The sequence below is a fragment of the Metopolophium dirhodum genome, chromosome 1 (assembly GCF_019925205.1).
Source record: "Metopolophium dirhodum isolate CAU chromosome 1, ASM1992520v1, whole genome shotgun sequence".
NCBI classification, from domain to species: Eukaryota; Metazoa; Arthropoda; class Insecta; order Hemiptera; family Aphididae; genus Metopolophium; species Metopolophium dirhodum.
Genome location: NC_083560.1, coordinates 9,620,769 through 9,692,857, shown reverse-complemented (window position 1 = coordinate 9,692,857; position 72,089 = coordinate 9,620,769). Strand labels below are relative to the sequence as shown.

The 72,089-nt window shown below is 30.4% G+C and overlaps 2 protein-coding genes and 2 long non-coding RNA genes across 9 annotated transcripts; 2 read left to right on the top strand and 2 right to left on the bottom strand.

The window, feature by feature from the left end:
* Window positions 1-23,122: 23,122 nt before the first annotated feature.
* On the bottom strand, window positions 23,123-38,256 carry LOC132935225 (uncharacterized). Of its 3 annotated transcripts, none has more exons than XR_009663187.1 (7): window positions 38,045-38,256; window positions 30,003-30,087; window positions 27,294-27,624; window positions 26,984-27,037; window positions 26,710-26,849; window positions 23,494-23,734; window positions 23,123-23,429 (listed from the first exon to the last, which is right to left on the bottom strand). It is a non-coding gene; the product is annotated as an uncharacterized LOC132935225 (long non-coding RNA). The 3 variants fall into 3 exon arrangements; XR_009663186.1 differs by lacking the exon at window positions 38,045-38,256 and adding an exon at window positions 30,159-30,803; XR_009663188.1 differs by lacking the exon at window positions 38,045-38,256 and adding an exon at window positions 30,159-30,803 and having other exon boundaries at window positions 27,294-27,610.
* A 5,948-nt stretch (window positions 38,257-44,204) lies between these two features.
* On the top strand, window positions 44,205-45,869 carry LOC132936507 (CCAAT/enhancer-binding protein gamma-like). 2 transcript variants are annotated; one of them, XM_061003241.1, is made up of 5 exons: window positions 44,205-44,363; window positions 44,437-44,531; window positions 44,799-44,937; window positions 45,004-45,163; window positions 45,223-45,869. In XM_061003241.1, exons 3-5 carry the CDS (start codon window positions 44,857-44,859, stop codon window positions 45,327-45,329), a joined length of 348 nt encoding a protein of 115 aa, XP_060859224.1. In that variant the 5' UTR covers window positions 44,205-44,363; window positions 44,437-44,531; window positions 44,799-44,856; the 3' UTR covers window positions 45,330-45,869. The 2 variants fall into 2 exon arrangements, with proteins under 2 accessions (XP_060859224.1, XP_060859225.1); XM_061003242.1 differs by having other exon boundaries at window positions 44,205-44,531.
* A 2,084-nt stretch (window positions 45,870-47,953) lies between these two features.
* LOC132935739 (uncharacterized) lies at window positions 47,954-52,097 on the top strand. 3 transcript variants are annotated; one of them, XR_009663321.1, is made up of 5 exons: window positions 47,954-48,709; window positions 48,812-48,975; window positions 50,015-50,187; window positions 50,815-50,962; window positions 51,145-52,097. It is a non-coding gene; the product is annotated as an uncharacterized LOC132935739 (long non-coding RNA). The 3 variants fall into 3 exon arrangements; XR_009663322.1 differs by having other exon boundaries at window positions 48,776-48,975; XR_009663320.1 differs by having other exon boundaries at window positions 47,954-48,724.
* A 1,313-nt stretch (window positions 52,098-53,410) lies between these two features.
* LOC132948993 (uncharacterized) lies at window positions 53,411-54,166 on the bottom strand. The gene has a single exon (XM_061019768.1). The coding sequence runs from the start codon at window positions 54,164-54,166 to the stop codon at window positions 53,411-53,413; it is 756 nt and encodes a 251-aa protein (XP_060875751.1).
* Window positions 54,167-72,089: the final 17,923 nt, after the last annotated feature.

Genomic DNA, 72,089 nt, shown 5'->3' with positions numbered 1-72,089 from the left:
AGACGTCTTCTGCCAACTACTACTCCGCAGCCAGCGTTCATTAGCAGCTCCTTCATTCAGCCGTTCTCACCGCTCTCAACAGGGCATCAGCGCCCACTGGCACACACCAGGGAACCCGTCCACATTAAACAGCCGTTCTCACCGCTATCAACAGGGCAACAGCGCCCACATTTCACACCACGAACCTTCAACCTCGAAACAGCCGTTCTCACTGCTTCAACAGGTCTCCAGCGCCCACGGTTCACACCACGAACCTTCAACTTAAACAGCCGTTTTCACCACTCTCCAACAGGGCACCAGCGCCCATAAGTAAGCCGTCGCGGAAGCGACGTCCCTCCGTTTTAGCTGTCGTGGGGCCGTGCCATCACATATATAGCCACAGCATCCCCTCCCATAAAAACACACCCACGCCCATCACACATGGGCAAAAAACGCAAAAGGGTGTAACCCCCCTACCAACCACTCACTTAAAATTGCACGTCAACGTTCTGCCCCCCCTCTCCAACACCATCAAAAACATCCGACTCTGAAACCTTAGACTCTTTCTCTGACTCGAGCGCTTCGACTCAACGCTCACGGTCCTCGCTAACTTCCGTGCACTCGACAGACACATTTCTTTCTGCGGTAACCAACACCCAAACTCCTTTAAAAACCCCACCAATCTCAAGACCACCACCGATCATCTTGAGTTCCGTTTCCTGGCGCAAAGTCGCGCCCACAATCTTCTCCCTACCCAACTTGCAACCGGGCTCCCTGTCGGCCAAGTTCTCCGGCGAACGGGTAACCTTAAAGGCCGCCGATGCGACCCAATTCCGGCTAATCCAAAGCACCCTACTGAAACATGGGACCGAGTTCCACACTTTTTCTCTCCCCGAGGAACGATCCCTCAAAGTTGTTCTGAAGGGAATACCTAACGACATAACTCCGGACAAACTCAAGAATGAACTTGAGTCCCTGGGTTACTCCGTTAAATTCGTCCGCCGCTTCGGCACCCCGGAAAAGCCGATGCTAATGTGTGTCGTGCACATTGCCGCAAACCAGACTGCTAAGGACATTTTTCTCCTTACCAATTTATTTTACTGGGAATCTCGGTTGAACCTCTAAAACCCTCCGGCCCTGCCCAGTGCTTCTCGTGTCAACGCTTTGGCCATGGTTCCCGAAACTGTGGTCACCCGCCGCGATGTGTTAAATGCGCTGGAAACCACACTGCCAACGTCTGCCCCAAAACCCTCGAACAAGCTCCGACTTGCTGCAACTGTGGTGGTCCACACACGGCAAACTTTCGAGGCTGCCCACAATTCTTGGCCCAAAAACAGCATGTATCTCCATCACCAAACCAAAAAACTCCGTCCAACAACAAGCCTCACAACCAATCCCGACCAATCCACCACCACCACCTCCCCATCAACAAAACTCTGCAATGACTTACTCCGCAGCAACATCTAAATCAGCGCACACTTCTTTAGTTTTTCCAGTCCCACAATTTAACTTACCAATGATTCTCAACCTGCTCACCAACCTACTGACTGCACTATCTAACAATCAAGATCCGAAAACACTTATAGAAACTACAATCAAAACATTCCTGTCCATACTCTCACCTCAAGATGAATAACTTAAAAATACTATTTTGGAACTCCAACGGTATTAAACACAAACCCAACGAACTACGTTCCCTCGCACTTCTACTCAAATCCGACATAATCTTACTTAATGAAACCCGTCCATCCCCTTCTATCAAACTTCATATTCCTAACTATTTTTCACTTACAGGCTCGCCTGCTCACGGTGGCACGGCAGTCCTAATTCACCGACGCATCATTCACCAACCTACCACCCTTAACACACTCATTCAAACCTCTTCCGTCCTTATCCAAATAAATGGCCATGAAGTACTTATATCAGCGGTATACAAACCACCCAGCGCCACACTCACGAGTCACGACTCGCGACTTAGACTTGCTAACCCAAAGTGCTGAATGGCAAATTTCGGCAGGTGATTTCAACGCCAAACACCCTCCATGGTTTAGCCACTCGACAAACGCTGCCGGCCGCGTCCTCTTTGACAACGTTCAACAATCAGACTATACCATTACAGCTCCCTCGTCCCCCACACACTTCCCGACAAACTCACGATACAGACCCGAAATACTCGACATCGCTCTCGTTCGTTTACCATACCCTACCCAATTCGACAACCTCAACGAACTATCTTCTGACCACAACCCTATTCTTCTGGAGACCATGTGTACTCCGGTATCATCGTCCCCTCCAATTACTAACCGCTTCATAAACTGGACAAAGTACAAAACAATCCTCTCAAAATTGCATAACCTAACTGAACGTCCGACCAACAACAGACAGTCAATCGATTCGGCAATCGACAGTCTAACTAAAAATTTACAACACGCGATCGCAGCTAGCGTATTTACCCCTAGACATAAAAACTCATCCTTCCAATTACCCGACTACATAAAACTAGTAATAATGGAAAAAAATCAGCTACGACGTCAATGGCAGAGAATCCGTGACCCGACTACCAAACGTCAACTTAACTCCAAAATCTCGCTAATCAGAACTTTACTCGAAACTCACAAAACTGACCAGTGGGACATTTTTCTTAACTCACTTGACCACCAAGACGGTTCCATATACAAACTAAACAAATGTCTCCTTCACAAACGCCCAGCATCCCACCCGCTGTCTGGCCCAAATGGTCTTGTTTTCTCGGCCACTGATCGAGCCGAGTTAATAGGCGACTTTCTCGAACTTCAATTCCAACCAAACCCTGGCCCCGACCTCCCTGAAGTAACTGCACATTTCAACTCACTACAAAACATTAAAATCACTAAATCCAACCTATTTACCACTCCTGGCACAATCCAAAATATCATCAACAACCTCCACAAAAAGAAAGCCCCTGTCGATGACCTCATCACCAACACTGCTCTCAAATTTCTACCCAATAACATTCTACTATCCCTAACACAAATTATCAACTGCTCCCTCAGAATTTGTTACTTTCCACGTGCTTGGAAAAAAGCAATAATAATTTCCATTCCCAAGCCAGGCAAAGACCACAAACTACCTGAAAGTTACCGACCAATCTCTTTGCTCTCCTCCCTATCCAAAATTTACGAACGAATCATCCTCTCTCACCTGCAAAACAATCTCCGTGACAAAATCCGCCCAGAACAATTTGCCTTCAGACCAGGACACTCTACCACTCTTCAACTGACCAAACTTTCTCACCAACTCAGCCAGAACTTTAACAACAATGTAAACACCGCTTCCATCTTTCTTGGCGTAGAGAAAGCCTTCGACCGAGGCTGGCACGTAGGTCTCCTCTACAAACTATCTCAACTCAACATCCCGACTGAAACCGTTAAAATCATCGAATCCTTTCTCACTGACCGCACTTTCATCACAAAAATCGAAGACTCATTCTCGTCCACCAGACACATACTCGTAGTTGTCCCTCAAGGATCCTGCCTATCTCCTACTCTCTACTTGACGTACATAAACGACATAGCAACAACTTCAAAAGCTCATCTCTCACTATTCGCTGACGACACAATGTTCTTTACTTTCGAAAAAAACCCGAAACGCGCAGCCATACAATTACAACACCAACTCAACCTAGCTACTACATGGTTTCATCGCTGGAGAATCAAAATAAACCCGACCAAAACTGTAGGTATCCTTTTCGGACGTTCAAATACTTCATCCATCCCACCATTAATACTCGACAATCATCCAGTGAACTGGTCCAATCACGCAAAATACCTTGGCGTTACAATCGGCCGCAGACTCACCTTCGATAAACACGTCCAAAACATCACTAAAAAGGCCACTCGCGTTCGCGGAATGCTCTACCCCATACTTAACCGTTCTAGCCCCGTCCCAAAGACTTCGAAACTCAACATTCTAAAACTCTACGTCTCTCCAATTCTCTCTTATGCAGGCTCCTCTTGAGCACCCTTTATCGGTCCCTCACACTGAAAACGCATCGAATCGTTGTATGCCCTCTATCGTTAAAAACTCGGTCCTTTTAAAATCTGCCAATTTCAAGTCTATCCAAAACTCTATCCGTACCCAATCTAAATCGATGTTCTACAAAAACTCCTTCTCTGTTCATGCCCACATCCGACTCTTAGGTAAAACTCACCCCCCTCCAACCACTAAAAACAGGATCAAACCCTACCCACTAACATGGGTAGGCCAACAATTTTAAATAATCACCCTCACCAACTTCCATCCACTAGTAGAGGCAAAAGCCTGGTATAGTTAACGGCATAGCCGCCCCTTCAAAGCAAAGCAAAGCATAGTTACATCAGTACACTCTCATTTCTCATTCAAGCTTCGACCAAACTACAACGAAGACTGAAGACTCCGATCCACGGCGTTCAAGTGCCACGACCGACGAACGACGACCGGTACGATCCCGTGTGCAACTCTCATAGAGCATTGCCACAAATTGATCGTACGGTCCAACGACGGCGCCGACTCAAGTTTACGGCGTTCAAGTGCCACGACCGACGAACGACGACCGGTACGATCCCGTGTGCAACTCTCACAGAGTATCGCCACAAATCGATCGTATGGTTCAACGACGACGCTTACTCCGGTCCACGGCGTTCAAGTGCCACGACCCCCGAACGACGACCGGTACGATCCCGTGTGCAACTCTCACAGAGCATCGCCACAAATCGATCGTACGGTTTAACGACAATTCCAGAACATTGCCGGTTGCTTATATATCTTTGTCTACGGAGTTAACTAAGTGGTAACCTCTCGTTATATCCGACGTCGGAGAATGGCTTAGACCGGAACTCCAATGCGGATACTCGATGCGCCACCATAAGATTCGTGTGACATAGATTTGGCCCAACGTGAAGGACAGCGACGGAGGGTCTTACAAGATACAGACAACAACAACCAATCAGACATGGGGATTCGACACTTGGGTAAACGACCAAAAGACGGTTCAAATTGTGAAACAAATTGTCCTTTTTAGGACAGTAAAATTATATAAATAGAAATAAAGGACTAATTATATATATAACACAGATGTATTAATATTCATGGTAAACGGCAATATTACTTAATAGCAAGTAACGTTTCAATTATTTAAAAAAAAATGTTGGTGCCCCTTTAAATCAGGCGCCCTTTCTCCCCCCCCCCCCCCCCACACAATAAAATCTGGGGGGATGGAGCAAAGGCCTAACCCTAATTTAATGACATCTTTATGATAAATTTTTAAAAATAAATGGATTCATTATTTATATTCATTACCTAATAATTAGATACTTTCCTACATAATGGTTTATATTCATATAATATTCAAGTAGAACTTCGGAGTTACAGTAAATGTATTTTTATTTTATGTAGTGTATAGCTTTTATTGCGTACCTAGTTCATCACTAGTTTATTTTAAAATTTAAATTGCAATTTTCAGCATTAAATGTAATTGTTTTACAATGCAATTAAAATATGAAATTTAATTGTATAACAATACTGTAACGTGTTCGGGGGAACGACCAGTTAAATATAAGATATCCGGGGAGAATCGTAGGATCCTATAGATATGAATACCGTAGCCAGGGGCAGATATGTAGGTATCAGGATCTTAAGTATCTTTATATTACTAGGATTCCTTTTCAGTTATAATTATGTTTTATTGTCTACTAAACACTTACAAATATTAATATTCACAAATATATCAACTATGTTCTATTATACTATGTAACTGTATCGTAGTCATACGGAGTCCGGTAATCGTAGTGTGTATTGAGGTCTAAGGTGCACAGCGAACTGTCTTACTAATACATTGTGTGTGTTGGCGATAGGCCTTACAATTATTATGTGTGTGTTTTAATATTAATAATATATCGGTCAGCAGTAATCGTACATACGGTAGAGTTCGTATTATATACATAGGTGTCATGTAACATATTTATATTTATAATTGTTACAGTACAATAAACAATTCATAGAGTTAGTTTTATAAGTGTACAAAAATAATATACTACTATCATAATATTTTATTTTTATACAGTATACAGTTATTAACAGTATACACCGATAAATATTATTACAATGAGTGGATCAAACATACCTACCCATAATAATGTACAATCACGCTCTTACGCCCTCGCTAGGTACTGTCGTCAATTTTAGCTCAAAAGACCTTAAGTTGTAACAAAATTAAAGTTAGTTTTCATTATCCGATTTTTATTCTGAAAAACCCAAACTTGCCAGAAAATTGTCTATAGATTGTACGGAACACTTTGTAAAAATTAAAACTTATATTATTGTAAACTGTAATTGATTACAAATTGCCTAAATTTTGCCCCTCAAATATTAGACGTAACGAGGCCCCTCAAATATTAGACGTAACGAGGCCCCTTAACGAAATTAATAATAATAATATCATAACTAGGGTTCAGATTTAAAGGCAATATAATCAATTAAAAAGCATTGAAAATGCCGAAAAAAAGCATTTAATTTATATAAAAAGCAATTACCTAAAAAATGTACCAAAAAATGAAATGGTTTTTTGTGTTAAAAAAAATTCACTACCATGTACTTTAAAGAAGTGTCTTCGGTAAAATGTTGACGGTTTGGACTTAAAATATTTTTGTACATAGAAAATGATCTTTTTACAACCACAGAAGTTATCGGGGTGGACTGACGAACAATTTTTAATCTAGTATCTATACGCATAATGAATATATTTTAATTTTAATTAATTATATTATCCGTTTGTAACCAATTAATAAACATAAAACCACTTGTACGATGTAATAATTTGTTATTTTCGTATCTAAAAAATATTTTTCGTTCAGGGTATTGGGAAAAATTTAATTTAATTTCCTATAACAGATAGAAAACAAGCCGACAAAAGGTTTTGAATATTTACATAAATTATCTTTATAAATCAACTAGTCAAACTGCTATTTGTTTTGAATTTGAATTTGGGTTTAGGACACAAGTTGATACATCAAAATGGATTAAAAAAAATCGATGAACCAGAATATAATATTTAAATTACAGGTTACCATTTAAAAAAATGTAAGTTTTATTACGCATGTGGAAGATACACGAGTTAAAAACATTGTAAGTCAGAGAAAATTACGATCCACTAGTCTAGTTTAATGTTCCGCAAACAGAATTGAAAAATATTTACATGGTAATGAGTGGTAAAGTGGCCCCTGTTTTTGCACTTCTTTTTGTTGGTCCGCTATTAAAGCGACCCAAATTATTAATTTTTGTATCCGCAAACTAAACGATTCTGTTTTTCGTATATGTATTCGCTAATAAAGCGATCACATTATATTGTCACTATTATTGTGCACACGGTTGCATTAGAGCATATTATTATCTGTTATTATTGTGCTTGAAGTAGACAAATAAAGTCACTTGAATCGTCACTGCCCAACCGTCCATGTCGACTCCTGCCTACAGCGTCACGCCGCCACATCTTAAGACGTCAGTAGTGTTAAGTTAGTTCAAGTATTATCCCATGTTTTTGTGAGCTTTGTGGTCTTTGCACCAAACCGAGTCGACAACTGAGACCACCTCCCCATAACTAGCCTGCACCATCATCATTCCTTCGGTAGATCTTTCCCATCCTCGCTGTTGTCGTCGTCGTACGTAGAATTGCCTACAAGTCAAGCATCAGGGACATATGATTGCCTATCCAGTGCAATATTTGGCGTTAGTGGTGACATAGTCCATAGTCAAAAACATAAATCGTTCTCGGGCATCACGGAGTGGACCTTCGGGTGTCCCCTACTTAGGGCGATAACAAATAATATGTGTTTGCTTACTAACAGTGACACATTATTCTATAAAAATACTTTGAAAAACACGAATGTCACTAGTCATAATACTGATTACACTGTGTAAATAAATAATATTTTGATGAAGTCAAATTTGTGTTTTTTTTTTAATACCTAATCTAGTCAGTCAGGACTTCTTGTTTTATATTATTCATAAAATTCCTTTAAATACATTTTTATAATTCATAAATTATAAAAAAAATATTATTTTACATTTTACAATTAAATAATTTGCACAATAGTTTTATATCACAGAATAGTTGCGTGATTATGAATTTGTATACGGGAGGGGGTAGACATTTTTTTAAACACATAATACTAAATACTAAATAAATAAAATAAATATAATAAATATGAAATCTTAAAGTACAGTGGTGAGTGGTAGCTAAAATTCTACATAATTTTGTACCTTTACAAAATATACAATATATCATAATATCACTTATTACCCACCCACTATTATTATCTACCCACCTACCTAGCATTTTTTTTTAGATTTTTTTTAAACATACATATTTCAAAGAGTTAAGAATTTAGAACAGTTGTGCAAAAAACAATTTGCTGAAATCATTATTTTGAAAGTTATTTCCTTCAAAAATTTGCGAATTTACGTATTTTAACGAGTTAAGAATGATAGGGAAATGAGCAATAGCAAATTTTTTTAACTAACTATTTTATTACTATACCTATAGGTTTAGACTTAAGATCGTATATTTATTATAAAAATCATATAAAAAAATGTGCAAATTTAAAAATTAAATTATAAATTCAAATTTACGGCATACCTACAATAGATACAACTTTTTAAGTTTGTGGTATCAATGACAAAATAGGCTAGAAATATTTAATTTTATAAATTACCTAAGATTATAAATAAAACCATCGGTATCATTTTATCTATTAAAAAATAATGTATTTGATAATTTAAAATTACATAACAATTAATTAAAATTAATACTGTAAGATTACATTAAAACTTGTACCTACGTAACTTAGTAATTATAATTCATAAATATTTTTACATTTCTTGTCTATATGAAAGAAAATATGTCACAAAAATACTTAAGAACCAATAGGATAGTGAGACAAAAGATATAAAAAGGAAAATATTTTGCCCATTCATTGACAAATTCCTGCGGACACCCTTGCACCAGGCAGTATGTAATTTTTTTAAAATCATTGAATTATACAATGTATGAAAATGAAATATATGCTTACATAGCCCATAATATATGTCGGTTAGTAAAATGTAGGTACTAGTTGATAAAAATAATAAGTATTTAATACTTAAATATGAAATACATCAAAACATTATTTTTGAGGAATATTTTAAATAATAATTTATAACAGTATATTAAATACTAGGTATACTGCATGATAGGTATTCAATTACTTTTTAAAAGTCTTTTTATACAATAATGTGTCACTGTTAATAAGCAAACACATTGTAATAGTGCTCACTGTAATACACATAGATAATATAATACATTTTTTTTTTTTTAATTATTATTATTGGTTAAGGCTTCAATTACATACATTATTAGCCTAGTGTTATTTACAAACTAAAAGTAATTATACAAAAATAGAGCGAGAAGAAGAAACTTATGTTATATACAGGAGAATTAAAATTCATCGACTAAACCAATTAATTTAAAAAAACTGACAATATTAGTGCTGTTGGTTAGATTGAGATCTTCTTCGAGTGTAGTAGAATTGTTGAGAAGGTGACGTGCAGATGTGTATTTGGGGCATTTGATGATTATGTGTTCAATTGTAAGGGGGATGTCGCACATTGGTTTAGGTTCCTTGGTGATTAAGTAGGAGTGGGTGATATTGGAGTGGCCTATTCTAGCTCTGTTGATAAATAACTATCCTCTCCTAGAAGAATTTTCAAGATAGGGCCATTTTGTAACTGTCTTTTTTATGTTCCTTAGTTTGTTACTGGTTGGAGTGTCGTCCCAGAGGTTTTGCCATGATGAGAGTATACGTTTTTGGACTTCGTTTATTAGATCTTTGGTGGTGCTTTTGGTTATGGAGGGGGTATATTCAGAGGTGGCCGCTTCATCCGCCATTGAATAATACATTTTATTTTCATATATTTTATAATTCAATAATTTTTACAAATAATATAGATACTATAATTGTATTCCATCGTCGGTGTGAGAATGTTATGTTACTGATCGACTGGTGTAAAAACTAACATATTATATTATACTATATAATATACCAGCGGTTCTCATACTTTTAATATTCGCTTAGCTACCACCTACACAGTTTGAACATTTTCATGTACCACTTGAATAAATAACTTTTTTTTTGCTTATCAATGAGCCTTATCAGGAGCCTTCCACGTAATTATATTAAAATATATGAAAATTAAATATAATTATATAAAGGTAATAATATAAATTTCAACCGTGTAGAATTGTTTTATTTTTAAATTTTATTGGTCTTAAGCCCGGCAACTGAGCCCATTAGCTGTAGGAGATGGTACTATGATACTACTATGATACTATGGTAATAGGATGGTAGGGAACTGACAGAATTAAATTAAATTTATTGTGGCTCGCTTTTACATTTATATATATAAAATGCGTGTGGTATATATTTATACAAACTTATACCTACATGGTACTCACACTTGCGATAACACTGTCTCGTACTCTCGTCCGTAAGACAAAAATATACCTAGGTTGGTACTAGACAACTACCGTTGTTTAACAAAAAAATCTAACTCGTATACCTAAGTTTACTCAGACAGCACAACAAATAAAAATGTATTTTTCAGGGTTGAATCACATAAAAAATATTTGTGGCAAGAGTACTCTAGTACTCTACACCTATGAACCACATGTTATAAAATTGTCAAAGACTATTGCCGAACAGCCCGAACAGCCCAACAAATTGTAAAAAGAAATGATATTGCAAACATTTTAAACTTTTAATTTATTACTTAAAATATATCATTATTTTTATTTTTATTCTGTCTTAAAAATGTGTAGTACATTTACATACCCTAACCCTAACCTAACCCAACCTACCTATGTTCAAACTACAACACACCACTGTACTTTAAAATTTTGAATTTTTTATATTTATTTTATTTATTTAGTATTTAGTATTGTGTTTCAAAAAATGTCTATCCCCTCTCTTATACAAATTCATAATTACGCCACTATTATGTGATATAAATCTATTGTATAAATTATTGAATTATAAAATGTATGAAAATGGAATGTAAAATAATATTTTTTTTAACAATTATTGGAATATAAAATGTATTAAAATGAAATATATGAATAATATAAAACAAAAAGTCCTGACTGATTCAACCTAGCCTAAGCTATTATAGTGGATATATACAGAGACTTGAAATTTGGAATAGTGGTTCCTTATAATTCTCTAGATTTGCAATTACAATTTTTTTTTATACATGTATTTCAATGAGTTAATTAAAACAATGGTACAAAAACATTTGCGGAAATCATTATTTTAGAATGTACATGTTTGTATGTTTATTTATAAGTCTATGTTTTTAAGTTTATACGCATACGCACAACAGTATTTTACTGCCACGCTTATAGAGAGTTTTGATTTTTTATTTCTTTACGTATTATAAAACTTTCTAACAGAGACTCCCTCCCCATAACTAGCCTGCACCATCATCATTCCTTTGATTGGTCTTTCCCATCCTCGCTGTTGTCGTCGTCATGCGTAGAATAGTTTACCAGTCAAGCATCAGGTGAGGGCATATATGGTTGCTTGTCTAGTGTAATATTAGGCGTAAGTGGTGACATAGGTCATAATAAAACATAAATCGTTCTCAGGCATCACCGAGTACCGCAGGGACGTCCCGAAGTCTCCTTCTATATTGTTACAAAATACATGGGCACACATTTATTGTAAGCAATTTAAGTTCAATTTTTTAGAAAATATATCAAATTAAAAATTTAAAAGGTGGGTAAGTGGATGTCGCTCTGCTTTACAGTATGTTACAAGTGCGTCACAGTAATAGATATTGTTAAATTTGAATTCAATGATATAATATTATCGTATAAGAAAAACAATTTTTAGCCTATGTATATCATAACATTTGATGATATTAAGGTGAATAAAGTAATTTATATACAACCCATTTACGTGGAATCTTGTTTTAAATTTTCAATCCTTAACTATAAAAGTTGAACATTTTATACATTTTTAACTACAAAATAATACTAAAATTTTAAATTTGATAAATCTTGTCAAAATTCGTACTTTGAATGCTTATAAAAAAAAATTGTGACTATATATTTTTAATATTTTTCAACTGCTATTGTAACAATATATCAGGAGCCTTGCAATAAAGTCACCTTTTAGGATAGTAAAAATGTTTAGATTTTCTTCAGCGCCATCTTTTCTGATAGGGAAGTGAATCTATTTGGTACTCTTAAATTTGGTTTGGGGTCAAAAGTCAAAATTTCGCAGTTGTTTTCATAAGCACAAGGGAAAATCAAAAAAAAAATTAAGTAAAAATGGGAATATTTACGAAAATAATATATTTAACCTAAGTGGGTGTATCACTTGCTTACCTTTTTACTATTATATCCGTGCGCAAACAGATATATAACAATATTGGATATTAATAAGTAACAACAATTGTTAACTTAAGTTGAATTTCAATGGGAATATTGTTGGTGCATTGAGGAGATCAAAATTCTCAATAGTTTATATATAAATTACTTTGTTCACAATAATATCATCAAGTATACTTGGTAATATCATAGGCTGACCGACAGTTTTCTCTCAGAATCGTTTTTCTCATACAATGATATTATATTATAATTGAATTCAAATTTAACACTGTCCATTTTAGTGACCCACTTGTAACCTACTGTATAGCAGAGCTAAGTAGGTTAATATGTAACCAAAAAGTATAACAGATAGTTTTCTTTTTATAATTATTTTATGTTCGTATTTGGACGAAATTCAATATTTAAACGAAAAACGATTTTAGTTTTGTGTTATATTTTAAGAATTTTATGTGTGTGTAGGGTATTTGCGATTAAGTGACTGAATACATCGATTGATGAACTCATGCATTTATATAATACTATTATGTTTAGTTATAACCACGAATCTAGTTTAACCAAGTTTCATGTTCGATTGGAAAGTGAGTATTGTTGCTGCATTGAGGAGGTTCAAAATTATTTGAATTATTTAAAATTATTTAAAAATTCAAAATTATCAATAGTTTTAAAATTAATTTCGTATAATTTATATTATTGGCTACATAATAATATATTGTGTGCATTTTATAAATAAATTGTGGTTATCGAGGTTTTTACTATAGATACTTTATTGAATAATTATTATTTTTATGTCGGGTACCTAATTTTCTTTATAAAAAAATGATTAAGGTAAATTTGTCATTGTCCTTTCGATCCTTGGACAGAATAGTGTATTATAACAGTACCTACTCAATTTGAATGCAATGATTGCATTCGATAAAAAACGATTCTGAGCAGATGTAAGAAAATTTATGAATCATAAATATGTATTAATAAATAACTATTAATTGTATGTGTTGTGTCTACTTAGAGAATCGTATTTTTCATGAAAATGAATTATTTTACACTTTGTTTAATTGAAACCTTTTCTATAAAATAGTAATCAACATCACACGAGAAACGTAATAATAAATAACAAAACACATTCGTATGAATATCATATTATTATAAATTATAATATTGTGATTTTATAGTATTAGATTGTTATTATCAATACAATTACTGCTATGAAAAAAATAAATATATTCACGTTTAATTCAGAAATAGTGTAATAATATTTTGTTTGATCAATGATTAGATAAAATTAAAAATTAAAAGTATAATTTTTTTTTATAAGCATTCAATGTTTGAATTTTGACGAAACTTAACAAATTGAGTATTTACAAATTATTTAGTAGTTAAAAATTTATAAAATGTTCAACTTTTATAGCTAAGGATTAATACTTTACAACAAAGTTATTAATTCTGTTATCAAAAAATCTAAAAAAATACATAAACACAGTTTTTTAATAGTTATTTTAAGTTCAAATTTGGATGAAATTACATATTTAAAAACCAAGAATAACCATTTAAGTTATTTTGTTCTAATTGTATAATATTAATTCAGCCGGCTACCGTATTAATAATAAGTAATAACATTTAACAATATAAATATAATATAAGATATTCACACTGACAAACCGTCACCGTTTAGAATCGTATTTCGTATACAATGATATTATTATATTATCATTGAATTCAAATTTAATACCATCCATTATACAGTAACCCACTTGTAACCTACTGTTCAACAGAGCGACATCTACTTACAAACCTTTTTTTGTCATAAAGCTGTTTATAACTTCATAAGTTTATTGTTAATGTATGTAATTGTATCTATTTATTGCTAATGACGCATTGGCTATCAAACTAACCATGTTTATATTACCTATACGGCCATACCGGACACTGATTAGTGATAACCAACAGTCTTGGGTAGCATTCCGAAAAAAGTATTCCGAATACAGTATTCGGAATACTATTTAGGTATTCAGAATACTTTTGAAAATACTTTCCCTTAAAGTATTTTTTGCAGTATTCAGAATACCTTCGAAAGTATTCCAAATGCTATATTCGGAATACTTTAATAGTATAACAATATATTTTTTTTAGGATTTTGATTACATAATTTAAAACAAAAAATAGAAAACGTATAATTTGTGTTGGAAATTTGTAGGTAATTGATAACATCTCTCAATATTTAATATCATACATTCATACAATAATAAAATTATAACAGGTATTGGTTCATATCATGTTTACTGATTAGTGGTTACCGATCAGCGATACCGATTGCATTAACAAGAATGCTATAAATAAATTTGTATATTAAAGACTAATGGGTATTTCCGTATTGGCTTATGGTGCTTATCTTATACATTTTATCTACTGTAACTGAACGTCTGTGTCTCTGACGTCTCTGTAGTCTGCACATCGTTGTACCCATACTAACTATGGTCTATGTTCTATGACAAGCCATTAAGACATTTAGAAATGCAGAATGAAGTGCGACAGTCGGACAGTGACACATCACACATTATACTGAGTACTGACATAATATATTATTATTATATAATATTTTACGTATTTTTGTTTTCAACGTGTTAAATCATTAATTTGCGAGTTCACAATTATGGCAGATAAAACTTTAAATAGTGTAAATAGTGACTACCTTCTTCCTTGGATTAAATATGAAAATCTTTAACAAAAAATATTTTAAAAGTATTTGGAATATTTTTATAGTATTCTAAATACTTTATTCAGAATACTATTTTTATGGTGTATTCGAATACATATTCGGAAAACTATTTTTCATGAGTATTCGAGTATTTATTCCAAATACTTTTAAAAAGTATTTTACCCAAGACTGATAACCAAGACCAAGTACCTACCTTTGAAAATGACACCCACCCTAGACTTTTTTTTGTGGTTTAGTAAACCAAAAAATGCATGATATGGCCTCTGTGTAAAACGCCTAAAATCTAAATTATCTCACTGACAAATTTTGTAAAATAGTCCTTATACTGACCTAAGTTTCACAGTGATAATAATTATGAAAATAGATTTTATTTGATTATTTAGTTAACTTTGGATCCTTCAAGCCACAATTTTAATTTTTAATTTTTAAAATAAAAAAACCCGTATTTTTTGGTTACAGAATAACTTATAACTAATGTGGAATGTTGTTTTACATTTTCAATCCTTAGCTATGAAAGTTGAAAATGTTATACATTTTAACTACAAAATCATTTTATTTTTTTTTTTTTTATTTTTTTTTTATTTTTTTATTTTTGTGTCTGTGTACACGATAAATAGTCGAAATAATGCTTCGATTTTCGACTTCAGTATCTTGTTCGATGGGAAAGTGAATATCGTTGGTGCATTGGGGAGGTCAAAATTATAATTTCCCAGTAGTTTTCAAAAGCGATGTGAAAAACAAAAGAAAAATTAAGGAAAAACGGGAATTTTTACGCAAAATCGATTTTTAACAAAATCGATTTTGGTTATTGGTGTAACTCTAAAACAAATGACCGTAGATGCATGAAATTTTCACTGGTTGTTTATATTTGCATTTTCTATACACAATACAATTTTGAAAATAATTTGACTTTTTTTGAACTGTTTACGGACATTGTCAGTTTTCAGTTTTTTTAAATTTTTTTTCTATAAATATCAATAAAATTTTATTTGTTGGGTAAAAAAGCTTGAAAATTTAATAGAAGGCTCCTAGGTTATTGTTTCAAAGGCAGATGAAAAAAATTAAAAATCCTTAGTCACAGTTTTTTTTTATACACGTTTAAAGTTCAAATCTTGAAAAAATACGGAAAAATCACGAAAATTTGCAAATTATTTTGAGTTAGAAATTCATAAAAAATTTTCTTTTTAAATCTAAGATTTTAAAATCTAATACAAGATTCCTCATAAGTTTGTCTAACTTTATCAAAAAAAAAATTTCTACAAGAAAGTCAAATTAAATTTTTATGAGCGTTTTAATTTCATATTTTTACAACATTAGATATTCACTCGATATCTCATGTACCGATTTCCTTATTTTCTTGTAATTCAAAAACGAATAACTGTAGATACATGAAAATTTCACTGAATGTTTATATTAGCATTTCCTATACACCATACAATTTTGAAAATATTTTGACACTTTTTGAGCTGTTTACGGGCATTTTCAGTTTTCAATTTTTTTAGTTTTTTTTTTCTATAAATATCAATAAAGTTTTATCTGTTGGGCCAAAAAGTGTAAAAATTTAATACAAGACTCCTGATATATTTTTACAATAGCAGTTGAAAAATATTGAAAATACATAGGCACAGTTTTTTTTTATAAGCATTTAAAGATCAAATTTGGACAGAATTTATCAAAATCTCGAAAATTATCAACCATTGTAATTAATAAATTATAAAATGTTCAGTTTTTATAGCTAAGGATTGAAAATGTAAAACAAGATTCCATGTAAATAGATAATTCGGTTACCAAAAAATCTAAAAAATACACAAGCACAGTTTATTTGTATAGTCATTTTAAGTTCAAATTTGGACGAAATTACATAAAAACCTAGAATAACTATTTTAGTTATTTTGTTGTGATTGTATAATATTATTCGTGGGCACTTGAAACTTCTAATTTGTAATATTTTCATCGATATATTATGATGATAGTATCACGGTTTGTTGTTGATGTATAACGCGTTATATGTACCTAATGGATATTGTGATATGATTAATTTGGAATTTATTATAGGTCAATTTTTTTTTTAATACCATAGATAAGTGTATAATATGTCTTATACCTAGACTGACATATCGTCTCCACTCAGAATCGTTTTTCTTATACAATGATATATCATTGAATTCAAATTTAATACCATCCATTATACAGTGACTCACTTGTAACCTACAGTACAGCAGAGCGACATCCACTTGCGCACCTTTTTTAAATTTTAAATTCGATAAGTTCTGTCAAAATTCGAACTTTAAATGCTTATTAAAAAATGTGTTAAGTTCACTTTCCCATCAAACAAGATACTGAAGTTGAAAATCGAATAATCATTTCAACTATTTATCGTCTACCTACACAGACACACAAAAAAAAAACAAAAATAAAATCAATAAATAATTTTATCATTGTAAAATTCACTCAAAATCTTATACTTTAGGTATAACATTGTCTAATTTATATTATTTATTCATTTAACACAGTTTTTTTATAATAGACATTTTAAGTTCAAATTTGGATGAAATTATATATTTAAACAGAGATTAACAATTTAGTTATTTTGTAGTAATTCAAAATATGATTGTTGAGTACTTGAAACTTTTAAAATATATTATTATTTATTACCTATATTCTAAACACACAATAAAATATCCTAATACAATTTTTTCAGCAAAAATTAACTTATCCTGTAGTACTAATGCCCAATAGTTTAAAATAAATCAATTTTTTTTTATTTAAAAGTAGAGAATATTTTGTAGGATGGATCAAAGCCCGATTTTGAAAATTATAATTTTAGAATCTGGAACATGCATTTGAATAATGCACAATATTTGTTCTTTTTTTAACGTATTTGTCTACTACAATGTAAAATAAAATAAAAATTCGAGCTTTGATCCGACCTGCCAAAAATTATCATCTTTCAGATAAAAAAAAAATGACCAAAATCCGACATAGCAACGAGGCTTGAGAGTTTTTTTTCTGTAAAAGCATTTTTGTTCATCAAAATAGTGATAAGTTAGATAGTTAGATAGTTCGATAATAGTCATCGAAGTCAATCACTGACGACCTGTGTATGCGTGTGAGTAAATATTTTTATCTGCGCGTGTAATTATAGCTCACTCGCACTAATATCGATTTACATACTCACACACATTCACGTTCCATGCGAGATGGATACAACATGTAAATTGGATTGCCTAAATTTTACTCCTTAATAAATGACCGGCACCGACACCCGGCTTAAAGAACTACAAAAGAAATGGAAGAGCTTACGCGATGCTTTCAGAAAAGAACACACCAAGTATAATAAATCTGGTTCTCAAGCATAAAAAAAAAACGATGCTTTGTCATTTTTAACACTGAAATTTACAGTTCGAGTGTTCGACAGAGTTTAGCCTAATTCAGTTACAAAATACACCTACTATTTTATACCTATATAATATTTACTTATTATATAGAATTAATTTTAGGCTATATATTGCTTTGACTTAATTTGAGCTTTCTATACAAGAGAAATTTTTGATATGAAGTGATTGAAGTCGGAATTTTGCCGATTTTCTAAATTAACTAAGATATGCAAATTATTTTTAGATTCTAAGTGGAGTGATTTTAAAATTCTGAATAGTTTTCAAATGAGGGAAAAATAACACAACAACATTAAGGAAAAACTGGAATTTTTACGCAAAATCTGTTTTTGTTTGGTGTAACTCTACAACAAATGAACCATGTATAAATATAACGTATATACATGACATTTTCACGGGTTGTTTATATTAAAATTTTCTATTCACGATTAAATTTTCAAAATATTTTGATTTGTTTTGAATTGTTAAGAAACATTTTCAGTTTCCAATTGTATTAGTCTTTTTTCTATGAATGTCAATAAAACTTTATTTGTTGAGAAAGAGATTGAAAATTTAATACTTTTCGTTCTATAATGTTACAATGATATTCAAAAAATATTAAAAGTCCTCAGTCACAGTTTTATTTTATAAGCATTTAAAGTTCAATTATTGACAAAATATTTGGCGTATATAAGCGTATAACTCGGTACATTTTAGCGCATTTAGTTTTACCACTCCTGAACAATATATTTTAGAGTTGAGCAAAAATAAAAGTCATTAAACCCCCCCCTCCCTCGGGTAATTCCTGGCAACGCCACTGGCCACACGACCCAGCACCGTCACACTTGTCGATTCCAGTAGCAGATCTGATATGCATATTGTTGTATTTTCAATATTTATTCTCTTTGTGTTTTTGTCATATGAATATTATTTGTCGGCCTCAGACAGTTTTATATTCTCGTTCTTAAAACCTTGTAGTATTTACTATCTGCGGCCAACGCCCTTTTTTTATCACAATTTATTGGCTTTGTATTGTCTACCAGCATCGACAAGTCTGTCGCCTGTTTTTGCACTTCTTTTGGTTGGTCCGCTAATATAGCCACCCAAATTATTAATGTTTGTATCCGCAAACTAAACGATTCTGTTTTTCGTCTATGTATTCGCTAATAAAGCGATCACATTATATTTTATTTGTTGTGTAAAAAAGCGTCAAAATTTATTGCAAGGCTCGTGATACATTGTTACAATAGCAGTTGAAAATTATTAAACAATTTTTTTTTTAAAGCATTTAAAGTTCAAATTTTGACAAATTTTATCAAATTTAAAATTTAATAACTATTTTCTAGTTAAAAATGTATAAATTGCTCAACTCTTATAGCTAAGGATTGAACATTTAAAACAAGGTTCTACGTAAATAGGTAAACATATAAATTACTTTATTCACAATAATATCTTTAAATATACTTCGTAATATCATAGGTTGTCTGACCATTTTCTCTCAGAATCGTTTTTCTTATAAAATAATATTAAATCATTGAATTCGGATTAAATACCATCCATTATACACTTGTAACCTACTGTAGAGCAAAGCGACACCCACTTGCCCACTTTTTTACTATTATATCCGTGAGCAAACAGATATTTAACAATACTGGATATTAATAAGTTTCAACAATTGTTAATTGAAGTTGAATTTAGTTTAGATTTTGTCGAAACAATTTCTCGTAAATATTAAATTTCATATGCCGATTTTGTATCAAAAAAAAAACTTTTTATACATAAATTGTTAAAAAAAAAAAAAACTCTATTTGAATATGTAAAAAAAATTGTATGTAACCATTTAAAAAAAAAGTTAGTTGTACTGCGCATGCTTGTATCGAAAATGTTAAAAATTTGAAATTTATCTGAATATGTGTATTTAAGTACTATCTGTTATTCAACGCAAAACCCTATTTCAATATAAGGTCATAGAACTGAAGTATTTAGTGGTACCTCTTAGCATGAACATACTGTATACTTGTAATTAAATATTAACAATGTGGTAATTACACTATAATTAGCTTTTAAAAACATATTTTGATCAATCAATTTCATGAGATTGTAAGGGGCGATTGTCATATTGGTCTGTATTTTTTTTAGGTAAAAATGATTGACGTGTGCCTTAACTTAGCCCGAATAAAAATATACATAAAATGATATTTTTGAGAATCATTTGGCATTACCCAGTGGTTAGGTTAGGTTCGGTTAAAGCGATCACTACTATATTGTCACTACTATTGTGCACACGGTTGCATTAGAGCATATTATTATCTGTTATTATTGTGCTTGAAGTAGACAAATGAAGTCACTGGAATCGCCACTGCCCAGGTCGTCCATGTCGACTTCTGCCTACAGCGTCACGCCGCCACATCTCAAGACGTCAGTAGTGTTAAGTTAGTTTAAGTATTATCCCATGTTTTTGTGAGCTTTGTGGTCTTTGCACCAAACCGAGTCGACCACTGAGACCACCTCCCCACAACTAGCCTGCACCATCATCATTCCTTCGGTAAATCTTTCCCATCCTCGCTGTTGTCGTCGTACGTAGAATTGCCTACCAGTCAAGCATCAGGCACATATGGTTGCCTATCCAGTGCAATATTTGGCGTTAGTGGTGACATAGGCCATAGTCAAAAACATAAATCGTTCTCGAGCATCACGGAGTGGACCTTCGGGTGTCCCCTACTTAGGGCGATAACAAATAAAATGTGTTTGCTTAATAACAGTGACACATTATTGTAAAAAAATACTTTTTAAAAAGTATTTGAGTGCCTATTATACAGTATACCTAGTATTTAATAAACTGTTAAAAATTAGTATTTAAAATATAAGCTTTTTTTGTTTACTAACCAAGCCTTATTAGCACCCGAATCATTTATTCGAGTTTCTGGTTTTGTGTGCTGGATGTGAAAGCAAAGACAAGTTTGAAAATTACTTTGAAAAGAAATGGTGTCGTCAGATGTTACAAAAAAGTGAACAAACTAAATTAAATATTCACATAATTATAAAGTTAGGGCTTTAGAATGGGTATTGTTTTCTAAAAACTATTTAATTACCAGAAATAACCACACAAATAATTATAGTGAATCATCTATATAACTTTTAAAAGATAAAATATTAAAACAAACCAAAAAGTATTTAGAATTCAGTACTGTGTAACTATTTGAAAAAAATATATTTGTTAGCTTTTATTAAATAATATAATTTATTATGTTTATTGTTATTGAATTAATTTATTTCTAAAACGAATTATTATTATTCAACTATGTTATTTAATAAGTTTGTTATTATAAGTTTATTGTTATTTGTAAAAAATTATACTTCTCATCTTATAAGACAAGGTTAGGTTAGACAAATCTAGACAAACTTATGAGGAATCTCGTATTTTATTTTCAAATCTTAGATTTAAAAAGTAAAATTTTTAAATATTTTTATGTGTCTTAACCTTTTAGGACAGTATAAATGCTTAAATTTTATTCAATAGTATCTATTTTGATAGGAAAGTGAATCTAGTTGGTGCTTTGGGAGATACTTAATTGTTTTCAAGAGAGCAGAGGGAAACAAAAAAAAAAAATTAGAGGAAAACAAGAATGTTTACACAAAAACGGTTTTGTCTTTTGGGGTAACTCGAAAACAAAAGACCATAGATACATCAAATCTAAGATTTTAAAATGTAGTACGGAATTCCTTATTAAGTTTTCATTAGATTTAAAAAGAAACATTTTTATGATTTTTATTTCTAACTTAGCGCACGTTCGCTTTTAATAATAATAATAATAATAATAATAAGTAATAACTGCAACCTTTTATATAATAACCACTTGGTTTGGGGAATTTTAGTTGTCCTCACAATAATATAAGTGGCCCAAAATTCTTTAAAGTTACAAGTTTATAAATGAAATATAGTGTAGCCCATGAAATAAATTTTGATATTTATCAAAATAGCCTCACTGCGAGCCGCTACAGATAAGAATTGGGTTTTATTATTGTTTTTTTCATCATAATCCTGAGAAACTGAACGTACTGCTGTATACTTTTATTATTGACTATACATTAGTGTTTATTGACAATAATCACAACAGACTAAGAAGTCCCTATAGTCTATGAAGAAATTTTTATTGTGGACAATTTTTTTTCACAGTTAAGCGCCAATTTTATTATAATTATTCTCTTCATTAATTTTGAGAGTTGTGTTTGCTCGCATTTGAATTTTTTTATATATGAATGTTTTACATTTGAAAGTAATTTAAATAATAAAAATCTTATTATGTACTATAATCTCAAATATCATATCTACTCCATTTTTAAAATAAAATTTAAAAAAATTGACCATTTAGTTTTTAATACAATAACTATTTCCTTTAAGTTTATGTTGTTGTTAATATAACACATGTAGGTACTATATTTAAATTTAACATGGTCATTTTATTTTTAATTAATCAATTAATTATTTTTAAGCTTATTATTACTAATTCATTATTGGATATAAAAAATGGGAACACCTTTGTCTCGATTCTCAAAAATATATTACAAAGTTTAAAATTCATCAAAAAAATAAGATTATAATGATGAAAAAAAAATTTTATTACCATTTATTGTTGATCTACAAAGGAATATACAACATAAACTCTTATTTAATTTGTTAATACTGACATCACGCCAGATAGCGACAAAGCATAATTTTTCTATGGGTTAATATTGTGTATATTTTTTATATTGTTTATATTGTGTATAGGTTGAATCTGTGGATTCTTTTGTTGAACGAACACATTGTTTTTCTTCTTTCACCTTAGGAACAACAATGGGAAATGCCACATTTTTTGATCCTTGACATATATAGAACAAGTTATTCTATGATTCTCCGTATAATTTTAAACGAGTCACATTGCTGAAATTGAATTAAGTTTAATATAATAATAAAAATTAATACATTTCAATAATATAAGTCTTACCTTATATAAGGATATATCTCCATAAACGTGGTAAGTTAATGGTTGGGAAACCAGGATTTGTTTTAGAAATGTGTCCTTTACAAGTCATACAATACATATGAACATATCTGGTTTCAGTATTAAAGGAAGATTATTTTCAATCAATACAAAATTCCACATTTGTGCATTGACCAGTGCATATCAGTGTTGAATGTATTATTAGTTTGTCACCATAGATTTTACATGTTGTCATTACCAAGATCTAAAGAAAAAAACAATTATACTTTCAAGAACAATATTTAGTAAGAAGTTAGTAATATGTATTAAGTATATATACCATAGCATTATGAATTTTACAAAGACAAAAGGGAAATTTCAAGAAGTCTGTAGTTTTTTGTAGATTGAACAGAAATTAACCAAAATAAAAATAATAATTATTGGTCTTTTTAATTTATTGTACAAAACATTAATATTATTACTAACATGACAAGACTTAAATGTTAAAAATAATTCTTTAATATTTTCATACCCATATACAGACATTTCATGTCAATAAGATCGATTTCATAAATGTATTGAACATTTCCTAGCCTACATTAGGGCTCAACTAAAATCATTCAATTATCAAATATTTAAAATTATAAATGTATAAACATAATATTTCTTCCACTAATTGATGTATCTTTACTATTTTAGGGGTAGAGTCAGACAGATGCTTGATCAGACACAATACAGAATTGGTCATTAGAATATTATATTCAATATTGAAAATAATATAGTTATCATACAAATAGTCTTTTGATTTATGAACATTTAAACTATAAATTATAGTTAAAACAAATTTAGTGGCAAGCGTGTCTCAACAATTTGTGATACTATTATTTATGTACCCTTCTGCCAGGTTGCATGAACAATCACTAAACATTTGCTGAACCAATAGTAGAGCTATTGTAATGATCCCTTAAACATGATTTAGTGGCCTGTGATTAGTACATTAAATTTTATTGCCCCATTAAATTACTACATTTTTCATGCAACCCAGCACTAATTATTTAAAATTCAAATGTAAAGTATTTAAAAATACTTAAATATGCATGCACTAATGAGCTAAAATATAATAACATACGAAATTATGAATTTAATAAGTGATTTAATATTAGTTATAATTGCATATGTTATTATATTTTAGCTCATTTGTGCATGCATATTTAAGTATTGTTAAATCCTTGAACTTTTAAATTTTAAATTATTAATGTAGGGAAAATTATTTAAAATTTAAGGGATTTAATATTAATTATCCTGCGGACATTAATAGACTACCAGATATAAGAAATATCTTCGATATTTTATTAATAGAATCAATTCCATTTATATGCATGCAGGAAACGCTCGCTGAGCTCAGGCCTGACTACTAAAAATCACAATTAATTTGTCTTCACAATTTTACCAGTCCAACTACTCATTAATTAAAGGTAAACCAAACTGGGATATATTCTCTAATCATGTAAATACAAATTTAATAATACCTAAAACTATACCTCTTTTTTAGTAGCTGAACAAATGTCTGAACACATTACTGCAGTCATTGCAGAAGCAAGCGTGCTCTATGCCTACGCAAAATAATACACAATACATCGGCATTTTACCAAACATAAGTCTTCCTTAATTCAACGCAAACACAATGCTATACGTATTTTATAAAACCAAAGAAACAAAGGCAATTCTTAGTCAAATAAATGACACTATTTCTGACTTCCAACCTAACTCTGTTGGTATACCTCAAAACTCCAAACTGGGACCTATACTATTCAATATTTTCATATCTGACATACTGCAGTCACCATGTACACAAACATTTCCCTTTTCATAGATGATAATCTATTTATAGCAAATCCCATAATCTAGAAACGATAACAAACAACCTACAAGATCACATGAATATACTCACAAAGTAGTGTAAAAACTAAAAAGTACAAATAAACACTTCAAAAAGCACAGCAATTATATTTAGCCTATGTCGCTATTCGACTCCACTAAAGCAAAATTCAAAAGCAAATCTATACCTTGGCAGCCATCCGTCAAGTACCTCAGGTGTTACATTAGACAAGAGGCTAACCTGATGGCCACAAAACTTCAACAAGCACACCATAGCCTCTCAATGCAATTTTCAATACTTAATAAAAAATCAACTATACATAATAAATGCTCGATATTAATATAAAAGCAACTACTACACCTTTACTAACTTGCACTTGCACTATCTGGGGTAATTGCTCAGCAACAAAAACATACAAAATTTAAATTTTCCAAAATAAGAATTATAACGAACGCACCATGGTTCATACAAAACAATAATCTACACAAAGGTCCCAAAATCATAAAAATTCAAGACCATATAAGATTTTTATGCAAGTAAATTTCATAAATCTACAGGCTCATTAGTCATTACTCATTACACTTCAATTTACACACACATCCACCACTTCAAAAATGTCTCAAACGTGGTCATCCACACAATCTTAACTTAGTTAATTATTATAAATTATAAGTATAATTATATTCTTAACCTTACACTCTACACTTTACATTAATGTTAACCAACCTTATATTAGGTATAGGTATCACTACTATTTTTATTATTATTTAATTACTATTAAGTTAAAATTGTAAAAAAATTGTTATTTTGTTAATATCAGCAGACAATATCTTATTATTATAAAATAATAACAAAAAATAATAGTTATATGAAACATTTAAGGCTCTGTCAAACAGAAAGTGTTATTTTCACGTCGCCTGATTTTGTAATTTGTTACAACGCGGCGTTATTCACGCGCAAAAAAGCACCACGTCTACGAGCCATTTACTGCTTTAACGCGTTCTGTTTGACAGAGCCTTTAGGTAGATATTCATAGAAATATATTTAATGTTTCTTTAGAATGTTTTGAATTGCAACTGTCTATTTGTCAACTAACATTTATATTATTAATAGTAAATATTATGAAAATAACCAATAGCATTTCTTCCCACCACAAAATTATGTCTACGAGCAGCTATTATCTATAATTACGATTAATATATATAACTGTATCATAATTCATAACTATTAAAAGAAATGTATAGCACAAAATGAAACAGACAATGTATGTGTTCAGGAAAACTAATTTTAGCCAAAAAATTTAAAAATAAGATGGTACATATTATTATATATATTTACTTTAAAAGATCCTAAACGCTTACTTTTTAAAATTTCATTTTGTTTGTCAATATTTTGTATTCGACATATATGTAAAGGACTGTCAAGTATACGAAAAGCGATTTTACATTTTAAACAGCATTCAAGGCAAGTATGTGATCCTGATTTTCGTGATAATAGTTTCCTGAAAAAATCAAAAACAACATACTATTTTAGCAATTAAGACATTATCACAGCTATGTTTGTAATTTTGTAATTATGATCCGTAACTTACAACACATAGATTATAAGTCAACAATTAAATTTAAAGTTACTCACATTATAGGCAATGTAGTTGTCGGAGAGCTTATATGCACTTATTTACAATTTTACCTAGATAAAAATAAGAATAATCATGTATTAAATGCCATAAAAAATAATAAAAATACAATTAATAATTTGATGATAATCTACATTATAATAGTATTTACAGGGCAAAAAGTTGAGTATCACAGATATCAACTTTCAATAGAAAAGTTTCTGGTGGTAATTCATAGATAACATATTGAAACCGACCCTGGGACAAATGGAATAAATTAAAAACTAATATTATATATTTAAATCCAATAAAATAGATTAGATTAGTTACCTGAAATTTGAATCAGAAATATTGACATCTTTTTCATAAGATGTAGAGGCTAATTCACATATTTTATCGTTGTTGTTTTTATTTTTATTATCAATAGACATTTTCTGCAGAATCTTCAGAATCACTCGATTCATAATTTTCCGTTTTGATACTATTAGTTATAACATCATCAACATCTTTTTCACTAAAATCAGTATTTATTGTTGCATGAGATACATTTGACTCAGAACAATTATTTAATATTCCTTCCAAGCTGGCCTTGGTTGTATTACATTTATGCTCATTTTCAATTTTTTATTATTGTTTTTTATTTTTGTCTGTAAAAAAGCACCTGTAAAAAAAAATAATACAATGTTATAATTAATACAAAACATATTTTAATTTTGTCTTTTTGGAAACATATTATTATGTATGTCATAACATTGTAGTAGCCCTTATTAAAAATTAACAAGAGTATATTCAAAATACGGATTGAGTACACATGCTTATAGGCCAGGCTGGGCTAGTTAACTTCTTTTTTAAAATACCTATGCTACCCATGCATTTGTTATCTCCGTCTTACACACGTACGACATATCAAATTTTTGTTCACTAGTTTCAAAAGTGTGCTGTTTGTTTTGATATTAGAGTGATTTGACCTGTTATAACATTTTTAAATAATAACATTATCTGTGCTTAAGCGTTGGCTTTTATTCGATATTATACCCATATCTTGCTAGAAAATGAAAATTTTTCGAAAAATCGGCAACGCTTAAGCATAGATAATGTTTTTACAAAAAGTTTTATATTAGGTAAATTCACTTAAGTATCAAAATTAACAGCACACTATTGAAACTAGTAAACGACAATTTGACATGTCGTGCGTGAGTAAGACGGAGACCATAAATGTATGGGTAGCATCCTCTTAAGTTAATATGGAAAAATGTAAGTTTAAAGTTAATAGTTACTTTTCTTATTGTATAGACTATGAACTAGAAAATAAAAGTAACTTAACTTATACCTTTATTTTAAGCTAACAAATAACATAGTACCTAATTGAATAAAAGTTTTGGAGTTTTAAATAAATGTATGTATTAAAATTAATTGCTTGAAATACCTACTTATATACTCTAATACTTAATTTATTCAATTGTTAACTTTTTGTACTTGTTAAGTTATTTTAATGTACATCATAAGTCCGAAGAACATATTATATGAAGGAAGTTAAAATATTTCAGTTGTAGGAGTTATTTTATTTGACCATAAACATTAACTATAAAGAATTGGACTTATAATGATTTGTGTTTGAATACAAACAAGTTCAGATATTATTTTGTTTTTAATTATCCCCACGTTTTGATAAAATATCGAGTATTATTATTCTTATGATGTCTTGGCTTATGATATTAATATAATATTATGACATAAATAATTTTAGCATCAAGAAATGTTATACTATCAGCTGATATTTGATTGTTCATTCGGTAATATTAAGTTCCTTGGTGTTTTTTAAATAAATAATTATAATTGTATGATTACACATATATTTATAGTAATAATGAACTTGTTTTGTCTAGTAAATAAAGCACCATTTAAGTAGTTAGTAGGTACCTATGCCTAGTCTTGAAAAGGATTTTTTAAGTATGCCTATTCTTAAAACTATTAATTAAATAAAACTATTATGTTTTGTTTGTTAAATGTATACTTCTATCAGTATCTTTTTGACTAGCATATAGGTTTATAATATCATTGTAAAATTATTCAGTTTCTTTATTTAAATTGATGAATTAAGGACTTTTCAATTGATAGTATTGAAAGAGAACTTCAACAAAATTGTGAAATACTATTTCAAGAACAGGTTTTAACTATTTTAATGCAAGATAAACTTATGACAATCAATTGCAAAAACAAAATATATATTGTAATAAGTACATAACATTAGGAGGACGTGGTACCCGCATGTGTTGTTTCCGTCTTACACATGTATGACATACCAAATTTTCAATTGCCTGTTTCGATATTGGAATGAAATGATCTATTATCAAACTTTTAGGTATGAATATTATCCGTGTTCTCTCACAATTTTTTTCCGATATTTTAACTTCTAAGTGAATTATGAGCATTTTCAAATATTAACATTTTACACACTCATAACTCACTGAAAAATTAAAATATCGTAAAAAACTAACAAGAGAACATGGATTATGTTCTTACCTAAAAGTTTGATTATAGGTCAATTCACTCTAATATCAAAACTGAAAGCACACTATTTGGCAAACGTTAATGTGGTATGTTGTACGTGTGTAAGACAGAGATGTGGGTGTACTACGTCCTCTTAAATAAAATAAAAATATATTAACATATCTACCTAGTTGAAAAGAGAATTTGTGCGTTGTATTATTATATTTTTAATAATTAATTTTATGTCCTGTGGGAGTGTTTAGAAAAAACAAACAGTATATAATATTATGATGATGATCACATATGATCAATGTATATATCGAACAGCATTGGCTATATGTTGGTCGTTTGTTTCTCAACAGGAATTAAATAAAATAATAGCAACTTAGATACGTTTATGCTTATTAAAATATATATTTGTTTGTCTCTAGCAGCGGAAAAACACAATAATATATAGTACAGTCACACTCTACACATTAGAGAGCCTATATATTATGAGATTCTCTATCACGGCTAGACACACAAGTCATACAAACTACTTTTACTCACTATACGATAACGAGGGGGTGATGATGATCCATAGCTAGCGTCAAAACTCATAAAGTATTGGAGTCCAGTGAAGTGAACTTGATACCTAGAAACGATAAAGAAAATCGTATTACTATAAAATATTACACATTGGAAATTCATAGGTGAATAATCTACAAGTCATAGTGGCGGTTTTGTGCAGGGACTCTGGCGGGCGAGATGAACATACAACATTCACACGAACACACATTCGTTTAAGATCTGACACTTGCGTCAGAAGGTCCTCGTGAGGTTAGGACAGAATGAATGAAATACTTGATAATATTTCACGTCGCGACACGGTTGCGTCGGTAGCCGTTTATCATACGAAAAGTTGCGAGACACTGCGCAACAGGTTATTACGTACGGGAGCGGGTCGACGGGAATCGGTGTCGCTCCAAGCACGCTCGGTCGGCGGGTGTAGCATGTTACGGTCAAGTCAGCGAGCGGGAAGACACGGCGCCCGGGTTATGCGGCGAGATCAGAGCGGTTCTCGAGGAGACGACTGTCGGAAGTCGATATCACTTAATGCACTCGGGGCGCTCGGTAAGGTAGGAAACGTGTGGGTCGGCAAAGAGAACGAACAACCACGATAAAGTTAACTAATTTATCATGCAAACAACGATGGCCGGTTCCCGTAGCGGAAGGCGAAACGAGTTTCACATTGAAGCGTATCGTACGGGCGCGTTTTAAGTTAACATTTTAGCTTTGTTCGTTTTGACAAAAAGAGTACGCTTTTTCATAATACACCAAAGCGTTAGTTTTAGAAAAAGTGTCGCCGACTCTGCGTACACACTGTTTGTTGTTTTGAAACTGAAGTGCAGGTGTAGCCGGTGAAGGTGATTGTTATCATTTCTTATCAGCGAGTAGTTGATTAATCTACACCAAAGACGTTTGTTTTGAAAACAGATTCCCGATCACATCCCATACACTTTACTCGGGCACTACACCGTCTACACCACACTACACTGATTAGCGTGCACTTTTTTTTCAAAACGGACAAACCTCAGGACACTATATAGGTGTACGTGTTGACTTGATCATATTATTATACTATGGAATATGGATGGACCCACTGCGTACAAACCAAATTGCCGATATCAGCGACGAGTCGCCGAATAAGGTGTTCGATATGCGCATGCAAATACCGTATTATGTTTTGAATTTTGATAATAAATAACGAAATTTAATACAGTAGATTCTCGTTATGTCGAATCTCAAGGGGAACAGAAAAAAGTTCGAGATATCGAAAACTTCGAGATATGGAGTTTTATTAAAAAATAAAAAAACTAATATAAATGTATGTTGTATAATTTATATGAATAATAAATAATACGAATGCCTAAAATACATAATTTGAATAATAAAAGATGAATTCTTTGGCGATTTCACATTTTTTACGGTCACCTTTTTCAACTAACTGTATTAAACGAACTTTGTCCGAAATTGAAAGAACATTTAATTTACGCTTCTTTTCCATTCCACTACAAATGAACAAACGAACTACGAAAGACTACAAACGTGACTACCAACGCGCTAAATCACAATCGCCATACTGCACTGCCTGCACAATGTACTGCACAATTCCTATGTTAACTGTAACAAAAATATTATTTGTGAACTCGAGATAACGAAAAACGATTAATTTTATATCGAGTTATCGAGAGAAAAACACTATTAAGTGTAATAGTAGTTTCAAGGGGAATTCAAAGTAGTTCGAGATAGCGACATATTAAGAATCTACTGTAATATGTTACTCATATTTTTAATTTTCAATATTGAAATTATATAGTAATAAATATTTAAAATATTAGTAAGAAAGTGGATAACTATAATGCCTGCGTATTTTGCTTACGTTCCATTAAGTTGCATCCAGGTTTATCTTTGTGTAAGTAAGTAAATAAGTAAAAAACAATTTTAAGTATTAAATGTTTTAAAAACATTTAGTTTTCCTACAGACCTGGCTTACGGCTAAAATGGATGGAGGCCTGTGGATTTGGCGAGTCACACATTTATCCGAAGCGTAAACTGTGTTCAGTTCATAATGAAAAATGTTCTGAAGCATGGCACAATTCCCACTTTGCATATTAAAAAGTTAGTTAAATTATTAGGTATTCATTGTATTAACATATTATGTATATAATAACTTATATTCTAATACAAACATTTGTACCTAATTGTTATTTGTATATTAACTTTTTTATCTAGGAAGTGTAAAGAAAAGTAAATGCTCCTTCCACATCCAGGGTTCATGATTTAATTGCAGTACAACCTAGCTCTTCCATTGATATAGCACTAGGTAACACGAATACTTATGCAATTATTTAGTTATTTAATTTCTAATTAAAAAAAATAGTATAATGCTTGTGTTAATGATGTATTTTCTAACCTATTGTAAAATATATATTTTTATATATTTTTTATATATTTTTCTTTTATAATTGTATTTATTTATTTAGTTAAGCTCATTTTATTTTATTTCAAATGTAAATCACCAACTTAAATTAATTGTCTTATAATTTTAGAAATTCAAAAACGCAACCTCGAGTTGAGTCCAGATAAAATTACGTTTGAGCCATCATCACCGATTTTGATTACTAGTAATACTGAAGATAACTAATACACAGTGCCGGCGCTAGGGGAGGACAAATGGGACATATGTCCAGGGCCCCGCAATTTCTAATTATCATCTTAATACCGCGAAACACATTGATATTTTATATTAACAAATTATAAATCTATACATTTATTGACTTATTGTTATATACTACACATGTATAATATTAATATTATTTCTATCATTAGTTATTTGGAAAATGATATCTAAATTTAGCCATAGTACAAAGTTATCGATACGATGAAGGAGTAATATATTTTGAGGATACTCGAGGATTGAAGGAGTATACTATAATTAATAATATAAATATTTATAATGTCTATAGTTATTGTTTTTTCTGTTTTGTTTGGAAAAGCTCTCCGCGTATTGTCATATGACCGTATTATAGAAGGGGCATGAGCTATATTCTCAAAACATTTATTTGATTATCTAATATTATATTATGTTCAACATTTGAGTATTTGACTGCAATCCGCTTTGCACCTTACAGTATTTTTTCAACAATTTCTGCATGATATCATAAAATTAAGTTTTCATTTTATGAAATTATTATTACGATTTAGTTTAGGTATAGTAGGTATAGCTGTATTAAATAATAAGTACCTACTGTGTGCGTATCTAGTGTATCAGGATTAGTTTTAATGTAGTTTATTGTCTACCGCCGCCGCGTACTTAGATATTAAACAATTTATTATATCATTCAAACATTTTGATGATTTTATTTATTTTTATTGATGTTTTTATAAGTTGTAATTATTAAAATAAATAGAAATTAATTAAATAATAGGCCCCCCACGAATTTATTAACTTATAATTTTCAACACATGCATATTATTTTATTATTTGTAAATAATTTTTTGTTAACATATTATAATTAAAAAAAGAATAACTTGATATTATTATTTTTAATGTTTGAAATTCAAATAAAAACCGCATTAATTTTAAAAAATCCTGATTTAAAAAAAGCTAGAATTTTGCCTTTCTCTAGGTACCTCTTACCTATGTCCAGGGCCCCGCATACCTGGTGCCGGCACTGCTAATACATGTTATTAACTTCTTTTTTTTCCAATTAATTATATTTATTTGTTATTTAGTCATTGATATACCAAATCGTAAAAAACTAAAATCATGTAATATTGTTGGTGATATTAAAATACCTGACCTAGCCACCCCAAGGAGAGCTAAAAAACATTTCAACAAGGCTAAACTTCAGATCATGGTTCTAAGAAAAAAGTTCTAAACAAAACTATTAGATGACAGAAAAAGAAATTTTCATCTTATCAAGCCTTTAAAATCAAAAAACCTTCTCACTAAAGCAGCTCAGGATTCTATATTGGTATAAATTAGTTAAAAAGATAGTTGTGCATATATTTATTCTTATTATGTTACTGAATTGTATTATATCTAATATTTCATACAACTTTACAACATTGTTCTTTAATATCATAATATACTAATAGTATATAGTACCGTTCGAGAATTGACTCACGTGTATGTATTTAAAATACCATAAAAATACTCTATGTTGAAAATATCAAAAAAATTATTCGATACTAAAAACAGTATATCTTTGTACTTAATAATGTAACATTACAAAATCAGAAGGAGAGCTGGTATTAAAAAGCCAAAGAAAAACTGGGTTCTTAGGTCTCATCATACTAATACAATAAATGTATTTTAAGTGTTTAAAAAAGAAAGAATGGAATTTTAACTCATTAATAAGCATATCCAAGATCACCTTGAGTTATTTTATAGTGCTATGAGGAGTAGAGGTGGATTTAATAATAACCCGAATTTGATACAATTCAGATCTATTTACAAGCGTTTGTTGGTTTAACATAAAATAGAAGGTTCAGTATATTATGGTAATTGTTCTCCACTTGATACTTCTAATATACTTTATGTTAGTGCAAACAAAAAGACAGACGCTGACGCCATTTACACTGAAATTGATGTTGAGGAGAAGCAAATTTTATTTGATAAAAATGATAATAATGATGTTAATGATGATAACCATCAAAATTCTACAGGCTTGTTACAGCTAAAAAATTGAGGAAAATTAATAAGTGTATCTTCCGATGTTCACATAACATGTTTAGTGACAGAATATATAATTAGAGTAGGTAATAAAGATTTATTGAGAAAAAAAATATCAAATTAATATTGTCATTAAAAACATTAAATGAATTGAGTTCTGACAGCACAATATTCAATTCACAAAAAATAAAAGATCACATACTGCAACAAGATCCATTAGATAATGACCGTAGCCAGTTACTAAAATTAATAGATGATTATTATATTTCTCTGCGACTTCACCATTTTGCAAAATCACATACTTTTGCAATTAGTGGTAGGAACATTAGGCATTGACAACTAGACCTTATATTAATAGTCAGAGCATGGGCATACCAACATGTAATGTCTATGAGTTTGATATAACATGATTTATATTATATTGAGGAGGTCCCCCACAGACAATAATTTTATAGCTAAGGATTGAAAATTCAAAACAAAGATTCTCATGAATAGTTCATACTGTAACCAAAAAATCTAAAAAATATATTAACAGTTATCTTTTACAGACATATTAAATTAAAATTTGGACGAAATTACATATTGAAGAATAATGATTTGTAATTTTGTTGTAATTTGAAAATATTATTTGTGGATATATGAAAATTGTAGAGTATAATAGTTTATTATTATATTTTATACACACAATGACATTTTAAAATGTAATTTTTTTGGCAAAAATGTATTTCACCTTCTGTAGTAGTCAGTAGATACTAATACTAATGCCTAATACTAAAATTTAATTTTAATTATATCATAAAATTATATCATACTTAGTAATACTATAAATTTTAATTATATCATAAAATTATATCATACTTGGTAATACTATAAATTTTAATTATATCATAAAATTATATCATACTTAGTAATACTATAGACTGACAGACTGTTTTCGATCAGAATCGTTTTTCATAGCAGAGCGATATCCACTTAACCGCTTTTTAAAAAAAATTTATTATAAAAGTTATGAGGGTTAATTTTAAATTTGATACAGCAATTTACAAATACGTCATAATCAGGTCCCAATAAATTGTGCAAAACAAGTTCTTAATTGAGAAATAGTAATTGTGCTTACAACGGGTATAATGAGAATGATTTGGTAGTATTATTATATTAATGCTTAAATAATAAGGTACAAATATACAATAAATGAAGCGAAGAAGTGGTAAATATTTTTAACTCACTATATTTAGTGCATATTTGTAATTGAGATTAATCTATTATTGTTGAGTAATATTTGTTTTAATGAAAAGGGTAACACGTTATTTAGTTTGTAGAATTTTTCGGCATCGATGACAATAATAACAACGTTAAATAATAATTAATATCTATTGATAAATCTAGGTAGATATACCTACTGTGTGACAGTCTTACACTTTTTAAGCACCTATATGTGCTATGGTACTGTAATAATTAAGAATAGGGTTAACCAGCCTAATATTGATTAAAAATAAATATATTTAGAATAGGTATATTAGATTATACTATTATATATTTATATTCATTTCAGGTGTTATAATACCTATAGGTGTATATATATATAGTATATACATACCAAATACCTATACCTCATCATTAATGAACTGTTTAATTTGATTGTATACATAAGTCAAAACACTTTATTAATTTATTGTATTCATTATTTTATTTTTGAATACCTATTATAATATAATTATATATAAGGTAGGTAATAAAAGTTCAAATACAAGTTCAAGTACATATACTGTGAATATTGAATATTAAATATTAAAATTAAAATGAAACGCAAATATTACTATGCAATATTATATGTTCTAATAATGTTAGGTAATAGTATAGCAAAGACAGAAGTCTATACAGTAGCATATTATAATAATTTAATATATTGCTATTATTTTAGTAATATTACAAATAATGTCAAAATTTGATTACTTAATTAACTATAGTTAATTTATATATAATACTGTATACTTCCAAGATCTCTAACTGCCTAAAAAAAATTTATTTTGTAACTTTTTTACTATTTGAGTTATAGTTCAGGTATAAGTATAGTTATGGTTAAGCAAAATGTTTTGATTTAAATTGTATTTTCTGAATAATTCATTTAACTCTGTTATGACTTATGGTTAATATTGGAGGGAATTTACCTATTATCAAATTTAGAAGTAAGAATATTATCAGGTGAACCCCATAGGGGTTTAATTTAAAAGCAAGTTATGAGTATTTAAAAATTGTAAATTGTTTGTACATTTTAAAATTAAATATGCCCGAGTTACATTGATTATTTAAAACATACAATTTGCTATGTTATGCGTGTGTAAGACAGAGACAATGCATGCGGTTGTAACGCCCTCTTAAGCATGCTGATAACGATAATGAAGTAAGAATTTGGGCGTTGTACTTAGTTTTGAAGGTATTTGAAGTCCAAGACCTATACAAGGTGGTTATATATAACGAGTCGAGAGATGTTTTTGATTTTAATTGTCCGAGTGAGCGACCACGCCAGGTGTATATGAAAATACTATAAATTTCAATTAGCTATAAGCCTATAATTAACTAAGTCTTACCGCCAAATTCTGACTTCATCGTCGTTTTCAGCGGCCTGCGTTAACTACCTATGTTCAAAGTATAAACAAAAAATATATATATATATAAAGAGTGTCGAGTTAGTAGGACGCAAACCTGCATGTGTTGTCTACATCCTACAAACGCGTAACATACCAAATTTACGCTTAGAAATTCACGTTTTATGCTGTTAGGTTAAAAATTAGAGTGAATCGAGAGAATTTTTAAGTGAGTTATGTGTGTATAATAAATGTAAATTAAAAATGCTCATAACTCTCTTAAAAACTGAATTATCGTAAAAAAAACTTCCAACAAGACACAGATAATGTTCTTAGTTTCTTACCATCAAATGTCATAATAATATGTAGGTCTATTCACTCTAATTTTTAAGCTAACGGCATAGAACGTAAATTTCTGAGCAAAAATTTGATATGTTACTCGTTTGTATGACGGAGACAACACATGCTGATGCGGCGTCCTCTTAAAAGTTCCAATTGTATTACGTTTTCTATGCAATACACCTTACAACAGAACAAGCAAAATTATTAAACGCTTTGAGATCGACGTTGCGAGTAGTGTAAGGTAGAACTGGAGAGCGAGGTAGAACACAGAGTCACAACAATTATAAACACTAAGACACCAACAAATCCATAGATTAAATTATAATAGTATTAATATCGAGCGATTCACGTTACTGCTTACTAGTTACTACGATTAACGAATAACAATGGAAGATTTTCAAGAAGAAAAATTCGATGCGTATCGATATGGAATAGTTACGTACCGACAGGAATAGTCTCGTACCGGCTCGCATCGAAGTCTGAGTCCGATACGTATCGCTTGTATATTGCACGTCATGTAACTTCTTGAACGCTCTTGAACTCAAATGTCTTCCTTGAAAATCTTGACTGGCTGTGCCGCAGTGTTGTCGCGTCAATATTTTTTAAATTCCACAATAAGTACCGAAAAATACAACATTTTATTATAATTTTCCACTTAAAAGATTCGACGGTCGCTATCACGCTCCCCAGCTGTATCCGAGACATATCTATATAATATCTGCTCGTCGTTGGGTTTATTTTCGGTTCTGGTCGGCGGCGCGGCGGTGCGCGGTGTCGGCGGCGGTGGCACGGAAGGGGAAATTTGGGCGGCCACGTCTAGCTAACCACCGCGCGTCGACGGCTGCCGTACCGCGAACCTCACCCACCGTTAATTAAAAATTAACTATTTTATGCTGTTTTTACCCTTTAAAATACGAATTTCGAAAAATCCTTTCTTAGTGCACCTATACATAGTAATAAGTACATTTACTGAAAAATTCATATCCATAGCTTCAGCAGTTCCGGCTAGGCGATGATGAATCACCCAGGACAAGTCTTTTTATATATATATACAGATAACATAATGTGTACACATTCATATATTAATATATTATGCACACCCGCGTAATATAATAATAATTAAATAATAATACACCAGCGAGTGCTCGCGTAACGATAATAATAATTTACAGAGCGTTTACAACGTCAATAGTAGCGCGTATATACATCGATAACAATATTAGTAACGCGCGACGCTCGATAATAAAATATATGACTACGTATATAAATCACTTTTAGACAGTTTCCGTGCAGGATTTGTTCTGTTATGTAAAATAATAATAAATATATTATGTAAGAGACATCCGCAAGCCCGGATATATAATAATTTTATAGATTATTTAGATAATACAATATATGTATAATAATAATAGAATTGTAATTTTACGCTGGTTCGACTGGTGATTTTCTATATTTAATTTTTTTAAGTTTCACCATTATTTCATTATATTTACCAAAATTCCCACCTACCCATTTATTTAAAAACATCCCATTGTCCCCTTTTACAAAATGTAATGGTAAAATTTACACGCGCCGTGGGAATTTCTCTCATACCTGGCAACAGACTGTTAGACTGTGGATAAACGCGTAGGTAAGACGTGGCAAGCAGGAATTACGAATATTAATTACAGTGCCGCAATTACAATTTTGAGGCCCCGGTTCAAAAATATTTTAGAGGCCCTTTTAATTTTTACTGTAACATTGGCGTAAATAAGGGGGGGGGCTTAGCCACCAAATATACCAAAAGCCCCCCTCCCAAAAAAAAAAATAATAATTAAGTTATTTTGGCTGTGTGTGCCGTTTGGTAACCAAGCCCTTTGCTCACATTGATGTATAAAATGTTAGCCCCCGGAAATTGTAATGGATTTCTTCTTATATGTACTTAAGACATAAACTACAGTGATACAGGAATTTTGAGAGTTCATGTATCCAACAAAAGTGTCTTACCCACTTGTCATTTTTCTTTAGTAATAATTGCAACTAATGTAATAAAACAATGTCTAACTGCACTTGACTATAATATTCAAATAATATAATATCATTATAATATTATATCTTAAATCTCTGATTAAAAAATAGTAAATACTAATATAACAAAATTAATTTATTTATTATAGGCACATTTATTACATTTATAAATGGCATACATATTTTTATCTTAGGAATTAAATATTTAAATTAATCAGTTATTAAATTCCGTGACAGATAAAGTTGGTAAAATTGAAAATAGATACAAATGAATGAATCCTTAAAGTACATTCAAATATAGGAAAAACCACTGTATAATTAAAAAAAGGTGGGCAAGTGGGTGTCACTCTGCTGTACATTAGGTTACAAGTGGGTGACTATAATGGATTCTGTTAAATTTGAATTCAATGTTATAATACCATTGTATATAAGAAAAACGATTCTGAGCGAAGACGCGCTTAGTCAGCATATAATTTTACTAAGTATATTTAATGATATTGTTGTGAATAAAGTAATTTATAAGTAACTTATTTACGCGGAACCTTGTTTTAAATTTTCAATCCTTAGCTATAAAAATTGAACATTTTATACATTTTTAAGTACAAAATAATTATTAAATTTTAAATTTGATAAATTTTGTCAAAATTCGAACTTAAAAAACTGATCAAAAAAATTGTGCTTATGTATTTTTAATATGTTTTAACTTCTATTGTAACTATTTGTCAGAAGCCTAGTATTAAATTTTCACGCATTTTTACCAAACAAATAAAATTTTATAGACAATTATAGAAAACAAAACTAAAAAAATTTAAAACTGACAATGTCCGTAAACAGCTCAAAAAGAGTTAACATCTTATGGTGTATAAAAAATCAAAATATAAATATTCAGTGAAATTTTCATGTATATACATAAATTTGTTTTATTAAAACAAAATTACAAAATCACTACATGAGAAATCGATTGAATATCATATCTTGTAAAATTAAACTTCGAATGCTCATAAAAATTTTATTTGGTTTGCTTGCAGACATTTTTTTTTTATAAACTTAAAAAAACTAATGAGGAATATTGTAATACATTTTCAAATTTTAGATTTAAATAGAAAAAACGGATTTTTAATATTTTTCATCTGTCTTTGAAACAATATATTATAGGAGACTTCTATTAAATTTTCAAGCTTTTTTACTCAACAAATTTTATTGATATTTAGGTATAGAATAAAAAACTAAAAAAATTGGAAACTGAAAATGTCCGTAAACCGCTCAAAATAAGTCAAAATATTTTGGGTACTCGTTCAATATGCTATCTACCGCACGTTTGATGGTTTAGTATGCTATCTACCGTTAATATCTTATATTTTGTATGGAATAAAATGTTTGACATCCTTTTTTCGTACATCGATTATAAATTGTTTTCAAAATATTACCTTCCGAATCACGTTTTCGACTATTTTTCAGAACTTTTATTAACTCATCACCACAAATTGCTTGGTTTTTAATTTTTGTACAAGTTTGGTCGATTGGTAATAAACCTCGTATACTTAACAAAATTTCGCACATCTCTTCATTTTGAATTATGTGTCGATGTAAATAACTCATAGTTGACAAACTCATAATAATAATTATTAAATAATATTTAATAATAAATAAATCACAGTAAAAACACGTATATAATCGACACGAAACAGAAACACACACGAAACCAGGCACGCAGCTAAGGGGGGGGGGGGGGGCAGGGTGTGCCAGGCCCACCCTATTATGTGTCCGGCCGTAGGCTGGCCCACCCAAAGTATTCAGAGGGGCCCATTATTATACGGGGGCTTTTAATTTAAATGAAATTTCAAATTTTTAATATTGTCTAAATATTACACAAATAAAACCAAATATATCGGGTTTTAATTAGAATCTAAAATAAGTTACGTAACTAAATTCAATCCATGTCCATTTCTGGAATAAAATATGTATATTGTATTACATTTAAATTCTGTTCCTACTAAGAATCGGTGATAATTTATTTTTTATAAATCATAATATCGTCAACGATTGATTAGGAAATAATTGCTATTTAAAGCCCAACACTGGTACCATATTATTATAGTATACTAGCATGTCATGTTATTCTTATCTTATCTAGACAGTGACTGTTGTATACTTTTATGTCTATTTTTAAAATACTTTTGAGTAAGGGTATTGTCATTATATTGATTCATATTTCATATAGAATTATATTATTATTATGGTCGTCAACTCGTCTGTCGAACACCCCTACAACTGTACAAGGTAATATATTTAGGTAGGGGGCCCATCTAACATTGGCCCACCTAGTGAATATTTTCTGACTACGTGCCTGCACGAAACTAACCTACCTAACTTACTAAGGTATAAAATATAAATATAATATGATTTGGGGTTTCAATGAAAGCTCAATCTTAAATCGTAATTGCAAAATGATAAAGTATGTATAATATATTAATATACAGCATACGGGCATACGGTAGATATCATACTAAACTATAATAAAATTACGGTAGATAAAATATTTACGGTAGATAGCATATTGAACGAGTGCCATATTTTGAAAATGTTACGGTGTGTAGAAAATGATAATATACACATTCAGTAAAAATTGCATGTATCTATACGGTCATTCAGTTACACCAAAAACCAAAGTCGATTTGCCTAAAATCGATTTTGCATAAAAATTGACATTTTTCCTTTTTTTTTTTGAGCCAATGAAATAGGACCTATGTATAGTGTATACTTAATATTTATATACACGAAAATTCAAAATGATTGAATTATTTGAATTCTTATATTTGATTTTACAATTGTTTTATAATATTATGCATGGTAGGTAATGGTAAAATCCGAGGCCCCCCCTCATACATGCATACATTGTGAGGCCCATTAGGCGGTGCCTTGCACCGCCTGCAGCACCTGCGGTAGTTGAGGCACTGGGTGGCAAGTGCGTTAACCATAGATTTATACAAAAACTAGATAGCCGTCTTTATACTACAGTTGTGACCAATGTTGTAATCAGCCGCCATTTATAAAGCAGGCAATGCTTACATTTATTTTACATTTACTTATATACATAATATTATATATTTATCTATACATACATACAGGGACGAACCGATGGTTGTTCATGAGTGGTGGTGGGGGGGGGGGGGGGGGGGTTACACCCCCCCAGTCGGCAAAATGAAATTTTTTTTCACCTGAATCAAACTAATTTTTTTATGACGAGGAATGGAAAATTAAATAAATTGCTTAAATGTTAATATTGTTTTAACTCAATATTTTCGTAATGGGTATTACGGAGCGGATACGCAAAAGTACATCGAGACTGCGAGAATCGGCGGCAGTCGGCACAAGATAAAAACCTAATGAACTGCTCATAATAACATAACACGCATGCTTGTAATGATATACCTAATAATATTATACCGTGCATATAATATACAGTAGAAAATCGATAAACCGTCCATTTCCTTCATCCGTCATCGCATTTAAGCAATGTGGGTTTAGTATAATATGATCTAATAGCATGCGGCGACGGTTGAGGCGGGTGATTATAATACGTTATCGAGTGAGAGTACCTATATACATTTTTTTTTGGAATATCCAAAATACGTGATAATCGCGTTTCAAAGAAACACTCAACAGACGAAGATTACCGATTATCTTGTATCGTATATAATGTGTGTGTTTGATATCCGTACAACTTTCTGTAGTTGACAACAGTCTGTTCCTGTTGTACACCTTATTCGGTATTTTAATAATTTTGTGCTTACTTCGCAAGTTATTTTCCGGTACAAGGCTTGGAAAGCACTACGAGTTTTAAACTGTAATTTTTCATTTAAAACCTACCCCGTTTATTTCAAGGGCTTAAAATATCTTATATCTACATAATATGGTTCATCACTTTTATAATATACGAAATATAGATTAATTAATATAGATATAAAAAATATTATACATATCACTCAGAATCTAATATTTTTTATTAAATTGAATGACATTTTTTAATTATTAGATTAAAGCCATTGGTAAATAATTAGGTTACCTACCTACCTACATCTTAAGAAAATACAATTATTGAGATTATTTTATATTTATATAGGTTATGATAGAAGAGGACGATTCTTATAATGTAGATAATGATTAGGCAACAATAATAATAAGTGATGAATTATAATTATTAACTATTTCATATTATGTCTGTTGATGTTATTTCATTCTGATATAAATTGAATATAATAAGTTAGGTATTTCTAAGTTTCAACTTCAAATTTAATTTAAACATACATTGGAACATAAGGGGTAATAAAGAAATTATAAATGTATAGCATATTGTAACTAAAAATAACTTAATAGTTGACAAAAATGTTGAATTTCAAATTCTAGTCGGCAATTTTGAAGAATACACCCACCTATGATTTTTTTTTGAGATCGTCCCCGCATGCATACTGTAATAATATTATTTCGTAGACATTGCCCACTTTGTAAATGGCGACCGACTTCGATAACAAGGAGATGGCTATCTAGTTGTTGTATAATATTATATCTATAGCCGATAACGACAGATGCCCCACGTCACACCAGACGACAATTTGAAATTTGCGGGCGGCCAATATTGTGGCATGGCGATCGGCATGATGTTGTAACCACTTGTTACCGGATTGTCATGAAACCCATACTAACACACAACCACAGAATGGATATTATGTTGAAATCGTTTTTATTTATACAAAAGTCAGTACTCTCGCCGTTATAATAATTGTGATACTATTTCGTGAATCAGCGAAAATATTTTATTCGGTTGCAGAATTCTCTCAACACCGGATTTGGGTGCTCTGTTCTAGGAAGCGTGTTCGCTGGACTTCATCCAGTTTGACCTCAGCTCGGCCGTCCGATTACAACGTAAATATATAAATAATTGTCAATGATCCAATAATTAATATGTTGGGTTAGGTTAGTGTTTATGTTGATTCACAATATTGTGTCCTAGAGACATCTACATTCTACACTCGTTTCTCTCCCGTGTCTTCGAAGTTACAATAATATTGTCATTTTATTCTCTAAACAATTATTTTGATTTTGCAACGATTTTTTACCACTGTGATATTGGCGTCCCACTCTTACTGTATTTTTTTTAGTAATTTATTGTTTTGTTTGTTTATTGTTTAGAATTACTTGAGTGTGTGTGTCGCGGGATATGGCTCGTAAAATTTAAGAAAATAAAAACATGGCTCCATCAGCTCTGTTACGGGAAGAAGACGATAACAATGAAGACGATAATCAACGTCATCGGGTTGAGAACAATCGGGTATTTTTAAACTCTTGTATTACAATTTTCCCAGCGTTTGATAGTATATTTTTTTTAATTAATCAGGCAGTTGAAAGAAGACGAGTTAATAGTAGAATGCGCGCACAACAGGCATTGCGACGTTTGAACCAATTAAGAGCTGAGAATGAAATACTTGTAGAAAAACAACAATTTTTAGAAAAAGAATTAAGATTTTTGAAAAATCTATTCATGGCAGAAGCTGCTAGTAAGATTTAATAACAATCTCATATAACTTATACTAAATTTTGTTTCATTATTTTTTAGGAATATCACAAATTGACCTCCCCAAATCTGTTCTTAACGCATTACTGACTGACACTACTTCAGACATATTAGAAAATGATTTAACAAAACTTCAATCTTCATCATAAGTATAACATAATTTGTTTTATTTCATGGGAACAGCATATTTTATAAGTAAAATTTAATGTTCTTACGCCGGGTTGCATAAACAATTTAAGAGATTTAATGGTTCTCTAAAATTTAATGGACTAATCATGGGCTAATAAATCTTGTTTAAGGGACTATTAGCTTACTATTAATTCTTTAAATGTTTCGTGGAACCCCGCATTAGTCACATTGATTGTCCCATACCCCCACACATATTTTTAATTTTTATAGCACAGTATTAATGTAGAGAATATTATAGATATGTAATTACCTACACCTTAAATGTTTATTACGTTGTTTAGGTTTCTTTTTTTAGTATTTTAAAGTACTATCTAATGTTATAAAATTTTTTCTTTATAATACACTAGTAATATAAATTCAGCTCATCTGTCTCAATGATATACTCGTTGGAAGAGCTTGCAACTTATTTTTTTTTTTTCTAAACCATGTACTTTGATGTTGCAAAAATGAACAATACTTGTTTTCAAAATATGCAACTTGTAAAAAATAATATGCATTAATTACACACCCGCATGGAAAAAATAAAACAAAATATGAATATAATATTGAGTATTTATTTAGAATTAAAGAAATTTATTTCAATTTTTGGAATCTATTTTATACGCCAATATAATATGTATCTAAGTGACATACATTCAACTACCTTTAGCGTCCTGCTACACAGACATTGGTTGTCTCCGTCTTACAAGTGCGTAACATAGCAAATTTACTCCCAGGAGAACATGTTTAGCTCGGTTAGTTAGTTTAAGAATTAGAGTGAATCGATTTATTATGAAACTTGAAGGTAATCTGTGTTTGTATGTGTATTTTTTTTACATTAGTTCAATTTTTAGTAAGTTATGCGTGTATAATATAGTATAATTTAAAAATGCCCAAAAACTCAACTGATGCAATAAATAATGGTTATATTGACAACTATTATAATGGCACCTACACATTTTTATCTGTTGGTTATGAATAAAATAAATAGTAAGTAATGATGATTCAACAACAGGGGCTAAAATACTGTGTCCCCAGAAAATCAAAATGTTTCTTCTGAATGACAAATGTGTGTCCCAAGTTTTATAACGTGTTTTTAGTTTTGTAGAAATAACAAACATTAATCATTTAATATTTTAATTATAGTTACCTATTCTGTTAACTTAAGTTAATTTCCTACTTATTTTATTTCTATACTTTGGACAAGTTTGTTATAAAAAAAAAGAATAATTATAATGGGTCAATTCAAAGTAATTAGGTATCTACCTGCCTCAGTATAAAATAACTTAACATGCAGGTACATAAAATATTTAAATTATTCTATGCTGTGTCTATTGAAATACAATATTGATTACTGTAGTCTGTATACACTAATACCTACTGAAAAGTTAACTAGTAAGAGCATCGTAATTTATAGAATATTGTAATAATATTATATAATTAGGTATATGTTCTGTGGCATATTATAAATATGTATTATTGTTTATTTAAGTTTAAAATATGTTAAAATATTAAAAAAATTAAATTTATTGAACTGATTATTATAATTATAAATCGGATTTTAAAGAATAAGATAGTTATTTTGTCTTATTTAATAAATATAACTAAAATGATCTACATACATAATAATATTCATATTTAATATATAAAATTCTCATGTCACTATGTTAGTTACCATACTCCTCCGAAACGGCTTGACCGATTTTTATGAAATTTTATATGCATATTCAGTAGGTCTGAGAATCGGCTTCTGTTAATTTTTCATATCCCTAAATGATAAGGGTTGTCCAGAAAACAATAAATTAATATTATTATTAAAATAATAATAGTGTATTTTATATTGGTTGTTATTTGTTAATCGGGCATGTTTGTTGATTAGTATTATCATTTTTTGTCAATATATATAATATATAAACGAATGTTTGTGTGTAGATTAAACCTCTGAGAAGTATATAGGCTAATTTAAAAAGGGTTAAATTCGGGGTTTTTTTATTCATTGGATTTTAGTATGGTTAGGTTAGGATTTTGTATTAATTACTATTAATAGGTAGAATTAAGTAAAAATGACAAACTTGGTATAACTTTGATACTTAAGAGTTAAATCATACACTCACATACAAACTCCACGAGGTCCGTGACCTACCGCAGGTAGATTGCCTAACTGATAATATACTACTGCGAATCAGAATTTTTATTCTGGGCAACGTTAAGATTAATTTTGAACAACATACACCGAATATTAAATAACGAATTGAACAAAGTTTGAGTCATATAGAGTTGGTACATTTAACGGGCAACAAAGTGCACTGGATCAGCTAGTAAATAATAAATTCACTATTTCACAGCTGATCCTGTGCTGTATAATAATATAAACAAAATATAATACTAGTGGCCCACTCTGCGTAATAATAATATTGTTGGCGATTAGCACACCCTCCCATAAGTATATTATAATTTATAACTAGCCCTTATGGCTCACAAGACTGAACAATTATACAATAATACCTTTGCGCCTAAGTATAATAAAAATGTGGCGATTCACGCGCACACAGCTTTTTAATCCAAAGGAAAAGACTGCGACGATTTGCGAACGCGAACATGTACTAAATTGTATTAATTTGCTATGTTACGCACTTGTAAGACGGAGAAAACCTAAATGTAATATGTATATTGGAAATTTAAATTAGATCTATATTATCTATATATTAATCAAAGTCAAAATCTGTTTGTTATTCTGTCTAAAATTCAAAAGGGGCTTAACTGAATCGGTTTATTTCGTTTTCGTTGTGTTCGTAAAAGGTTTGTACGTAAGAAAATTCGAGAAAAACCCAACGGAAGAGTAGGAAATACTTGTGAGCCTGTTCCACCGACACAACTTGCAATTTTTAGCTTGGCACTTTTCCTTTTCATTCCACAATCGAGAATTGTATACTTTTCAATTCATGTACGAACGTTTTGTTATTACGTTCCCACAAACACTTTTAAATTTCTTATCATGTTATCTGACAGCTGTTATCTCTTTTGCATTTTATTTCATTTACTGTTAAATTGTCTTATTCTGTGCTATTAACAGCTGTTATCATCGTTTGATACTCCGATCGTCGTAATATCTTAAACTTATTCGCATTTTACCTACTCTGAATTTTAAATGTTCACGTTTTGGTAAAGTGACGAAGTACCTAATTAAAAAACCAAAGTGAACTGGCATTGTTAAACGCAATCCGTGAAAGGAAAGGTGTGTTGCTCGGCAGTTTCAACTCCACAAACAACGTTGAAAATGTGTTCACATTATTGCCCAATAATTTTAGCTCGTCTGTGCTGATCGACCGTGGCAGTTTACCAGAGACAAGCTGTATGGATTGTATGTCGGACCTTAGTAAATACCTATATAGATATAATTTTTTATTTCATTTAGTTTATTATTTAGGAAATGAGTGACAATAAAATAGTTACCTATGTTTAGTGTTTATTGGAAAAGGAGGCGGTAAGAAGTGTCAGTACGATGAAATTGATTTGATGATACCTGTCACTTGATAATATTGGAAACGATTCAGCACTATTTTAAGGCATTGGATTGCCTGGAACTTCAACTAGGGCGAAGATATATAATACCATTAAAATGTTATGGTACTGATCACGGTTATCTACTCAGGTTGGAACACAAATCTTATCGCGTGACTAGAAACGGTGTAATAACGAACTAACAGCGGTAGTTGTACGTTCTCCCTACTGTAACATTGAGGTATATGTACGGTTTTCTGTTATTTTTCTAATTTAGGCAAAAATAATGCTTTTTCGGACAAATTAACCACAAAAATTGAAGATTATGACATTTCACATAATATAGCATATAACAAATATATTAATTGCAATAAATAGTACCTCAAAAATAATTATTAATTGAGTTAAAAAAAATTTGTGAACTACAAGTTTTTTTTTACTCATTTTTACTCACAATTTGATTTGGTATCCTTCCAGGCTACATACCAATAAAAACCTTAATTAATAGTTAATATGCGGAGAACATACAGCTAGCGCTGTACATGAAACGGGGTTATTGTTTATTATGGGTCAATATACGGCGTGTTCCAACCTGAGTATATAATCGTGATACTGACATATAAGTTAATTTACATTTTTTAACACTTTTAACACTGATAATACAACAGAAAAACCATTGTTGGATTTGATGAAAATATGTGTAATACAATTCTAAGATAAATAATATTAAATTAATTTTTATTTGCTGTTTAAATTTTTAATTTAAATAAAGATACCTATAACCTGGGAAAAATTTTACCAAATCAGTCAAGTGTAAACATAATAAAAATTACTATTTTTGATTGAACAATAGCTTAGTAAATTATTATTTCTGTAACTTGGGTCTAAAATGTTATTGTATTTTCTTAAAAACTGTAATTTATTTATTTAGAAATTTGTACTTTTAAATTCTCCAGTTTTAAGAATAATTTATAAGTTATAACCAATTGTTACTTAAAATCAAAAATTTCCCAAATAAACATGATGAAATGGTATTTAGATTTGGTACTCATGCATCCATAAAATCACATTTTCACTTTTATACCTAAGGAAGTATAATTTTTGACAACAGCAAAATTAATGTAGTTATGCATTTTATGAGTAATAACATACTGGTTATTTTCAGGTTATGAAGGCTTAGCTAATAAGAAGAAGGTAGAAGCGGAAATTGCCAACGACAAGCTTGACCTTATACAAATAGAAATTTATGTAAGGAAACTTAAGGTTTTAAAATTATAGATGGAATTCTGTATTCCACCTTCAAAATTCACTGAAGATTTTTGTAAAAACCAAGTGGAGGTACTATCGCTCGGACATTTAAATAACTCAATAGATATTTTTAGTGATTATTTTTTTCTTTTTTTTTTTATAAACTTCATTTAATATAAGATGATATATTTGAAAGATAAACTTACAATTAATAATCAACATCCTATCTATATTATTTTATTTAAATCATTTTCATCATGGATCCTTATAACTTAAATGTTTTCGTCTTTCGTACTTAAATATCTACTCCGCTCATTCACATATATTTGTAGTTTTTATCTTTTGCAATTGACTTTGAGCAATTTATAAATTAACAGGTAAACACTCTTTTTGTTAAATAATATAATGGGTAAACATTTGGTATTTAAATAATTTCATAGAAATGAGAAAAAAAATCTACTCTGTGTAGATGCAATAATTAAATATTGATAAAAATAGTCATAATAATAAAAGTAATAAAAAAAACCGAGGAATATGCATATCATTAGAGTTGATTGGCAATGAGAAAAATAGTTTTAAATTTATAGAGTTTTCATTTAAATATTGTGTGAGTTTTTATTATCTGTATTCTTTTTATTATAAAAACTTCTATATGTTTCTGACCAGATGTTGAATATTTCTACCAAAATAATTGTATTAATTGTATATCATTTTTAGGATCTCTATTTCTATGAAGTGGCTTATGATCCAGTAACATTAAACTCTGTAAAAGAACGATTATCATCCAAGAGCATAATATACATAATTCACCGAAGTAATATTCAATATTAAAAGAATATATTCAAGCTCTTTATTGTATTACCCTGTAAGTACTGCAGATAAACAAAACTATTATAAAAACCATTGCTTGAAATTGTAGGTAAATGTCGGATTTTAGATGTAATTGAAAACTATCTAGTTTATATAAACAAATTAATGATTTCAACCCTCCTCGTATTGTTGATATTTTGTTATTTAATTATCTCATGTAATTTAATACATTTTTAGGTTGGTGATCCATATCATAAAATGGCTCAGAAACAAGAAATTTTTTATTTGAAGTGCTCGCTTAATGGGTACTACACTACCGAGATGGTCATAGTTCCATAGTACTTCCAAATAATAAAAATGCATAAGTTTTAAGAATTATGAAATTGTATGGAAGTAAATATTTAGAATGATAAGGAAGCCTTAGTTTTTGTATCTAAGTATTTTTTAAAATGTATTAACTATTAATGTAATTTACATATATTATAATATGCATTTTTATGCAGCTCAATATAATTTATCAATGATAATGATACCTGTAGCAAACCAGCGTATTCTTCCCTCGCACGCAATCGTCGTTCTTTATCCAAACCTGAAATGTATTAAAATGTTGACTGCCATGCTGCTGCCGGCATCTGCAGAGTACTAGGATACAACAGTATTTTTACAGACACCGGCGGTCGCACCTTATTATTATTTATACGCCATATGACCGCCCGCTTAACTTTTCCATAACGCTACAATAATGCACTAAAAAAGTGTCGTGGCATAGCGGAAATCATTATAATTTTTTTTCAAACAATATTATATACAAATTTGTAATGACACCTTAAAATATACTTAGTGTGCCAATGATACATACTGTGTGACCGCCAGCGGGCGCATGGCAGTCAACATGTTAATGGTCTAATGTTTGGCACGATTGACTTACCAACTCTCGTATCACAAATTAATTGTAAAGTTCCTCTTCGCCAAATCGGTTAACACATTCCATTTCACATTCCTACATCCTCTACAAATTATATTATGCTCAATGAACCATTTTGTATATTAATGTGTGCAGTCCAATTAGAACCCCTATTCTGTAGTTTAATAAATTATATGTAAACACCATTGTGTACCATTTTTTTTTTTATATAGTTTAATTGTATTTATATCTACCGTTTATAAATCAAGTTTTACCTGTAAAACAATAAAACAATATTATCATATCATATATAAATACTATTTATATCTAATATTTCATATTTATCCTTAAAAACGATTGGGAATTTTTAATTTTGACCTTCTGAATACACCAACTAGATTCACTTTCTCATCAAACAAGATACTGTTGAAGAAAATTGAAGAAGTTTTTCTTACACTTACCTTGGTGACAGACAAAAAAAAATAAAAAACACATAATTGTAAAATCAATACATTTATTGCTCCGCTCAGAATCTCAAATAGTTAAATCAAAAATATCTCTTCACACATCAATCAAACTTGTTATTAAATACCTACCTTTGTTATACAACTTTATTATGAGGAAACTTTAATAAATATTACTGAAACACAGTTGATGTGGACCAGCGTATTTATTCTTCCTAAGGGTCGCGACACACTACAGCGGTTTTGACGCGCGGTGAAAACGCGCGAGCACTGCGCGTCGAAAACGCGGGATGGAAATGCATACATGTAAATGAAGTGCGACAGACTAGCGCGGTTTTGACGCGCGTTGCCGCGTGACACCGCTGCCTGTCGCGGTTTTGCGTTTTGAACGCGTTGACGCTTGGAACCGTAACACATTGTTTTATATGGCATGTGACATACCAAAGCGGTTACGACGCGTTTTAAAACCAGTTTTTTTACCTGTTCTTACCAGTTTTTTAGTTTTTAAATTGACTAATTGATTTTTTGTCGAGTTAATTTATTTAACAAAAAATATATCAATATATGATTGATATTGATATTTTAATCCACGAAGTGGACAAAGAAGAATGCCTGTGGAATATTAATAGTAGTGAATATATGGACAAACACTCCAAAACAAAGGCCTGGAGAAATGTGGCCAGTGCTGTATTAAAAAATTGGAATACATTTTCTGACAAGGAGCAAGAATCTTACGGTAAGCATAATTAATTTTTATGTTTCTATGCAATTTATAATAAAATAATATATTATATAAAGAAAATAATAATAATACTTACTTTTAAAATAATTAAATAAAACAAAACATAAGTATAGGTACGTAATTTTTGAATGGCTGACACAAATATTTTAAATTTGTACGATCTATGAAATGTAAATGTAAATTTATAAATAGTGAAGTACGAGCAGGTTGCTGCATGTCGACAACGTGTTGATACCGGCGTCGAACGTGTATTAACAATAGTTTAAAAATTACTTATTTTTGTAAAATATGATCGCCTGAATTTATTTTATATTATATTTAATATATAATTATATTATATAAAATTATAATTTTGATCTTATATTAAAAAAAAAACTTAGAAGTAAAAAAAAATCAAACAAATTGATATTGAAACGGAACTGCTCCTGCATCCATAAAATATTCAGCAAAATATTCTCGAACATCTAATCCTTGTTGACGAGCTCCAGAATTATTTTCATTTTGAATGTCTTCCAAAGAGTTTGAGAGGGTGTCTTCGAAATTATAACCATCCCTTCGTCTAACATAATTATGTAAAATACAGCATGCTTTTATAACGTCGTCTGCAAAATCGGGTTCAACTAGAATAGCACTATGTAGAACACGCCATTTATTTGCGAGTATTCCAAAAGCGCATTCTACGTACCTTCGAGCTCTTGATAGACGATAGTTAAAATTTTTTCTTTTTTGTGTGAGACCTCTTCCAGGGTATGGTCTTAAAAGATTTTTGTGTAGTCCGAAAGCTTCATCACTAATTACCACGAAAGGCTGAGGAAAATTGTCTGTATTTGGGAGAAAAACAGGTGCTGGTAGATTCAATAGTTCAGAATATAGTTTTTTTCCGAATGGACAATTTTTGAAAATTGTAGAATCACCCTCCTTACCGTATGCACCGACATCGATTGAAATAAAACTATACTCTGCGTCCACTACAGCCATTAATACAATGGAAAAATACTTTTTATAATTGTAGAACATTGATCCGGAATTAATGGGTTTAATACAACGAATATGTTTGCCATCGACTGCCCCTACACAATTTGGAAAGTTGGTTTTTAAATAAAATTTATTGGCTATTTCTGTCCATTGGTCTGGATTAGGTTCTGGCATTTCTTCAGGCTGTAGAGTGTTCCATAAGACCTGACAGGTTTATCGAACAATATTTCCTATTGTGCTTCGTCCCAACAAAAATTCATATTGTAACGCCACAAAATTTGTTCCAACTGACAGATATCTGAAATAATTTATGACTTTCCATATTATACAATATAATATAAATAATATACTAAATTATATTATATTATATAGGTAATATCATATAATTTTATGTTTTTTTCTCAAAATCAAATATTATGTTTAGAGTTTTTAGAGTAGGTAGTACCTAATAATATTTTCTAAAAAATATTTCATTAGGGGTGTTTTTCATGATGTTTGGATTATATATTTTTTTAATACGCGTCTAAAGTTATAACTTTAACAAAATGCATTAAAATTGAGAAAATTTAAATATTTTCGTCTGCCTACCAAAGAAAAGTTAACCAGAAAGTCACATTCATTTTGTATAATCATTTTAAATTTAATTTCTTACGATGGATATTCAACCCCTAATTAATAGTTTCTCCTCTAACGATTTTTGATATTTTGTTGTACTTCAAAAATTAACTATAAATAGATACTTCAAATTTCTAAATAATCTAAAAAAATATACGATCACAGTTTTCTTGTATAGTCTTAATTTTAAGTTAAAACTTGGAAGAAATTAGATGTTTAAACGAAGATTAACGATATTCATTATTTCGTTATAATTCAAAAACATTATTCGTGGTGACTCTTACTTATATTTTATTAATGCAGTAAATATTATAACTTGTGTAAATATTTTTTAGATTAAAAATTGGTGGGGTGGGGGTTGCCCCACGACTTAATATCCTATGGAGATAGTTGGGTATCAGTAATTGTTCATTGCCTCACATCAAAAAATTTAGTTCGACGCAAAGGAAAGACAAAAGTATTTGAATACTTTTATTTGAATACTTTGCAAGACTGCAGAATTGTATTTACTTATTTTAGAATTTTTCAACTCTTATAAGTTAACCTTATTTATCTATATACAAAAATACTTTTTAGTCGATGAAATTAAAAAAAAAATGGAAAAATATCAGAGACAATTTTGCTCGAGACATTAAACAAAAAAATAGTACACCAAGTGGTAGTGGAGCAAATCCTACCAAAAAATATGCTTATGCTGATGTACTATCATTTTTACACCCAGTTTTAAAAAAAAGAAAGTAAGTAAAATACATTTTGGGAACAAAATTCTTCTCTTAACATTCACATTATTATTAAAATTGCAGGACAACAGGTAATATGTCATCATCATCCATCATCCATGATCCAGAAATAGAAATTTCTGTTGACGCTGGTGACATTTCCGACGTTTCACCTCCACCATCAAACAACAGCATGAATACACCAGGGCCTCAGAATAAAAAACAAAAGATTACCCCATTCCAGCAAAATTTACTGCACCTTATGCAACACCCACCCACACAATCACGCTCGGAAGACATGGATCCTGATAAAGCTTTCTTGTTATCATTCCTTCCAGAATTCAAAAAAATGAATGATAACCAAAAACTCGATTTTAAAATAGCATTCATGCAATCAGTAAAAAATATTTTAAACCCTCCTATTGACCACTCACAGAATTTTAACGCAAACATTCACCAATTCAATAATTATCCAAACAATTTTGGTCAGCAAACTTCTCTCACCTATCCCAGCTATTCACAACAGTATCTACCTGTGCACCCCTCTTCAAGGTACTCGGTTCCACAAAACTATAGTTCACCAACCTCACCTCCAGACTACAGCCAGGAAGATGTACCTAGGATGAACCATAGTGTTTAATATTATAGAACAATACACCTAGTATTATTTTTTTTTTTTATTTTGAATGGAACAATAATATTATATTTTGTTTTATATTGTATTATACAAGTATTAGTATATTCTAGTAAGTTACAGAAGTTATTTTTATTATTTTTTTAAAAGTTTTTGAAGTTAAGTTAATACATATTACGTTTAATATTTACGTTTTATATTATATTTTTTTTGTTTACGAACAAAACAATATGTTGTATATTGTATTGCTTCAAGTAGGTATTTAAAGTTACAGAAGTTATTTTTATTGTTTTTTTTTTAATTTATATAAAAAGTTTTTGAAGTTAATTACGTTTTATTTTATGTTTTATTGATAATCATATAGGTACCTACTGAAATATTGAATACTGTCCTATGTATTAAAGAGGTTTAATTTATTTAACTATACTTATTCTATACAAATATAATATTTACTAGGTAGTTAATTATTATTTAATTACCTGATTGTAATAGTCAATCTTTCTTCTGGACACACCGGACGTCGGAACTTTCTTGCTTATGTGGGGACGTAGTTTTTCTAATAGTTCGTCAAATGAAGAAATTGACATTCGATAATATTCAGAAAATTTGCTCGGATACTTTCGAATTTCTCCATAAAAAGAAAAAAAAACGATTATTAGTTTCCCGTACTGCATTAAATGGATGAATCCAAAATGATCTTTCTGATCTTGGTGGGTTCAGATAGCCAAATGATTCTGCCACTGCGATCACTTTCAATGCATGCATATAATAATCGTAATCCATACTGAATAAACAAATTAAAAATAATTTTAATTTAATTTAATATATGCAAATAGAAGTTCATATTTTTTAATATGGATAAATAAATAAATATATATATTTGTTAGTCGTTACTACTTACTTTCAACTAGGTACTTGCTTATATTTGCTATTTAGTTCCACGGATTAATATAAATTATTTATATATAATAATTATGTCAATATACCTATTCACTAAAAAAAATCAATAAAAAATATACAAATAATATTCAAATTTGAAATAACTACAAGACAGTTGTGCAAGACAGCTGCACAAGACCGAATCATCAACCAGGCAAGTCTGAACACGTAGTGAACGCGCGCAAACCGCGCTAGTGTAACACGTCCAAATCACGCGTTGAAACCGCGCGATGGAAAAACACGCGTCAAAACCGCTGTAGTGTGTCGCGACCCTAAATGAAGAGTTTTGTTAATAATATTAGTTATTAATCATTTTAGGGTTGGAGACTAGAGTTGTCAAATTTGTTCAATTGCTTTTGATGATTTAAACTAGTACCTACGACCTATATACAAAATACTTTTGATCCAGATGTGCTAGGAACATCATAATCAACAGGATCATATTACAAATATACTTTCGTCCGACTCTTCATTTTGAATTTTTGTTTAAAAATACTAAACAAAGTTAAACAAACAATTATTATTAACACATACTATTTAAAAAGATTATACAATTTATTTATATCGAATAAGGTAATTAATAATAATAAATCATTTCTGGAGATTAAACTTTTTTTTTGTTATAAAACATGAATAACTAACACAAAACTTCATTGAACTACTGAACTATCTATATAGGTAATTTTATAAAAAAAAATTATGACTTAATTCTTAGGGGTTCTAATACCTAATATTGAGTCAATGAGCTGTATTCATAGTCGATGCTTAAGAATAAGTATTGCTTATGAGTTATGACTCAAATCAGATTCATAAAATAGACTTTGGCTTAAGAAAAGTAAAAGTATTCCTTAAATTAAGGTTGGTCGAGACCTACCTTGAGCATTGATTTTAGTTATTATCGCAACTTTTTTTAAATTATCAAAATTAGCTTAAGACGCTTATCAATACTTATTCTTAGGCATCGACTATGAATACGGCCCTAAGGGCTAAGAGTGCTAAGTATATGTATTTATTCCCTGTCTCCTTACTTACACCTATGCAACCAATACTCAAGTATTCAGTGTCGGCCTGGTAGACCAAAGGCCCATGGATCAGTTTTTTTAAGGTGCCCCACAGTGAAATACAAATATTACTTGATATTTTTGTGAAAAAATGCTCACCACCTTTTTCCTTTTAAAAATACATTTATTCAAATTCTGATTTGAAAGATACGTATGTGACGGCACCTTCTATAGTTTAATTGTTTTCTCTACGCTTTTGCAACGACCTCCGCATGTTATACTATACTAATTGCCTTATTAGTTATAGGCCCGTTCTTACAATGTCCGGTTAAAGTGTTCGTAAAGTGTTGGTTACCTAACCGTAATGTCGTCGGTTAAATACCGGTTACCGGAGCTTAAAACAATCCGTTCTTACAACCTTCGATTAACGATCGTATAACCAGAGCCGCATTTAACGGGGGGCAAGGGGGGGCAATTGCCCCGGGGCGGCAATTTTAAGGTGATTTGAGGGGCGGCAGATTTTTAGAAAATATATCATATTATAATATTATACGTTCTCCGTTACGAATTTCGTATTAAATTTTTAAAATAATTATTATCATATTAAAAATATTAATACCAATAATAATTTTATCTATCAACGATTCAATAATAACTAAATGGATCACAGTTGTGTGTCTGTGTTATTTATAGCTTTTAATTTTCGGCGAGTGACTCAATCACATCGAAGAGCTGTCGCCTGTTTGCAGTTGCGGGCAATGCGGGCTGTATGATCTAATAATAATCGCAAAAATACGTATTTGAGGATCATTTTAGTAATCTTATCATCGACTGTCGTCTGTTGACGACCACACTACCACAGTATCGATGCAATTTCGGTAGACAACAGTGTTGTGTTTGTTAAATTTATGTTATTGAGTACTATACCATGTCTGGTAAGCGAATTAAATTAAATGGTGCAGCTTACCAAAAAGCAGCAAAAGATAAAAAGGTGGATAAGTTGAAGTCGCTCTACTGTACAGTAGGTTACAAGTGGGTCACTGTAATGGATGGTGTTAAATTTGAATTCAATGATATAATATCATTGTATAAGAAAAACGATTCTGAGCGAAAACGGTCAGTCAGCCTATGATATTACCAAGTATATTTGATGATATTATTGTGAATAAAGTAATTTATATATAACCTATTTACGTGGAGCCTTGTTTTAAATTTTCAATCCTTAGCCATAAAAGTTAAACATTTTATATATTTTTAACTACAAAATAGTTAATAAATTATAAATTTGATAAATGTTGTCAAAATTTGAACTTTAAATGCTTATAAAAAAAATGTTGCCTATGTATTTTTAATATTTTTCAACTGCTATTATATATCAGGAGCTTTATATTAAATATTCACACTTTTTTACCCAACAAATAAAATTTTATTGATATTTATAGAAAAAAAAACTAAAAAATTGAAAACTGACAATGTCTGTAAACAGCTCAAAAAGAGTCAAAATATTTTTAAAATTTTATGGTGTATAGAAAATGCTAATATAAACATTTAGTGAAATTTCCAAGTATCTACAGTCATTCGTTTTTTAATTACAATAAAATAAGAAAATTGTTACATGAGAAATCGAGAAATTATCAAATGTTGTAAAAATATAAATTTCAGACGCTCATAAAAATTTAATTTAAGTTTCTTGTAGACATTTTTTTTTTTTGATAAAGTTAGACAAACTTATGAGTAATCTTATATTACATTTTCAAATCTTAGATTTAAAAAGAAAAATTTTTTTAAATTCTCAACTCAAAAAAATTTGCTAATTTTCTTAATTTTTCCGTATTTTGTCAAAATTTGAACTTTAAATGCTTATAAATAAAAACTGTGACTAAAGATTTTTAATTTTTTTCATCTGCCTTTGAAACAATAACCTAGGAGCCTTCTATTAAATTTTCAAGATATTTATAGAAAAAAAAACTAAAAATTATTTAAATATTTTTCACTTATAGTAGACTTGACTCCTGATGTAACAACACGAGATCAACTCACAGTGTTTATGATAGCGAATAAAGAGAGGTGAAAATCATATGATATTTTTTTTAAATATATTATAGAGGCGGCAAATTTTATATTGCCCCGGGGCGGCAATTTGGCTTAATGCGGCACTGCGTATAACTAACCGTCAGTTACTTATAATACAAGTGATTCCCAAAACAACCGCGCATGACCAAATTTTAATGTTCTACGCATGCGTCGTTCTCGAGTTAGCATTTATTATTGTTGTTATCATTTATCAGTCAGATAATTCGATATAATATTGCATAGTCCTATATTGTTATATGTTCTTCATTTGTGTCTGTTTCGTTTTTTAATTTTGAAAAACATGTCGAAAAATAATATGAAGAGACCTCGTTGCACTAATTTCTCTGCAACAGAAGAGAATACGTTGGTCGAGTTGGCCGCAAAATATTCTAACGTGTTGGAATGTAAAAAATCAGACCACGATGTTTGGCAGGGAAAAATTTAGGGAAATTTAGGGAAAAATACCCCTTTCTATTTCTGTATTGTTCCCCATATTCTCTCGATGGAGATTGTAATTTGATGTGGGTACAATCTATTGCACCTATTACTTTTGGGAAACGGGCTAATCCATAAAACTTCACTTTCAGCTCCATTATCTCTGCTGTTGTTTTAAGCATTTTTATATATCTACAAAAACAAATTATAATTAATATACATATCAAATAATTCTTAAAAATCATCAAAGATCAAGAAAACCCCATTGAATTCTTTTCTCCTCTCCAATTTTCCAAAATACAGGTAGGTTCTATTATCTTATATTGAATGTATTAATATTACAATGTGTGTTTTTTTTTAATTTAAAATTTTTTTTTGTTTCATCACCTTTTAGGACAGTAAAAAAAAGTGCTTACATTTCTTCAATGATATTTTTGTTAATAGGAAAGTTAATCTAGTTTAGGGGGTCAAAAGCACCGTGAAAAAATAACAAAAGAAAAGTTAAGGAAAAACGTAAATATTTACTCAAAATAGATTTTCGACTAAATCGATTTTGGTTTTTGGTGTAACTTTACAACAAATTACCGTAGACATATGAAATTTTGACTGAATTTTTAAATTAGCATTTTATATAGGCTGCTGATATATTGTTACAATAGCAGTTGAAAAATATTAAAAATAAATGGTCACAATTTTTTTTTATAAGCATTCAAAGTTCGATTTTTGACAAAATTTAAGATTTAATAATTATTTTGCAGTTGAAACTTTATAAAATGTTTAACTGTTATAGCTAAGGATTGAAAATTTAAAACAAGATTCCACGTAAATAGGTTATATTATATAAATTCCTTTATTCACAATATTATCATCAAATATACTACCCTAGTAGTATCATAGGTTGGCAGACCGTCTTCGTTCAACAATAGTTAAACCTAAAAACTATTTCAAAAACATTGAATTTCGTTTTTTTAAAAAATTCAAAATATACAATGGATGTAACTTATTATGATAAACAATGTAATCTCCGAGGTTTGTAACCCTATACTTCACTGTTTTTGAGTAAAACAACTCGTAAAAGTTTTTCAAAATGTTTTGATTTTAAATTACGTTTTCTCGAGAACCCATTAGTCAAACAAATATTTTTTACTGGTCACTTGATCTCCTCAGTATTTTGTTATAGACACAGTTTTTAATTTTTATAAAATATAAAAATTGAAGATTTTTGGTTTTCAAAAATAGTCAAACCAAAAAATTTGTTTCAAAAAAATTGAATTTCGTTTTTTTTTTTAATTCAAAATATACGACGGACGTAACTCATTATGATAATAACGTATAAACATTATGATGTAGCTTAACTTTTATCATAATAAAAAGTAATCATAATAAGTTACTACTGGGCTACTGGATATTATCTCACTGTTTTACATATTGAGTAACGATATTGTACACTCATCGTACACTCATCTTGGTCGATTAAACAGTAGTTATGAAGAACTTTATTCATAATTGTTAATTGTAACAAAAAAAAATAACAAAAATGTATAGACTATACTACGTGAAAACTCCAACGTCGAATTTAAAACAAAAATCAATAATAAAACGATGATAAAGTGTATTATTGATAACACAAACCGACAGATTTTAGATAACCGGAGGATAACCGGCCGAATTCGGCCGGTTAAAAATCTGACCGTAAAACATCCGGTAACCGGAGACTTTTTGCATAACCGACGTATGTAAGAACCAACTATCCGTTAAATTTCAGTATAACCTCCGGTTAGCGCTAACCGACACTTAACCGGACATTGTAAGAACGGGCCATAGTGTCAAATATTATTAGAAACGTGCGGCGCGCTGTACATAGTTAATATATGACTACTTAATACGTGGGTACGTAACAAACAGTAGGTATATCTACCTAGATTTATCAATAGATATTAATTATTATTTAACGTTGTTATTATTGTCATCGATGCCGAAAAATTCTACAAACTAAATAACGTGTTACCCTTTTCATATTACTCAACAATAATAGATTAATCTCAATTACAAATATGCACTAAGTATAGTGAGTTAAAAATATTTACCACTTCTTCGCTTCATTTGTTGTATATTTGTACCTTATTATTTAAGCATTAATACTACCAAATCATTCTCATTATACCCGTTGTAAGCACAATTACTATTTAGTTAATATATGACTACTTAATACGTGGGTACGTAACAATTCTCACACCATAACACAGGTCGGTCGGTGTGTACAGAGTGCGTGCGAAGTATTTAGGTGACCGGGCATCACGAACTATTTTTGTTCGCACCCGGCCCGTACAGTATACCTACTTAATAATTTTTACATATTATAATTTATCTTGATAAATCAATGGTAATTATAGTACCTATAGGTACCCATCAGCAGTGTTGGTAAACATCTAGATAAATTTATCTAGATAAAAATTATTTATCTTTTATCTTATCTAGATAAATTTCTACTCAGTTATCTTTATCTTCATCTAGATAAAATTCTAGTTATCTATGAGCACTTATCTAGATAATATATTTAAATGGACTAAAAAAAAATTTGAAAATTTAAAATATTTTTTTATTTTTATTTTTACATTTTTATATTTTTCATCTATTACCTACATAGAAAACACGTTTGGTCATAATATGTATTATAATACCATGATTTTAATATTTATTAATATTCATTGTTAGTCTAGAGTTTTACATCGTAAACAATGAGAAAACCCAAAAATAGAAATATGTAATGGGCATGTAGTAGGTAAGATTGTAAAAACAACTAATGATAGCAAAAGCAAAAACATCTATCCCTGCTACCCGCCGGCCATCACCGAATGATGATGGTCTCATTAGCTGATACCCGTTTCATAGAATTGTGTGCAAAGTATGAAAAATAATTATTGTTTTAAACCGACAAAAATAAACCAACATTCATGGATATTGGACTCGCAAGCATAATAATACAATATCATTATATTATAATAATTGTAATTTATAACAATTTAATATTTATAAAACACTTTTAGAATTCCCGGTATTATCGGCTATATCTTTCCTAAGTTCTAATAAAAAAGAATTAGACGTTTTAAATGAATACCCTATCATTAAAGAGGTATTCCTAAAATACAATACCACGATTCCATCCTCAGCACCAGTGGAGAGATTGTTTAGTAAAGCAATTCAAGTCCTAACACCTAGGCGTAATAGATTAGGTGATACAGTGTTTGACATGTTATTATGTTGTAGATCAAATATGGTTTGAATAATGCACTATTTATATAATTATATTAACATAATTAATTTTATTTCTTTCAATTGTCGGTTTTTTTGTTTTATTCAGTAAGAGAATTACTTGTTACTTGTATAACTCATATACCTATGAAGTTTATTTAAAAAAAAAAACTTTTTGTATTTTATATTTGTTTTTAAAATGTTTGAAATTTGTTCAAAAAAAGACAATAATGTATTATTATTTTATTTTTTAAATGTAAGCTTTTTTATTATTAAGTCAGAGAATGACCTGTCATCTTCTTATGACTTTTATTTAAAAAAAAATAACTTATAATTTATGTGTATTAATGTTTGAAATCAGTTTAATAAAGTACATTCATTTAAAAAAATTTTAAATTATGTATTTTTTTTTACCTTTAGACTGTAGTAGGTATCCTGAATATTTTCAAAATTAAACATGAAATTATCTCATATTTATCTAGATAAAAATGTACTAATTTTTATCTTTATCCAGATAAAATTTAGTATAATTATCTTTATCTGTATCTAGATAAAATTTATTACAGTCATCTTTATCTTTATCTAGATAAATTATTAGTTATCTATTCCCAACACTACCTATCAGTATACTGACTACTAAATTTTCAAATCATCAAAGCCCCCAAATCTCCATGTGCGTATTATCATTAGTACACAAAGTTATATTACTCAAAAACTACTAGTTCGAATTTTGATTTAGATGCATCAAAGTTCTTAAAAAAAAATACCTACTGAATATTTAAAAGTAAAAAAAAAGGTGGGTAAGTGGATGTCGCTCTGCTGACCAATAGGTTACAAGTAGGTCACTGTAATGGATGGTGTTAAATTTGAATTCAATGATATAATATCATTGTATAAGAAAAACGATTCTGAGCGAAAATGGTCAGTCAGCCATGATATTATCAAGTATATTTGATGATAATATTGTGAATAAAGTAATTTATATATAACCTATTTACGTGAAGCCTTGTTTTAAATTTTCAATCCTTAGATATAAAAGTTGAACGTTTTATACATTTTTAACTACAAAATAATTATTAAATTTTAAATTTGATAAATTTTGTCAAAATTTGAACTTTAAATGCTTATAAATAAAAACTGTGAATAAGGATTTTTAATTTTTTCATCTGCCTTTGAAACAATAACCTAGGAGCCTTCTATTAAATTTTCAAGCTTTTTTAACCAACAAATAAAATTTTATTGATATTTATAGAAAAAAAAAAACTAAAAAAAATGGAAACCGAAAATGTCCGTAAACAGCTCAAAATATTTGGAAAATTTTATGGTGAATAGAAAATACTAATATAAACATTCAGTCAAAATTGCATGTACCTACGGTCATTTGTTTTAGAGTTGCACCAAAAACCAAAATCGATTTTCTCGAAAACAGATTTTGTATAAAAATTGCCGTTTTTCCTTAATTTTTCTTTTGTTTTTCATGTCGCGTTTGAAAATTACTGGGAAAGTTTTACTTTTCACCCCCCAAAGTACCAACTAGATTCACTTTCCTATCAGAAAAGTAACTGTTGACAAAACCCAAGCACTTTTACTGTCCTAAAAGGTGATGACAGACACAAAAAAAAATAAAAATAAAACACACATTATTGTAAAATCAATACATTCATCGCTTCGCTTAGATTCTAAAAGGGATTCATTTGAAAAACAGAATTTTGTATTGTAACAACATCATCCTTAAATAGTATAAAAAATATTCAAAAATCTTCAAGTGTATTTAAAAATTCTAAAAATCAGAATTTGAATATAATATTGTAAGACTTAAGTAAAAAAAATTGGGTGAGCATGTTAAAAATCACTCTGTATAATATTAACGCGAAGACTGACCAGAGGAATAATTCATTTAATAATACACTATGAAATTATTGAAAAATTAGAAACTGCAAAATAATAAATAATAATTATTAATGACACAGAAACGAAATTACGAAAACCAAAATTATATTTATATTACCTATAAAATTTTAACTTAGAATAGACATCCATAAGCTATAAGCATAATATTATTCAAGTAAACTTTCAAAAGTAAATGTCCAATTTTCATCATTATTTTATAATTGTATAATAAGGTATAAATTGACGTATAGTATTATAAATTATACATATTTTTGTATGCAACATTTTCATGATCACTGAATCCAACAGCGGAGCCGGTGCAGGGTCGGGAGAGCGGAACCCTCGAAGTATCGTCATAGCCCATTGTTATTCTTAAGGAGAGGTATAAAACATAACTTAACGTGCAGTAGCGCAATTAATCCAAAAAAACCTCCTCCTACTTATTAATGGACACTTGTGCCCGGCTCACACTAATAAGCAAGCATCTGTAAAGAAAAATTGGATACGGTTAAATATTTCGATAAATACTTTACGGGGTTCTTACTCACTACATAGACCAGGTACATACCAATAAAATAAAAAAATTTACAAAAGCCTACAAAAAAAAGATGTGCCCCGGCCGGGTTTGCGGCCCAACGGCCATGGCCAGGCCGACACTGCGAGTATTAATTAGTTGAATAGTATAGTCGTATTATACTCGTATATATGGGTATAATAATATTATATATTTAAATCATAAAGTCCAGTTGTGGCCAAACTTTTTTTGATTGATATCTACTCAGAATATATTTTTTGTTTTAGAATCGATTGACATTCAAAAACTATTTTCTTATTTACTTTAGTTAAATTAAAATAGTTAATATAGTAAAATAGCTGATTGAACGAATTTTTGATAAAAACTATAATATATTAGTATATTACCTGTATATAACAAATATTATATTATACACTATATCATACTATAAAAATCAATGCTGACGTACAGTAGAATTGTAGAAAGTTGTAAATATGTTCATGGCGTATAAGTAGTTTACAATTATAGATAGTCTAAATATTTTACAAATTGTATTATGTATAGAAAATAATGATGACAATAAGTATTACAACATCGTTAGAGGAAAAATCGTGATTTTTCGTTTAATCATACTGCTTTGTCAAAATAAGAACATAAAATGTCAAAAAAAATATAGGATTTAATTGTGTCAATGTATTTTTAATATTTGTAGAATCTTGTAAGACTAACATATTGAGAACCTTGTACTTATTAGATTTTTAGTCTTATGCTTTTAAATTTTAAATCTTGAAATCCTTAGTTTTAACCAGTGGCGCCGGGCTCTAAAAAAAGTACTATTGTCAAATTTATTTTCACAAGGTACCACCCACCAAAATTATTCCAACCACACCCCCATACAATCAATTAATATGACATATTATTGTAATTATTATTCACTTATGTATAATTTACTAATGTATAAGGTTTAAGTACAAAATGTCATGATATAATCATTGTACATATCAAATTACTATTGACATTCTAAATAATCTATAATCACAGTAAACATACTTTGTTTCACAATAACAATTAGTATAATAAAAATAAAAATACGATAGTGACGAAAAAAAAAGTAGCATAAAACGCCATCCCACTGGCTCATTGACACACAGTTTTCTAGCGTCTTACATACGTACACTTTCAGTGCGTAAAAGTGTAAAGGACGCCCATGAAGGCTGCAGTTATTATTTTCACGTATCGTCACCATCGTAGTTATGTTTTAATTCAAAGAAATGTGTTCTCTTTCTTTCTTTATAATTATACTCAGATTCTATCTCCCTTTTATCCCTGGAACTCTGTCAACTTTCATCATCAGTGCAGCGCGAAGCAAATACACATTCATCTTCGCAAAAGGTAAAAGGTTATATTACTTACAAACCTAATCTCTCTGTATTGGCAATTTGGTTCTAAAATTCAATCATATAATATATATTGGTGAGTTTTATAAGGTATTCTATATTCATATATATAATAAACTGGGTTCCTTAGAAGAACAGTTGTGTTCTTCATAGGTAATTTTGTAGTTGCTTGTAACAGAATTCACGACCCCAACAATAATACTTCCTCTGATAGGAAAAGGTAATTAAAAAATATAGGTATACCTTTCTACCTCTTCATTTTTTCTTACACTTACCGACAGTGCTTATAGTTATTTTGTAATTCAAACTTGTAATAATAAAGTGTTATGTAATTGTCATATTTAAAAAGTCTAAAAAGTGTTATTAATTATTTACCTATCTTTCTCAACCACGACTCAAGACGACAACGGACGTGCTACGTCGTTTAAATAATTATTGTATTAGTGTTCAACGTGTCCTTCACGCAGTGGCGCCGAAACCAAAAAAATCAGGTAGGGCAAACTTTTAAAACTATGAAACACCACCGCCCCATCCCATGATCAATAATATTTGACGTTTACAAAAAATATTTGATATTACACTCAAATTCAACCACCGAATCACAAATCACAATATTGTCGATATCACAATAATTTTCGTGTGTCGACAATATAAATACCTAATAAGATCGACCGTCGGCCGTCGCAACAATGCAGAGCCCTCACTACTCGGCACAATTCGACGTTTCACGAACAATAATATTGTATTGATAATTCTATTTTCGTACAAAAATATCCACTCGTAACGAATTTTTTCGCTACATGTTAACACTGGCTAAGCCACTTAAACACATGGACCAAATAACCAAACCATAGATAAACGTATGTTATATACCAAATATTGACAACAGAATTAATGATATAATAATATTATTATCATCGTATACCTGTGTATATATCTATTAACTATAATGTTATTGTGGTCTTAGGCTTTAGGCTACATAAATAAGTCTACCTAAATACTAAAGACTTAATTATAAAGGAACTATTTTTATTTATAATTTACTATAACTTATAATAAACTCGCTGACCCAACCACTGCACCACCCACTACCAAAATAGTACGAGGTAGGGCAGATGCCCTACCTGAATATAGGGTTCGGCGCCCACTGCCTTCACGGCGATCACCACAATAGTTTAATATCTAGTTAAGTTTCTAATTAGTTAGTGCCCCGCAGCTTTGTCTTAAACGACAAGTAGTAGACATTTTTTTCAAATATTTACTAAATAATAACTATATATTATAACTGATAGCTATGATGAAATATATTATATATACACAACACATGTATCTTTCAATGTATACAAGCGTAACAGGCAAAACTTGTACAAGGTGTAACAGAAATAACTAAATTATGTAGTTAAGTAACTACATATTATGCAATAACATTTATTATATTATACAATAATTGTGAATATTTTTATTTTGAGTTTAGATGATAAATGATTTTTATAATCGTATATTTTAATATTTATAAAAACCGGAAATTCGCTCATCTGTGTCGGAAGTCATTGAGTTGTTCACTTTGATGGATGTGTTAAACTTTAGTTCAATGAATTTAATCATTATTCATTGCACCCATACGATGAAAAATGATTTTGAACGGAGACAATTGGCCAGTTTAAGATATTTTATTTTATTTCTTTAACATCGTTAGTTTGTGTAAATAACTGTTCATACTGTGTAACCGACAATTCTAAAAAATTAATATATAAATATTAAACATAGTTATTTTTTAATTATTGTCGATAAAAAAACTTTTTGTCACGCCTGCACCGAAAGTTTGGTTTTCGACCACGGTTGAAGCGTTCGAAAGCGTCCTTTTTCCGTCCAGCGGGCGGTAAAGTGGAAATCCCCAAAGTGCCGGGCGGAAAAGAGGAAATCCCCAAAAGTGCCGGCCGCCGGGCGCGTATCCCCTGCACAACCATAAACTAAAATGTATACCTACCACGGTTCTTACAAAACATAAACTTTTGGTTACATATTAAATGCAAGGCTGGGCAAGTTAATGATTTTTTTCAACTCAGTTAAGTTAAGTTAATATGCACCAATAACAAAAAGTTAAAATTTAAAAGTTAATTTAACTATAGGTTAACTCAGTTAAGTTAAAAGTTAATACACACATTTGTTAACTTTTTATTAAGTTAAAAAAAAGTTAATTTGTTTATACAACGCTAACATACTTAATTTTTTCCCACCCAAAACTAAATTGTAGGATATACCTACCTAGTGTTTATATTTCATACAGTATTTCCATATAAATTAGATTCAAATGATATAATTTTTAACTTCAAACAATAAATGTACGATACATATTTTTTGACATAAAAACAAAATAGACTGAAATAGTGAAAATTTATAAAATTAAAAACAAAATAAATTAACTTAACTTACTTCTTAAAATGAAATATTAACTCGTTAATTTCATGTTAATTAAGAAAGAAATTTAGTAAGTTCACAGTTTAGTTAACGAAAAGCCAAAAGTAACTAGTTAAGTTAAAAAGTTTATTTTATTTTAACTTTTTAACTTAACTTTAACTTTTTAACTCGTTAATGCCCAGCTTTGCTTAAATGTATAGTATAACCTCCTTGCATGACGCATACACATTTAAACATATTTTAATTTGCACTGTTCCTAGATAAGTGCGTCGAACGATGCGTTAGTAAGTTTATTTCACGCAATTTGTAGAATAGTCTATAATTGTTGCATAGATCCCTGCATAACCTTTTCCACGAACGCAGGGGCGTGACAAAAAATAGTATGTGTGGCTCGCGCGGGAAGGCCATTTCAGTGCACCAAAAAAATCTACAGTAAAATTTTATGAGCGTCTGAAGTTAAAATGTTGACGAAATCCGTCAAAATTACGAAAATTGTCAAATTATTTCGAGTTGGAAATTCATAAAAAGTCTTCTATGTATTTTATAATTTGAAATTTTCATACGAGATTCCCCTCAAGTTTTCCTCTACATTTAACAACCATATAAAAAGTCTACGGAAAAGTGAAATTAAATTGTATTACGTGTGTAGGCATTGGATATTCATTCTCGAATTAACAAATTCTCATTCAACGATTATCTTCGCTTTTCAAAAACTTTTAACCTTTGTCCTTGAGTTTTTGATGTAAAACATCTAATGGCGCGGTTGCCGCGGTACGGGAGTGAGGCCGACTCGTCGGCTCAACCTGCGAATCTGCCTCAGCTCGGCGATCTCCTCTCTCCGCGCGCATACTTTACGTCCAGGGGCGTATTTACGGGGGCGGATATGAGGACGAATCCGCCCCCGTGGCTCTTTAAATACATGTGGTAGTATACATGCGTTATAATTAAAATTTCGTAATCTGTAAGCTAAAATATTCTTGTCATCCGCCCCCTAAAAAAAATACTAAATGCGCCACCGCCACTGCAGTCTATACGTGTATGGTGTAAACTTCATAGGCGTGACTAGACTTCATCGGCAGGGGCAGCCTAGCTAATGACCGGCGCTAGGTACCTTATTGGTGAACTGAAAAAAGCCCTATACACCCAAAGCCGTATTTTTTTAAGCCCCCCCCCCCTCTACAATGAAATATTTATATAATTTAAAAAAAAGTCTAAATTGTGTATTTACAGTAATAATCTACAGTAACTTCAGAAATATTATTCGTCTACAGCCTTGGATTACATCACCTAGCTACAAATCACAAATAATACAACGATAATATCAATAATACATAGATGCGTACCGTCGTACCGTTGTCAACTGTTGTCTCTGGTTTTTCCGATTTCGGAAGTCAGGAAATCAATCTTATTGTAAGTAAATGGTAATTATAACGATACACACTAAAAAATCAAGTTTTAAAAAAAAATAAATGTTGTAACCCTTCTGACTTAAAACTCGGTTGACCGGCACCTTTCAAAAATTCCAGGGGCAGCCCAGGCACCCTAGGCTGTCACCGCGGTAGACACGCCTGTGGTAAACTTTACTTTATAGTATCGGCGTACCCACGCGCTGGTTTATGTGCGTATATCGGCATATTATGTATTAATCTTTATCACGTTGACGCGGACCATATGCGGTGAACGGGGGATGCTTGGATGGGCTGGGGCTAAGCCCCCCCCCAAAAAAAAATTATTAAAAATTGTTCATAGTATAAAATATTAAAATAGGTAATTTTATCTCCGAGGAAGTAAAGGTACGAAGGGTTTCCTTGGGTCAAGGCGGGTTAACCTAACCATTACTCGCCGAAAAAAAAAATCAGCGTTGCAGAGGAACTGCCGGCATCCCCCTACACGGATTCTGCAGTGGTACAGCAGAATAGGAATGTACAGCTCAAGCTGCAGATCCCCGTGTAGCAAAGGATTGTCCCCACGACGTCGCCATAAAAACCCCGTTTCCACTGTGTGCTTCTGCAGTGATACAGCTTATACGACTGTATTGTTGAAGCCAAAGAACCTCACACAGTATAGCGAACGGTCGTCCGCATTTACGCCGCCGAGTATCATCGCCGGTACGCACAGTATTATGCTACCAAATCGCCGCTGATCGTCAAGTTCGCTGCCATCGTCGCCGTTGTCCGCGGCGCTCCCGTCGCGAAACCTCCCGCCGCACG

Coding starts and splice junctions, on each gene's coding strand:
- LOC132936507 (XM_061003241.1), top strand. CDS start 44,857: ATGGCTCCATCAGCTCTGTTACGGGAAGAAGACGATAACAATGAAGAC. Junction 44,938..45,003: donor ATCGGGTTGAGAACAATCGG/GTATTTTTAAAC, acceptor TTAATTAATCAG/GCAGTTGAAAGAAGACGAGT. Junction 45,164..45,222: donor ATTCATGGCAGAAGCTGCTA/GTAAGATTTAAT, acceptor ATTATTTTTTAG/GAATATCACAAATTGACCTC.
- LOC132948993 (XM_061019768.1), bottom strand. CDS start 54,166: ATGCCAGAACCTAATCCAGACCAATGGACAGAAATAGCCAATAAATTT.